Genomic DNA, 72,089 nt, shown 5'->3' on the forward strand with positions numbered 1-72,089 from the left:
CGGAAAAGCCCACCACGATACATTCGGACTTGGATATTCTGGAGAAAACTCCAAAGGCACACACTTTGTGAGAGAATCCAATTCGGAAGTAGAGAAAGGTGATCCAAGCACCCAAGTCATCAAGGACACTATCACAAGGGCTGATAAGGAACCAAAATCCTCTCAGAAAGTCACTCATGCAAGGATGAATCAGATGTTTCCGACTGATCATAACAGGTATGCAACTCTTAAGTCTTTTATTCCTACATGTCATTACTATGGTAAATTAGGACATATCAGACCAAGATGTAATGAGAGACTTAAGTCAATTCCATCTGGTGAGGAAAAGCTATCTGTAAAATCTTTACATTGTGAACTTAAAGAGCAGAAAGAGCTTATCAACAAATTGGCTAACCTGATTTCTAAAGCAAACATGCAGAATAGAGATAAACCTGTCTGGATTAGAAAGGACTTGAATAATCAGCGTTCTAATCACTCTGATTCTACTGACTCTATTAGTGATATCTGTGTCATGACAAGTGCAAGTACAGATAATTCTTCAACATATATTGAGGCAACCTGCCTGATAGCACTCACTGCCTTGGCTGACAAGCGAAAGGATTTCTGATATGTGGACAGTGGTTGCTCAAGACACATGACTGGAGATAAAGCTTGGTTTATCTCATTCGAAGATGAAAGCACTACTGGTTCAGTGACTTTTGGCGACGGAAGAAAAGCGAAAATACTTACACGAGGAACAGTCAATACTCCTGGAATCCCTAATCTAAAAAATGTTTTGTATGTAGAGGGTTTGACTGCCAATCTAATAAGTGTTAGTCACTTGGCTGATGATTATGAGGATGTTTGGTTCAACAAGCAAAGATGTGTGATTCTCGATAAAAAGGGAGAAAATGTTATGAGAGGTAAGAGATCTTCAGATAATTGTTATCACATTCAATCTAATGAATCTCTAAATGTACAAGATTGCTTGTCTGTGAGATCTGCCGAAGAAACCTTCGAATTATGGCACAGAAGATTGGGACATGTAAACTATCAGGACCTACTCAAATTATCCACTAAGCAGTGTGTCAGAGGTCTACCAGCACTAAGTGGTAAGACTGACAAGATATGTGGAGAATGCAAAATCGGTAAGCAAGCCAGATCTCCTCATAAAATAATAAACGCTGTCACTACCACAAGAGTATTGGAACTATTGCATATGGACCTTATGGGACCAGCTCAAACAGAAAGCATTGGAGGTAAGAAATACATACTTGTGATCGTTGATGATTTCTCCAGGTACACTTGGGTTAATTTCCTAAGAGACAAAGCTGAAACCTTTGAATCATTCAAGGGTTTAAATCAAAGAATAAAAATTGAAAAACAGTTCACAAACATGTGCTTAGTAAGAGTAAGGTCAGATAATGGAACTGAGTTTAGAAATGCTGCTTTTGCTAACTACTTTCATGAGTTAGGTGTTTCCCATGAGTTCTCAACCCCGATCACTCCACAACAAAATGGAATAGTTGAGCGCAAAAATAGAGTGCTGTTAGACATGGCAAGAGTAATGCTGCATTCTGCTGGTCTAAGCTCGAACTTTTGGGCTGAGGCAGTCAGTACTGCATGTTGCACCATCAATAGAGTTTTCTTGAGATTTGGAACTGACCAAACAGCTTATGAGTTGTGGAAAGGTAAGAAACCAAACATAAACCACCTTCGTGTGTTCGGATGCCCATGCTACATATTAAGAGATCGAGAGCAACTCGGAAAATTTGATGCTCGAAGCGATGATGGTATCTTCCTTGGATATTCAATTAATAGTCGGGCATATAGAGTCTATAACAAAAGAACCAGGATTGTTATGGAATCTATTAACGTGTCTATTGATGATTACTACATTAGACAGGAGGAAGCTTTTGCAGAAACATCGCCTACTCTCAGATCAAATTCAGAATACACATCAACTACTGATGAACAGGATGAAAATGCAGACAACATCTTCGAGCCAGCTCCGCAAGTGAAAAGAGGGTTCAAGCAAGCTCAAAAGGATCATTCTCGTCAAGATATTCTTGGACAAATCTCAGATGGTCTCAAAACTAGAAGCCAAACTGCTCCACAGGTAAGTGTAGATGAGGTAAGACGAGGTAATGCTTTACTTTGTTTTATTACAGAAAATCAAATAGCGATGAATGTCATATCTCAGTGTGGTTTTGTCTCCCTAATTGAACCAAAGAATATCAAGGAAGCTCTACTAGATGATGACTAGATTAGTGCTATGCAGGAAGAATTAAATCAATTCACTAGGAATGATGTGTGGTACTTGGTACCAAGACCTAGAAATTGTAATGTAATAGGCACTAAGTGGATTTTCAAAAATAAAAGTGATGAAAAAGGAAATGTAATCAGAAACAAAGCCAGACTAGTAGCACAAGGTTACTCACAGATTGAAGTTCTCGACTTTGATGAAACTTTTTCCCCTGTTGCTAGATTAGAATCAGTGAGATTGCTTTTGTCTGTTGCTTGTCACCTAAGATTCAAACTGTTTCAAATGGATGTCAAAACTCATGCCTTTCTGAATGGTGTGTTGCAGGAAGAAGTCTATGTGGAACAACCTCAAGGTTTCAAAGATCCACATAATCTAAATCATGTTTATAGACTCAAGAAAGCTCTGTATGGTTTGAAACAGGCTCCACGAGCCTGGTATGAAAGACTTTCCACTCATCTGGTGGAAAAGGATATACAAGAGGATCAATTGATAAAACATTGTTTGTAAAACTAGTGAAAAATGATCTTATCATAGCTCAGGTGTATGTTGACGACATTGTTTTTGGCTCTACATCTAAATATCTTGTCAATGAATTTCAATCTGTCATGGAAAGTGAATTTGAAATGAGCATGTGTGGTGAACTAACCTTCTTCCTTAGACTGCAAGTAAAGCAACTTGATGCAGGTATTTTTCTCTCTCAAACCAAATATGCTGAAAATCTCATCAAGAAATTTGGCCTCGAATCCAAGAAAGCTGTTGCAAATCCCATGAGCACAACCACAAAGCTGAGCGAAGATTCAAATGGAAAATCAATCGATTCGACTCTCTATAGAAGCATGATTGGCAGCTTGCTATATCTCACTGCTAGTCGACCTGATATTTCATACAGTGTGGGAGTGTGTGCTCGATTTCAAGCAAATCCCAAAGAATCACACTTGGAAGCTGTCAAGAAAATCATTCGATATGTTTCAGGTACACTCAACTGTGGCATTTTCTATACCTTTGAAACTAACGTGGAAGTTGCAGGGTATTCTGATGCTGACTGGGGAGGAAACTTAAAGGATAGAAAAAGCACTTCTGGAGGCTGTTTCTTCATTGGGAACAACCTTGTTGCCTGGCACAGCAAGAAACAAAATTGTATTTCTCTATCTACTGCTGAAGTTGAATATATTGCTGCTGGGAGCTGCTGTACTCAAATGCTCTGGATGAAACAAATGCTCAAGGATTACGGCTTCTCTCAAGGTAAGTTATCCATCTTCTGTGATAATACAAGTGCCATCAATATCACAAAAAATCCTATTCAACACTCTCGAACAAAACACATTGATCTTTGCTATCACTTTATTAGAGATTTGGTTTAGCAGAATATACTTGAGTTAAGTTTTGTGCCCACTGAAAGTCAACTTGCTGATTTGTTCACTAAGCCTCTTGACACTGCTAGGTTTGAGATGTTAAGAAATGCTTTGGGGATATGTTCAAAGTATTAAGGCACTCAAATGTTTGTCCACTGTTGAGAGAGAACATTGTGATCTTAGTATCCCTTGACCACTGTCATTAGTGACTTGTACATATAATCTAGACATTGTTGTCATGTCTTATTCTGGACAAATATTGTGTACTCATGGTTCGTATCTTAGTCAGTTAATTCTCTTATGCACTTTCACTTATAGCCTATGTGGTGGCATGCTCCTTGTTTACTGTCGAAAGAGGTTCAGTGAAATAGGTGAACTAATTACAATGCTCAAATGATTCATTCCCTCTTCTCAAAGTAATCAGGTCCTAGTTGTGGTGAACTTTCTAGGATTCATAAGAAACGAGAATGGATAATTCTATCCTATCTCTCCTAGTAATCAGGCCTTAGTTGTGGTGAACTTTCTAAGGTTTGTAAGAAACGAGTTGGTGAGTGATCTGTGCATGAAAAATAAAGTAATGCAGACAACTACTCGAGACTCTCTCCATGGAGCATCCTTGTTATGTTTAGTACCCTAAGAACATCTGTTCTGGGAGTTACTGAGAAGAGTCTTGTTACATGAGTTCTAATTGTCACTACATAAAAGAAGTCTATGACTCAAATACCATACGAGCTTGGGAACAATGTTTCCTACTTCTTCTAAGGAGATATCATGAGCTTAGTTCACATGGTTAGTTCTCTTACTTCACTCCTTCTCTCTTTCACTAAACTTGTTTCTAAGCCCCACATATTGGTTCTACTCACTTTTATCACAGGTTTACTCCCTAAGATTTGAATATGAGTACCAATTCATTTTGTTGATAGAATACATCATGCTTCGTGCTCTGAACTATGTTCCTTTCACTACGAGATTTGTGCTCTCTGTGATTAAACTATGCTATATTTTCTCTCTTCAATATGCCAACTGCATTCATTGCCTTGATACTTAGCAAAGGAAACGATCATGTGATATAATTGCAGATTCTTGAAATATTTTTGTCTCTTTGTTTTCCTTCCTTGATTGCCATCTGGTTGCACTTAAATTGCTTATTGATTAAGCCTATGTTGAGGGGGAGAAATAAATTGCATGCGTGTATCTCGGAGAATTAAATTGTCATAATTCCTCTTCCCTTTGAGACGCTATCCCAATCGGTGTGTTCTTTGGTTTTCCCTAAACCTACTGCTTCAATCTATATAGCCTCTCTTGTCTCTCTCGGATTTTACTCTTGGTTGTCTCTGTGTGCAGGCTCTTTCAAAAACTATTTCTATCACCATGGTTCGCACAAAATTCACTCCTCGCCTTGGTGGACACCGGCGACGTCCTCCTCCAGAGGAAGGGCGTCAGGCCGCTGCAAGGGCCGGCATTCTCCATCCTGGCATGCAACATGAATGCAGTCGCACTCCTCCTCCTCCTCTTCGTCAATCTCCATCCCCTGATCCCTCTCGGTCCTCCTCTCTTCGGGATGCTATCCTCGTGGCTGATTGGAGAATAGCCTGTCTCACAACTGATATGGATGACATGCACTCTCTCCTCGTTCGCACCAACCATACTCTCAGGGAAGTCCTCAAGGAAATCCGCAACATGCAGCGCCACCCTCCCAGGTTTGACGCTCCTGGTCCGTCCATGCATGTCCCGGAGGCCGATGAACAAGAAGAAAGCAAAGGTTCCATGGACACTGAGGAGTATCAGGACACAGTGACCAAACTGCTGGAGGAGTTTGATGTTCCTTCCCATTCAAAGGGGGAGAAGTAATTTCCATCTTCTTCTTTTCTGTCTCTGCATTTAAATTTTTTCATGAACAATAGTTGTTTTTGTTTTTGGGTTTGTAAGTGCATAAGCACAGATATTTTTGGGATGCTTTTTGTTATTTAATTTTATTTTGATAACTTGGATTTGGAAAAGGATGGAAACTGATTCCTTAATCCAAGTAGCACTCTTTGTTTAGTGATTAGTGTTTATCTGTGAAAACTAACATGCAGGGCAAAAAGATGAAAAATCATGTGTTGAATGGGAATGCCCAAAGGGGGAGATTGTAAGTATATTGGGCTATTACCATTCAATGCATGATTTCCCATTGTCACAAGGAAAACTAAGCTTCAAGGAAACAAAGAGGAAGATAAGATCAAGCAAAATTGATTCACTGATCTTGAGTTTAATATATATTCATTCCAAATCATGTTGCACAATTTAAATTGATCTACATGTCTATTAAATTGATTTGGTGCATTTTGCATTAAAGATTTTTTACATGCATAACAAATAAACAGGAAACATTGATTTCAGTTTTTGATATCTTTCTATATCTATCTTATTTGATGATTAAAGAAAAGATTTGTTTGAGGGGGAGTTTTCCTCTAGTATAAAAGGTTTCGAAACTAATACAAGTTTAGGGTTTTTGGTCTTATGCCTAAAAACGTTGTTCACACTTGAACCATGAGGTTTTGTCAAAAATCATTTTTTCTGAAAACTCTCGTTATTTTGTTTCATGTTTCTCTTGTCTAGTCCAGTACTTTCATAAATCATTCTCAAAGATCAGTGAGACATTTAGAACAAGGAAGATCAGTTGCTTGATTAGAGTTGATGAATTTACAATCAATGTTAGATCAGTTGTAAATCAAGTTAGCATTTGTTGCTTAGTGAATGTGTTTGTTATGAACAACACAACTTGTATACAGTAAACTCATTTGATTCATATTGGATTGATCTTTCGTGTTGGCTACGTTAAAAGCCACGCAGTGAAGTTTCCTCAGTGGAGAGGTTTACACTGCGTTAGCAATTTCTGTGTTCCTCTTGATATAGTAATTTCTTGGTTAAGTTGTTCTATCGATTATAGCACAATATCATTCTGTTTGGTATTTTCACTGTTATTTTACTCTCTATATATATTTGCAAAATCACCACTTATGGGTCAAACGAAGAAATTAGCATAAAACAGAGAAATTTGTTAAGGCATGGAGAAAGCATACACATAACCAGTCTTACTCTGTTAACATCAAGAAAATGAATTTCGGAGCACATTCATGTGGATCTGGAGAAACTTGAAACATGGTGGTGGCGCGTGTGATGAACTCTAGCGACAGCGATGGATAGTGACACGACCATATGGGTTTTGTAGATCGGATCACCCCGAACCATTGGTGTAGACAGTGTCGCAAGCATATTTAAGGTGACAGTGGATCCGGCATCCGTAGATTATTTCAAATAGAGGAAGAAATGGAGACGAAGAGGGATTATCTGCATTTCGAAAGCTCTTTTCAAAGACCACCCACATCAAATTCAGTCCTTTTAACTAACATTGGGGTTAAAAGGGTAAATACCAGCAACAGAAAGTGTGCCACACACTCTAGTTATCGATTATTAATCGAAGTTGTATGAAAAACTAAAGTATTAAATTGAAATAAAGTAATTGGGCACTGAAGTTCAGTGACATTTCCATAACAATACACCGATTCATCCCAACCGTGTCATACAATTATGTAAGAGCACCAACCCAAATTGGCGTGCCCAAGTCGGTGCCCTCTGGCCTGTTTTCTAGTAGTGCTTTCTTGGGTAGGCAGTAATCAATCTGTATGTGAATTTTGGATTAAAGTAGTTGGGAAAAGAAAGCCATAGTTGGAGGTCATGATTTGCATGCAAAAGCAAATCTGCAGGGCTTGTGTTGTGAGCCATCTCAAAGATGCTTTTCTTTCTGCTTAAATTATACACTAATCTTGTTTTTAATTGTTGTCTCCCTCATATCTTCCATTGTTGATACTGTTCAACATCATGTTCAAGCCAGCTCAATTCCTTTCTAAACTACGTGGTTTAGATTCATATACATATGGTGGGATTGATGCACTTTCATAGAACTGCATTAATGGGCCACAAAACAAATAAATAAACGAAATTTGTTAACCATATGTTATGCTCTTTAAAGGCGGTTGTGAAGATAATTACTAAGATTTTGCTCTTTCAGACTTTTTAATTTGACACAGCTTTGGGTACATCACTAGAAAGAATGTTGTGGTTTTTATTTATTTATTTTTTTTTAACTCAAATTTATACATATTACAAATAACATATTATTAAATATTGCTGTGAAAGGCCTTATTTAAATTTTTTTTTGTTAAAATCAATACATGGGAGTTTGCTCACTAAAAAAAAAAAAAAAAGTATAGGAGCTTTTGACACCGTTACAAAAGAATAGAGCAATATTTCAAATAACTTATGAAGGCTAAATACCAACAACTCAATCGTAACTCAGTACATACATAACATTCATTGCACTTTCAAATGAACCAGTTATGCAGAAGGATTCTCCATGATATAGTTAGATTCAACAACTTGCTGCAATCGTTGATCTCCATAGTCATAGTTATCAACTTGACTATTTCCATTAACACCGGGCACCACAGTCTCTAGTATTAGTTTCTCTACTCATCATATAATTAGCCACTGCAAAACCATGAGTATCATAAAATGATCAATAAATGGAAAACACTAAATTTTACATTTGTTAAATTAAAGCTCATCTACTCATCACAAATCAAGTTGCTAAGAACTTGGGGGGGGGGAAGAATAATGTCATTTTAACCTAAATAGAAAATGGCAGTATCAAATATTTCCATTGACAGTAGGAAAGAGGGTAACATGTGACAAAACTATACTACACCATCAAATCAACCATTTTGGTGACCAAACTATACTACACCATCAAATCAACCAGTATCAAATAAGTAAAAATTTATCAGGGGACTTTACTGTTTAAATGGATTAAGATTTTAAGTGTAAAGGCAAACCTCAGGGTCCATCTAGAATGCAGTCCCCTGCAAAACTTGAATTTCATTCACTTTGGTGGTTATCTGGAAAAAGGCACAGCGAATACTATTAGGAGAAAAGATTCAAAATGATTGTGAAAACTATTAAAAATATAGAATGGCACAGAGGAACAGAAAACATTCCTTTACCAATCCAAAATCTGCAAGCTTGGCAGATCGATAAGCTGTCGCCTAAAAAATTTACACAGAAAAAATGAATAGTTCAGAATCAATGTAGACAAAAAAATGCTGAAAGCAAGCAATGAATCCATAATTCACTACTTCATCTCTTTTCTGCTTCTATTCTGCTGTCAGAATTGCTCACCTTATCAACCTGCAAAACTGTAGCAGTCTATCGTCAATCTTGCGCATTTCCATATATTTCTCTGTATGTAATAGCAAGGCTCAGTTGCCTAAAGAAACTGAATGTTGTACATTATGATCCCCACCACTAACTGTAACATCAAAACACTTTATATCCCTTCGTATCGAGGGGGAAAAAAAACCTTAATTTCTCAATCTATCTAGAAACAGCAATATCAGAGTTCACCCAAACAAATGCATCTAACAAATTCCAAGCATTAAAAGCCATTAATAGAACTCACATCTTGAAACATTTGAGTAACACTATCTGCCAAGCTTGAAGCCATCTCTTGCTCTGAAACCTTATCGGAGAACTCCACTGAAACCAAAGCGGTGCTACACTTCTAAAAGTGGCAATTCTCCATGAACCTAAAGCAACCAGATGCACAATTCAAATATTCAATGCAAGAACTTGTCCATACATATAAACACAATCCAATCTTATTGAAAAAGAAAAAAAACCAAAGTCTTTCTGGGCTTCTCTGCAACCAGATTATACAATAAACACAGTAAACAAATATGAGCAAATTGAAGAAAACCAGAAGGAAGACAAATTACTACGCAAGCCAGAAGAAAGACAAAACTTACCAATGACCAAGAGCAAGCCAGAAGAAAGATGCTTCAAAAAGACAATTATGTTGCCTTTGAAACTTCCAACCAGAACAATCAACACAGTTTCAGAGGTAATAATTGCCCTACATAATATAAAATGTCAGCAATCCCTTCAGGTGCAAAGTGAACACAACAAAAAATAAAAATTGCATTTCACATTAACTTCTAATCAACCCTGAAAAATCAAAATGAGCACAGCACTTCTTTAACAGCAGAGTCATGTTTTAACCTAACTAATTAATCAACAAAAAACGCAATATTGTCTCGTAGATTAGGGAAAATGGTCCGTACAGTACCTCGCCTTTGGTTCCTTATAACTTTTGGTACCTGACAAAAAAAATATCAATACGGTACCTGAAGTTCTCTGCCCTACCGAAGATTGGTACATATGGCCGTTACCTCCGTTACGGAACTTGCCAGCTGGCAAATCTACAAGGATACTTTTGTCCATTCACATATCAATTATTTTTTTTCTCTAAGGATTTTTCCTCTCTCTCTCTCATTATCCTTCATCTGCATCTCTCTCTTTCTCAGCACTGAAATTCAAGCCCCAAATCCAAACCCAATCGAACCCTAAACAATCTTCCCGACGAAATTCTGATCCAAATCCTCTCCTTGATTCCGACCTTAGAGGCCATCCACAACTCCCTCGTCTCCCGCCAATGGCGATCCCTCTGGTCCCGTCTCCCCTTCCTCGACTTCTCCTACCACCTCTTCCCGGTCAACGATGCCGAACCCCTCCCCGTCACGAGCCACGGCTTCGCCGAGTTCATCAATAGCGCTCTCATTCTCCGCCCCAATTCTCCGATCAAAACCTTCCACCTCTCTTTCATCTTCTACCAGTACTACACCTCCCAAGTCGACTCTTGGGTGCGCTCTGCCGTCACTCGCTTCCGGGTGCGTGAGCCTAACCTCAACTTCTTCATCGACAAAGAGTACCATCTCTGGAGCGAGGAAGATCGAGCCCCACGTGACAAGTATGATTTCCCTTTCTCTGTGCTGAGAAACGGCTGTGTTGAGAGGCTCACGCACATCGATCTTGCATTACCAGCCAGCATGGCCATGGTGGGTGTGAGCTCGGTGAGGTCCATGTTTCTTGAGGATGTGGATTTGACGGACCAGATGTGGGAGAGTTTGATTTTGGGGCTACACCCATAGAGCTAGCTTTAGTCAATGGAGAGAGAACTAGAGCCTAGAAGAATAAGAATAAGAATCGACTCAACCTCAAGCAGCCACTCACGCTTGGCCGATCTATCGGCTCCATGGCATTCCCCTATATTTCTGCATCAGAGAATGATACTATGGAAAGTTCTTTAGTGTTAGGGATGTTAGAGATTTGTAGCCAGAATTTTGGATTCAGTAATATTTGTTTCTCGAAGTCATGCTCTATGTGGGGTGATGATGTTCAAAAGCTTTCAGACCTGCATTGGGTCCATGATTATTTTCTTTTGAGGATGGAGAAGAGACGAAATGGGGAAGCAGATTTGGTGGTGTTTTGCCACAAAGGATCTGATTCTAAAAAGGAACTAGAACACCCACATTCAGAGAGTAAAATTTTCTCTGAGATGGTTAGTTTTGTGGATCAGTCTGGAGCAAAATATGCAGTTCTATATGTCTCTGACCCATTAAATCAATCCAATATCCTTCTCATAGAGAGTTTCTCGCTGAAAGTGCCTCAGGAAATGCATCAGACATCATTTCTTCTTTTGTATTCACCGTCAAAAAAAAAATATTCTTTTGATTTTTTTTTATTATATAAAGAAGAACAATTAAGAAAAAAAAAAGGGTAAATTGGTCATTTTAAGTTGAAAATTGCCAGCTGGAAAGTTCTGTAACGGAGGTAACGACCATATGTACCAATCTTCGGTCGGGCAGAGAACTTTAGGTACCATATTGATATATTTTTTTTGTCAGGTACCAAAAGTTATAAGGAGCCAAAGGCGGGGTACCATACGGACCATTTTCCCCGTAGATTAATTAACAAACAAACAAACAACATACATAGGTAAAACTAATACAACCTCTATTCCAGAAAACAAAAAAATTGTGGTAATTCCCAAACTCTGGAGAAACTGAGACCAAAGTAATGTCTAGAATTTAACTCTAGCTCATAGAAATTCAACCACCTCTCAAATGTAATTTTCAAAAGGGAGCTTCTATTCATACCTCCAAATTTGGCATTTGGACCTCCCTACTTAATAGACCTCCAACTTACTTTTACAAATAATTAATTTGCCATCTACACCTCTCTAATTTTCTTATAATGCCCATCGTCCAATAAAATCCATAAAAGCCTTCTTATGTTTCTTTTTTTATAGATTCTATTCATATTTTTAAAAATCAGTAGTTAGATCTCCTTCAGTTTTTGAAGATTTGGAATTGCAACAAATTTTTTTTTTTTGGAAGTTCATCCTCGATATACGAGTAACAGAGGTGCTAGCACTTTTTCAATGATTTGTCGACTCTTGGTTAGCGTACGCAACAATACCATGTTTGCTCATCATCTCGTACAAATATGTTTTCCAAGTATTATTTTCATTGCATTTAGTCATTATCCCTAATAGCAACTTGAAATGAACATGGATGATCCTTTTGTTTTAGATATGTATGGGATAGTGAAGGAAATTACAATAATCAACCACGAGTCTAGTGCATTCTCCATAGATTTATATCAGAGGGTCGAATTTTTCATCATATCTATAGAATAGTTCCACATAAAATTGCTTTGCACTGATGATGTGCGGGAAGATCTTATGGTGTCTACCCATTGCTGCGTTTGTCATATAAACGTGCTGGAGTACTGCTTTTTGTCGCCGCTCGTTCATATGTTTATTGCATTCAGAATGAGTAGGGCTTCATCAACTGAGGTGTCTTTGTATTTCCTATTTTCTCTCCTTTTATTTTTTTATTTTTTTTATAGCGCAGTGATAGATCTTGTAAAAAGTAGTTATATATACACATCCCCATTTGTTAAATACACACCCTACATTTTTGTGAAAATTCAAAATCCTATTTTGCCCTTTTTTCCAAAAAGTAAATTACTTTGTTGGCAATGATGGCCGTGAGGAGGAGCTAGTTGAGCTCACCCATGTCATTTTTGAGTCTGATCCAGGGCTGGCCCTGAGGGCAGCCGCCTCAGGCCACCGGTCTCCGGCGGGCCTCCGCCAATTTTTTTATTTTTTTATATTTTACATATATACGTTGTATAATTATATATTTTACTTTTGCCCATATCAAGCAATGGGGCTGCGCTAGTGCAGCGGTGATAGAGTTTTGCTCATTTAAGCAGCACCAAGGTTCGAGTTGTAGCAGCCTCTATTTTTTTGTTTTTTTTTTTCCCTTAATTAATTTCTTTGTAATTAAATGTTTTTTGTTCATTCTTTTTCCAGCTTCTATGGAAAGAATATTTTGAAATTGAATACTAATGTATTTGCCCTTTGTTTTTCATTAGTTTCTTTTGTAATATTTAAATATATTTTGTTCTTTTTTATTTTTTCAACTTCTAAGAGAAAATTATTTTAGAATTGAACACCTTATTATTTTTTATTTTTTGCAATACTATTAATGTAGGGATTCAATTTATATATATATATATATATAAGTTTGTTCGATTATATGATTTTTTTATATGAGACCACATTTTAATTACTTGCCTCAAACCTCCAAAATGTCAGGACTGGCACTGGTCTGATCTTAACAAAGATGATTGGTGATCACCAATTTGGCATAATAGCCAATGTTCTTGGCACGTTCATATATATCCTTGTGATTGCTTATCATTACGTGACAGCAAACCCAAAATATGAAGGCAAGTGAGAGTATGGGAATCTGATATTGTATCTGCTAATAGGGATACCAAATTAATGAATTCCAAAGAAAGACCTAGTCGATACATGTGTCACTGAGTTTTGTTAGCACTTGAACTTTTACTACTACCTTAGCGACTTCGCGTTGATCAGCTTCCTATTATGTCCTCTCACTTCTAATTCTACATGCATTTGTCTGTGACTTGTACTGATCATAACCCAGGTCGAAGAGACACAGCAGTTAGGAAGAGAGAAATCGAATGAATTGAAAAAAGGGTAAAAAAGGAATAATCAGGAAAAAAGTGTCAAAAAAAAATTTATGGATGTGTATTAAGAAAACAGGTGGGTGTATACAAAATTTCTCTCTTGTAAATTGTCAGCTGTGTAAGCAAGGAAGTCTATCACTTTACGAGAACAAAGTTAAATTTAGAAAATTTTGACTACAACGTTAAATAACGTTTGGCGATATATATTTTAGGGTTTACATTGAAGGAGAAATTTTTTCCCAAGTTGAAGACTATTACTATTTATAGAGATAATTAAGAAGAGATTTTTTTTTCCCTTATTTGTGTCTTTATTGGTAATTTGACATGAGTTGACAAAGTCAATTATTACTTGAAAAAAGTGAGAGGTCCAAATATCAATTTTGGAGGTATGAATAGAAGCTCTCTTTTCAAAAATCATTCAAGTAAACAACAAAAAAAAATCGCTAACAGTCCTTAGTTCCATTTGGCTTTACCCATCATAATCCCTATACAATCAAACGTTATGCTTCTCCATAACTGGATCATAATCCCTATACAATCAAACTCGATCAAGGTTTCAAATTTCGGTTTCGATTTCAATTTCGGTACTTCAAATTCAAGGAAATTTCGGAGAAAGTTTCGATTTCGGTGGAAATTTTGGTTAAAAATAAAGAAATCACATTAATTACCCTTATAAAATGATAATTTTGAATGAAACTTTTACATAGACTAAACTAACCTATAATAAATATATTTACAATATAACCTCACTAAAATCATACATAAATAATAGAATTGTGATATTTAATATGGACGAGTAATTAACTAAAACTGTAGTAAGTTGCTGAACTAGTGTTTTTATCTATATGTAATTATAAATGTTCTGTATATTGATAATGTGAATGTGATTTACTTTTTTTTTTTTTTTATGGCTAGAACCCAGTGGGTGGCTTAGCGATCACGCCTTTTTCACTAATAATTGGTATTACGTCCCCCCCCCTTCTCCCCGCAGTTGTATTTTTCTAATTATTAGTGAAAAATACGTGATGGTCAAGCCTCCCATAAGGAGCAGTATTGTATAATACTAAATGGAAGAAGTTCGACCATATGGATCGAACCACATCATGGTAACACTTATTCTTAATACTTTATATTGCTTTTATTGTACTTGTTCATTTTCATTCACGGGTTTTGGTATTATGTCCCCCCCTCCCGACCGCTGTGGGGGCGGTTGTATTTTTCTAATTATTAATGAAAAAGACGTGATGGCCAAGCCTCACACTGGGTTCCAACCATAAAAAAAAAAAAAATGTAAATTACATTCACATTATCAATATGCAACATAATTATAATTACATATAGATAAAAACACTAGTTTAGTAGTACTAGTTAATTACTCGTACATATTAAATATCACAATTCTATTATAAATGTATAATTTTAGAGAGGCTACATTGTAAATAGGTTTATTATAGGTTAGTTTAGTCTATGTAAAAGTTTCATTCAAAAATATCATTTTATAAATGCAATTAATATCATTTCTTTATTTTTAATCGAAATTTCCACCGAAATCAAAATTTTCTCTGAAATTTCCTTAAATTTGAAGTACTGAAACCGAAATTTGAAACCTTGGCCGAGAGAGAGGTAGGCAAGTAGCCCAAATTATTTAAGAGATTCCTCGAGATGAAATCCCTTCAAGGCGTATCTGAGTAAAGTAGAATCGGGTTCTAGTCAAGAAATAGGCAGAGAGGGAGGCGGTCCAACATATTCCTCGGGCAGATCCAGGTAGGTTTTGATCAAGAAATGGGTCAAGAGGGAGGCGGCTCAGTCTATCTGAGAAATTACTCGAGGCGAAATCCCCTCAAGGTTGATCTGGATCATGCGGAACAGGTCAGCTCAACTGAATCCATTGCAAGCAGGAAGTACTCCCCCACTTCATCTTAAGGGTGGTGTTATGGACACAATAACGCGTGACATGCAAAAGTTGCACACCACTATGCGCATTAATTAAAGATATCTGCTCAGGTTTACCTTTAAATACTTGATAAGGTGAGCAACCTTTCACTTTTACTCCAGTCAACAAAATAAGTGAGGAGATCTTCTACTGAATTGTTCCGCACAAAGCTGATATATGAAATATAAGAAGATTTTTTTTTAGTAGAAATGTCAATTTTTATTAAACAAACGATTAACTATAACTGAGAAGATATAATAACAAATTGATGAGTCAAACTCAGGACATTCCACTGCATAAAATGTGAAAAATGCCAATTATGCATTATCTTTTAAGACACCCAACAAACATAAACATTAAATTGTTGTAAGGTAAAAGATTTTCTTAGATCACAGAAGCTATTATTTCTAAGTAGTATCGACTGGTTCTTAGAAAGAAAAATTTAGGATTAAATTCAGTTTACCCCCTTGAACTTTGGGCCTAAAATTAGACTGATCCTTAAACTTTTTTTTTAATCAGACTGGTCCTTGTACTCTCAACGATTCCAAATTTTGAATCCGGGTCCAAAAATGACGTTACTGGCTGAGTTGGAGCCAACATATGGGCCCACACTTCAGATTTTTAAACCCTACAGAGGGCAGAATGGACATTCTCACAATAAAAACATTTAAAAAAAAATTAAAAAAATCATCAAATTCCCTTTCCTTCTTCCTCTTCTTCTTCTTCGCCTTGTTCTTCCGAACGCACCAAACCCAGCCAATTCATTTCCTTCTTCTTCTTCCGAATCCACCAAACCTAGCCAATTCCCTTTCCTTCTTCTTCTTCTGCTTGTTCTTCTGAACCCACCAAACCCAGCCAATTCCTTTCGTTCTTCTTCTTCTGAATCCACCAAACCCAGCCAATTCCCTTTCCTTCTTCTTCTTCTTCTTCTTGTTCTTCCGAACCCATCAACACCCAAACTCAAACCCAATTGCAATCAAATTCAAATCCAAAACCCAATTGCTATCAAATTCAAATCTGAAAGGGAAAAACTCACAAACAGTACCTGAACTATAGGCCACTAATAATTTTCGTACCTAAACTTCAAAAACTATCATTTTGGTACCTGGACTTTTCACCCCGACTCAAGATTCATACCTGGGATCCACTTTGCCGTTAACGGTGTTAACTTTGTAAGGGTAAATCTGTCTTTTCACTTGCAGGAAGAGAGAAAAAAAAATTAAAATAAAAATAAAAATTATGAACAGTGCCCATGGTAAGAGAGATGAACAGTGAAATAACAGATTTACCCTTGTAAATTTAACACCGTTAACGGCAAAGTGGATCCCAGGTATGAATCTTGGGTCGGAGTGAAAAGTCTAGGTACCAAAATGATAGTTTTTGAAGTTCAGGTACGAAAGTTATTAGTGGCCCATAGTTTGGGTACTGTTTGTATTTTTTTCCCAATCTGAAAACCAAACTCAAATTCAGTTGCATGCTATCAAATTCAAATCCATTGTCTCACCCTTGATGGCCATGAGCAGAGAGGGAGAGGATGGAGGAGAGAGAAGGCGAGGAGAGAGAGAGGGAGCCGAAGAAGAAGAAGCAGGCCCTGGTGGCCCATGTCTCCGACGCCGTGACCCGGCTCAGGAAGTTGGTGATGATGTCCAACGCGGGTTGGATCGATGAGAGCTCCAGTGCAAACGGTGTCCTACAGGTCGGCGGTAAGGCACGTGGAGCGGATGAGGTCGAAGGCCAGCTTCTTGCAGACGGCAGAGGCGGGGGAGGCGACGATATCTGTGAAGGCAGACTTGGTCTGGATTTCAGAGGAAGGAGGTGAAGATTGAAGAATGAAGGAGGAGAAATTACAAGGTTGAAGCTAGAGCTGTTCAAGGATGACATCGATGGCGCCATCGTGGGAAGGAGGTGAAGGTGAAACGCGTAATCCAGTCGCCGATATAGAGAAGATGAGAGAGAGAGAGAGAGAGAGAGAGAGAGAGAGAGAGAGAGAGAGAGAGAGAGAGAGAGAATTAGAAATTATATTAGATTTGAAATGTCCATTCTGCCCTTGTTTAGGGTTTAAAAATCTGAAGTGTGGGCCCACATGTCGGCTCCAACTCAGCAAGTGATGTCATTTTTGGACCCGGATTCAAAATTTGGACTCGGGTGATTTTGTTTGATAGTACAAGGACCAGTCTGATTAAAAAAAAAGTTTAAGGATCAGTCTGATTTAAGGCCCAAAGTTCAGGGGGGTAAACTGAATTTTTTCCAAAAATTAATGGATGTTTCAAAGGTATAAGAAATTTGCTCTCTGGTCAAAGTAAGAGGTTAAAACAGTACTTTTAATTTTAGTTGAATTCAGGGGCGGATCTATGTGGTGGGCTATATGGGCTCAAGCCTAGACAGTTTTTGGGGCAAAAAACCACCAAGTATGTGTGTGTGTGTGTGTATGTGTATGTATATATATATATATATATATATATATATATATATGTATCTAATTTCAGCCCATACCCAAAGGAAAAAAAAAAAGAATAGGGAGGTAAAATCGCGTTCTCCCCAGCCACAACAGCTCACTTCTCTCCTCTGTGGTCGAGACATCGACTCGTCGAGTGCTTCACTGCTTCTCTCCTCTCTTCGCCTGAATCGCCTCCTCGCCTATTTTTCACTCAAAGGAAATATCGAACCCTCCGCGGCTCCGCCTTTTCTTCTCCACCTCTCCTTTCCATTGGCCGATCTAATGCCCAACTACCCAAGGTTTCTCTCACTCTCCTTTTAGCCAATTTCTTATCTTGTTCGATTTTCTTAATGTGGGTTCACTAGGTTGCTCCACTTTTTTATTAATCATTTGCATCTCTATGCTATCTCACTAATTTAAGTTTTGATTCTGGGCATATTCCATTTCACTTGCAGATTTGCAGAGATTCTTGGCTTCTTGCAGACTGGAGTGGAGTGACCGAGTGATTGCCTCGATTTCTGGAAGAGTTCTGGCCCTCCATGTAATTGTGAGTTGGGATTTTGGGTTTTGGGTATAAGTTGATGATTGGGATTGTTGGATTTGTTTAGGGGATATCGGTTTTGGGTTTGTTTCACTCAACTTAGTTGGCTATCTGGCTATCTCTTTTTAAATCTGTTTTGCTTGTGTATAGTGTTTGTGTCGATAATATGAGGTTGAACTGTCAGAGGCCACGATAGAAAGAAGGGGAGCTATTTAATATTATGAGGCTAACTAATGCTCAACTCCTGAGTTTGATCCTTATCGCAGCGTTTCGGACTTAATTGACTGCTATTGAGTGTTGATGCCCTTTCCATCTGGTTAGTGTTACTAACTTTATATTCTTTAGCCTGTTTTATACACATAATTAGACATAAAATCTTATGCAAGTTAGTAACTAATAGTAATGTATAATTAGTTGTGTTATGTCTGAAATGTACATATATATGTATAATTCTAATGGTGATATCTATAATATTACGGAGTTTGGTTTTATGTCCCCTCCGTTGTATGTTTTGATTGAAAATAATAAAGGTGTGAGGATGAGCCTCCCACTGGGTTCCAAACCTAAAAAAAAAAAAAAAAATATTGTACTTCTAATTAGCCTAGACAACTCTCGGATCCTGGATTCGCCACTGGCAAAATTAAAATGTAGTTTGATCTTGGTAAAAGACGAAAGAATTAATGGAGTCAATTTTCAATCAAAAAATTAATAATGGGTAGAGTTGACAAAAAAAAATTGGAGGGAATTGAGAGAAAAAGAACATTACAACCACAGACTCCAATATTCTTTGGAGATGAAAAACATTACGAGAAAGCCACAGACTCCTTATGCTCATAAGGTGTTTGACATAGTGCCTAAGAGAGGAAGCAACCAACAAATAACACCAAGAAGTGAGTTTTTTTTTTTTCCAAATGCGTTCCGAAGGCCTGAAACTAAAATGTTGAGATATTGAAAATGAAAATGATAATGGTGCAGCTTTTTTTTTGTCGACAATGATAATGGAGTAGCTTTGAAATTGAAGAGGGTAATGAAGGAGTTGAAGAGAAAGTGTTGTCTACCGGGTTGTGCTGGACTTTTCTTGGGAATGTGAAGACAAACAACGTAAAAACGTTCCTCTATCTCTATCCGTTTGACTTAGAGGTGGTAATTATTTGAACATAGGTAGCATTTCATTGTATTTGTTTTTATAAAGTTTTTTAAAGTTGGTAATTTCTAGAGGGATTATGTTGATATTTGATATAAGCATAATATGAGCACAGAGCATAAACGATGCCCAAGAATTAGTTTTTTTTTTGCATTAAACTTATTTATGTATTGTGAAAAACCGCCAATATTCAGCTAGCTGATGGTGATGTGGTTTTAAAAACTTGAGTTTGAAGAGATTTGTAAATGTCAAATTAAGAACCTGTCTTGTCTGTCTAAATTCCGGAACACTATAAAACTTTCAAATGTACAAATGTCACTATAAATTTGTTCAATTTACTTTTAGTTGCTTATTTGATTATAGAACACAAGCAAATATAAATGGCCGAGTTCTCAAATAAATCTAATCTATAAAGTGAATTGAACGTCTTGTGGATTGTCGGATAACGAAATTTGTTAAGCAGTGAAAACACTGCACATAGATGATGGATCAGTAATGAAGTTTTGGAGTCCTGGAAATAGGAAATTATGACTCGTTGTGACAGATAACATTTAACCGTATGTGCTTTCTGGGGAAAGTAACAGGTTAAAACAGTAATTTTCATTTTAAGCTGGATTAAATGTCGTTTGTCCTGGTAAAAGATGAGATTTAAAAACCGAACAGTCCAAGTAGTCGACGTCCCTGGAGATGGATGAAGGACATTACGCAGAAAACAAGCTGCAGACTCGAAATATTCGAAGGCCTTGAACCAGAGTCAAACGGAAGGTGTTTGATGTAACGCCTGAGAGAGGAAGCAACTAAGAAATTGAAGAGGGCAGTGTAGGTTGTGCTGGAATGTACTAGGAAATTTTGGAGTGTCATATTGCTACCTAGCTTTTGCTAGGATACAATCATTACGTGTGAATGCATGGAAGGTGTTCGACATAATGCCTCAGTCAAGAATTGAGCTTTTTTCCAACTCAAATTTCGAGGTGAAGAGAATGAGAATGGGGTAGCTTTGAAATTGAGAAGGGTAATGTAGGAGTTGACAAGAAAGTGGGATCTGCCGGGTTGTGCTAGAATTTTCTTGGCAATGTGAAGGCAGACAAAGTAAGGATGTTATTTCCATCTTTATCTGTATGATTACAAATGCATTTAGAGGTAGTAATTTTTTGGAAAAAAAAAAATTAGAAACCGGAATGTTTGTTGTTTGTGGAGGGATTATGTTGATTTTGCTGCTTTGCATATAAGCATAATATGAGCAAAAAGCATAGAAGATCCTCAAAGATTAGTGAAGTAGACCAAGTCACCAAACTAGCAAATTGTCTTGATTCTCTCACTATTATTCAGTGTGCAAGGTTGCTCTACCTTTATTATGGAGCACTATGAAACTATTAAGTATACAAATATTAGGATAAAGTTGTTTATTTTTGCTTTTTCTTTACTTATTTGATTATTGGAAACAAACAAATATAGAATGCCTAGTTCTCAAATAAACTTTCACCATCGTGGATTAGTGTGTAAGATGCCTTGCTATGTTTGATAAGTCACTTCAACGGAATGCTTCATTTTGAACAGTCAGTGAAAGCAATAATGGTGGCCTCTGAATCGTCTACTTTTTGAATGATTGAAAGATGGTTCACCGAAAGTGCTGAGAATTTTCCTCTGTGCTAGCTTTTTACTTTTGACGACTTTCCTGGAAAATGTATGCATAGTTTTTTACTTGGTGTTCTTTCATTCTGGTGAAGAATATAAGTTTATTCAAAATAGATGAGCTAAGTTGCTGAGGGCAGAAAGAGAGCTGAAAAACTGATTGGGAAGTGTCTATTGATATATTTACTCGTCCAAGTTCTAACCAGGTTAGTACAACTGCTAAGAACACTAGTCTTGCTGTGCAATTACTCATCTGTTTTGCATTCTGAATCTTTGTATTCATCGGAAAGGTTTGCTTATTTTGACTTGTTGATCTTCAGGCTACAATATGGCCGCTTCTTCTTCTTGCTCTGATAGCATCCCTCAGGAGAAGCATGATGTTTTTCTTAGTTTCAGAGGCGAGGACACCCGGAATAATTTCACCAGCCATCTTTATGATGCTTTATGTCGGAAAAAAATCCAAACTTACATAGATTACAAACTGGAGAGAGGGGATGAAATCTCACCTGCCCTTTTCAAAGCAATTGAAGAATCAAAGCTTTCGGTTATCATTTTCTCCAAAAACTATGCTTCTTCTGCATGGTGCTTGGATGAACTTGTGCACATACTCAAATGTAGAGATCTCTATAAACAGTTTGTTATACCCATCTTCTTCGGGGTAGATCCATCAGCCGTACTCAAACAATCTGGGAGTTATGCAGATGCATTTGTTTCAAGGGCCCAATGGACAAGGTGCTCAGGTGGAGAGAGGCTTTGACAACAGCAGCCAATATATCTGGGTTTGATTCCCAAACAATTAGGTAACTCATTCATTAACTCATGTGTCCATTTGTGACTTCTATTATGGCTATGAGTGTTACTGCATCACTTACTAACGACTTTGTCTTTCATATGTATATGGCAGGCGGGAGTCTGATTTAGTTAAGATTGTGGTCAATGACATTTTGACGAAGTTGAATTGCAAATTGCAAATCGCATGGGGTTTAGAGGGCCTGGTTGGAATGGAAAAACACATTCGACAAGTTGAATTTTTATTATGTCTCAACTCACTGGATGTCCAGATTGTAGGTATTTGGGGTATGGGTGGTATCGGTAAGACCACCATTGCTGAGGTTGTATTTGCTCATCTCTCTTCTCAATTCGAAGCTTGCTGCTTCATTGCAAATGTTAGGGAATCGGAGGCGAAACATGGACTAAATGATTTGTGGAATCAGATTCTTCGTAAACTACTGAAGGATGAAAATTTATGTATGGCCACTTCATCTCTTGTCTCAACTTCTGCAAGAGAGAGGCTTTGCAGTACAAAGGCCCTCATTGTTCTTGATGATGTGAGTGAGTTTTCCCAGTTAGAACTTTTAGCTAGAGGTGATTGCCATCTGTTTGGCCCTGGAAGTAGAATCCTTGTAACAACCAGAAATAAACGCATATTGAGTAGTGTTGATAATGATAAGATATATGAGGTTAAGGAATTAGACAATGATGAAGCTCTTAAGCTCTTTCATTTGACAGCTTTTAGAAATAAGTCTCCCCCGGGTGATTATACAACTTTTGCAAAAAAGGTGGTAGATTATGCTGGAGGCAATCCATTGGCTCTTACAATCTTGGGCTCCGTAATATTCTGTCATTGCAAGAGCAAAGAAGACTGGGAAGGTGAATTAGTGAAATTGAAAAAATTTCCTAACAAAAGAATCCAGAATGTATTGAGGTTCAGTTACGATGGATTAGAAGAAAATGAGAGGGAGATATTTCTCGATATTGCCTGTTATCACAAAGGGAAGCATATTGATGAGGCAAAAGGAATTTTAGATGCCTGTGGTTTTTGTGCCAATGCAGGAGTAAAAATTCTCGTTGATATGTCTCTCATATCCGTGGGTAAATTTTCAACACTTGAGATGCATGATTTGATACAAGAAATGGGTTGGGAAATTGTTCGTGATGAATGTGTTAAAAATCCTGGAAAACGCAGTAGATTGTGGCTTGCAAATGATGTTCGTCATGTACTGACAAATAACACGGTAAGAGCCGAATACACTGTTGAAAAAGAAAAGACCAAGCAAAATCTCATTTTCTATAAAAGTTAAGTAAATTTAGTGAAATAATTTTTGTTCTCTACTGTATGCTCATATATATTTTGCCATTGATTTCAGGGTACTGAAGACATTGAGTGCATGGCCATGAATATGGATCTCATTAAGATTTATACTTGAATGTTGCATCCTTCGAAAAGATGCATAAGCTAAGATTACTAGATCTATACTCATACTCGTACACCAGGGGAGTCTACAAATTGCACCTTCCTCCAGGTTTCGAGTTTCTCCCTGAGGCCCTTAAATATCTGAGGTGGCATTTCTATCCTTCGACATCTCTGCCATCGAGGTTTTCTTCAGAAAACCTTGTCGAGCTTCATATGCGCAACAGCCGACTTGAGCAACTTTGGAATAAAGGCGTGCAGGTTTCCTTAATTTAGTTCTTGTGTTTGAATAATGGTGTGAAAAATATAACTCTTGCCATTAATTGCCTTTGATTTGTTACAGATCAATCTTGAGAGCTTAAAACTTATCGATCTTAGTCACTCCGAGCACCTGGCTGATGTTTCACCTCTGATTGAGAGTCCAAATCTCAAGAGCATTGCGCTTCAGGGTTGTACAAGTTTGGTTCGACTTCCTTCATCGTTTCAGAATCTTGCCAAGCTTACTAGTCTTAATCTGTTTGGTTGCTCCAATCTCAAAATTCTCCCAGAGATGCCAAGCAATCTGAAAGTCTTATTGTTGGATAAGACTGCAATAGAAGAATTGCCTTCATCAATTTGGTCTCTCGAGAAGCTTTATTATTTGACACTTAGCAGGTGTGAAGAGCTTAAGAGTCTTCCAAGCAGCACTTGTAGGTTGAATTCGCTCCCAAATCTACATGGCTGCGGCTCTCTTGAGTCTTTGCCTGTCGAGCTACCTTCTGGGCTGAAGGGACTGGAGTTGAGCGATTGTGAGAGTCTTGGGTCTTTGCGTGTCGAGCTACCTTCTGGGCTGGAGTACTTGGACTTGAGAAATTGTAAGAGTCTTGGGTCTTTGCCTGTCGAGCTACCTTCTGGGCTGAAGGGATTGTACTTGAGCGGTTGTATGAGTCTTGGGTCTTTGCCTGTCGAGCTACCTTCTGGGCTGAAGGGATTGTACTTGAGCGGTTGTATGAGTCTTGGGTCTTTGTCTGTCGAGCTACCTTCTGGGCTGAAGGGATTGTCGGCATTGTATTTGAGCGGTTGTGAGAGTCTTGGGTCTTTGCCTATCGAGCTACCTTCTGGGCTGGACTACCTGGACTTGAGAAATTGTAAGAGCCTTGAGTCTTTGCCTGTCGAGCTACCTTCTGGGCTGGAGTACCTGCACTTGAGAAATTGCAAGAGTCTTGGGTCTTTGCCTGTCGAGCTACCTTCTGGGCTGCAGAGTCTGAAGTTGAGAAATTGCAAGAGTCTTGGGTCTTTACCGAAGCTGCCATGGCTTCTAGCATTGTTTGATGCAGAAGGCTGCACGTCACTAGAGACAGTCTCAAGTTCGATGAGGACTGCACCCACACAAGGTAGGGATCAATTGCGTGACGAGGATCTTTCATTTCTAAATTGCGTGAAATTGGATCAGAGTGCACGGAGCAACATAATGGCTGATGCACAGCTTAGAGTTATGCGAATGCAACTGCATCACGTTTCCTCAATAAAACCCGTACGATTAATATTGTCTGTCCGGGAAATGAAATTCCAAAGTGGATGATGTATCAAAGTGAGGGATGTTCGATAAATATCAAGCTTCCTCCTCGTTGGTTTCGTCAAGGCTTCCTCGGTTACGCTCTATGCATTGTGGTTGCATTCAACAACTATACGCCACCCGATTTTAAGAGTTATTCCGAATTTAGTTGTGAAACCCATCACAAAACTAACAATAGTCACGAAGTTTGTTGGGAAGCCCTCCGTACAAGCCCACCAGGTACTCTCATCGATTCAGATCATGTGTTCGTGTGGTATTTCCGCCCTGAATTTGTTCGATTAGGGAGTGCAATCAATCGTGAGGATTGGGTAAAAGCATCCGAGGCCTCTTTTGACTTCAAGTTGTGCCAAAATCCTATTCGGATCCCAAAAGAAGGAAATCTCGTTGACCCCTCCACTGTGAGGGTGAAAAGGTGTGGAGTCTCCTTGTTGTATGCCCAAGAGATTGAAAAGTTACTTGGAGGCATTGATGAAGATGAAGTTATGGAACCAAAACAAGCAGTAGAAGAAGAAGATATCGTCATCAAAACTAAGAGACGACGGGACGAGTTTGAACTCAGTGGAAGTGGAACTGCAAGCTTCAAAGAAGAATATAACGACCAACTACCTCCCCAGAGTAGTAAAAGGAAAATCAACATCATGTGAAATATTCACGTTCACGCTCACATTCATAGCTTTGTTTTACATTTTATGGCTCTGTTTAGCTTATCCTCAGAACAACTTGGCTTTTGTTGTGGCTAAAGCATGTGGAAATTCAATTTCATACCCCAACTTGATTTGTTTCTTTTTCTAGCTCTTTTGTGAATTAAGCTTTGTAATGTGATAAATTCTTAGTTAACAAGGAGGAAGAAATGCATATAGCAAGAGTACTAGAAGAATCTGGCAATGCATTTTTCAGTTGTGATTGTTCATGCTGTAGATTTACTACGGGGTTCATAAAGAACGTGTATGGTTTGATTACATAATTTTAGGAATGACAAATACTTTTACTACAGTCACAAGCGACAGGCTTGAGATCGTTGGAAGGAATCAAAGCCAACTCACCGGAAAGGTGTTTGACGTAACACCTGAGATAACGGAGTTGAGGAGAAATAAGAGTGAGGAGGCCAGCTGTAAAGTCTGACTCTGGCTCTGCTGCGACTTTGACAAGGTAAAAATGTTCACCTATGCCTATCACTATAATCACAATATCTGCACAGATCACACAAGCACAGACTCCTGACTAGGGAAAGATATGCTCTTAAAGCTACCTGTGTTTGATCTTTTTCCTTCGATCCTTGGCCTTTCATGTTTTCTGCTGGTTGATAAATTGACATTCATACATAATTTTCTCAGATATTCACATTTTGTGTTAATAAAAACCTGCTGGCGAATGAGACAGTCAACACTGGTCTATCCAACTACCCTCACACCAGTACTCAACTAAATTAGAAATCGAGTGATGTATCCATGTAAAGCCTGCATGATTTCTAGTTAAGCTGCCAATACTGCTACTGTAGTTAGAATGGTGATGTGATAGAGATTTTTAGCTGCAGACAGAGTTTGACCAAAATAATGCTACAATTGTCTATCTTCTAATAAAAGTCTGACAAAGACAAGTCAAAATCTGAATTATGCAAGCTAATTATAAGAAAATGACAGGGTGCCAACTTAATCCCATTCCAGAAGTACACTGGGACCGGATCAAATTGCCAAGCACCAAACAATCCTGGTTTACCACAAGTCTGAACCTCAAGGAATGTGAGATGTTGTGTATGAAGAACTGCTCCTGTACAGCTTATGCAAATTCTAATATCAGGGAAGGAAGAAGTGGGTGCTTGCTGTGGTTAGGTGATCTGATTGACTTAAGAAATTTAACTGAGAAAGAGAATGGACAAGATATCCATATAAGATTAGCTGCATCAGAGCAAGGTATGTAATCATCTTGATTCCTCATAGGGTGAGACTATTGCCACCCTTCTAAATACTATGTTCACCCTACTTGTAATTTTTAGACTATAAAGTTCCATTTTTATCCTTGAATTCAATCAAAAATAAAACAAAATGAAGTGAAAAAGATACAAAATGTAAATAGTCAAATACTAACTGAAAAGCTATTACCCTCCCTTTGTTCCATGATCCCATCTAACAAGACAACTATGTTGTTGAGACTTGAGAGTACATTCATACATTCAATGACACAGTTAAACCAAGAGAAGAAAAATATGTTCATATTAATCTCGCAACGATACTAAAACAACCTCTCCATTGATACACACAAAATTAGGAAACTGAATGCCTCAATTGAATGTTTCTCACAGAGAGAGAGAGAGAGAGAGAGAGAGAGAGAGAGAGAGAGAGAGAGAGGATGTCAGCGTTGTTGGTTGCGGCAAACATCACAGGTTTGGGTTGCTGGATGACGGCCTAAGGGTGAGTTGCTCGAATAGGGCTGCTGGCTTATTTGTTTTTGTTATCTTGAATTATTATTTATTTTTTCAAAATTCAAATACTCAAGGGTAAAATTGGATTATTATCATAAAAATACATATGTAGGGTATGATAAGAATTTAGTAGGGTGGATATAGCCACACCCTAAACATATAGTGAAAATTTTTGATAATGTAGTGGTGGTATTCAATTACTTTTATCATATTCCACTACTTTAGTCTTTCAATTCGGTATTATAATCCTTCAACTTTTACTAATGTATTTTCCGTCTTACTCCATCAGACTTTTGTTACATGTAAAATGGTAAGTTAAGTCACCTTCTTGTTTTATGTCATCAAAGCTTCCTTGTTAAGCAATTCTCATATTGACATATTCTTCCAAACTTGCAAACGGGGAATGCTCAACCTTCCGACACTTCTGTCTACTTTCTCTTTGAACGCTCTCAATATGGCCGCCCTCATCCTTGTCATCTTCAATGTCAATAAAATCATTATACTTTCTTTTAGATGTCTTTAGCTTGATAACATCTCATAATTTTTGTCCCGGTGCTTTTAACCTTGGAAAAATAGTTTTCAATGGTGGTCATAAACTCATAAATATTGTCATATTAAGATGAGATGTGATTGGAGAATCAAACGGTCTCTAGTGGGACGGTTGAAACATTAGGTTCGGTTGATCGTCTATCCAAGTCTCTTTATGTGTTAAATAAAACGAATCGAAGTTTCTTTCGAGTTTTTGCATCGAAGAGAGTGATGATTTTGGTATAATTATTATTATTACTCTTAGTTGTGATTGGTAGGGGGGAAAAATAATAAAATAAAATAACAACACATTTTGGGTAAATTTTTGTGTTCATTCTGCACGTTAAATTTTTGGGTTAAAAAGCACTGCAAGTATTTTCGAACACTCAGTGTGAATCACACAGTGTGATGTTAAGGCATTGATAACTACTTTAAAGCTAGTACGGTTCAGGTTGGACAAATTCAGTTCATCGATTGTTTTAAGCGAGTTAGATACCTTAACGATCATCAATTTGGCTAAAAATTTGCAGAGATGATATATACACTAGTACCTAAAAACTGAACTGTCGAGATGTTGATTGTGACCTAAAAGTGACTCAAAACTCGAAGTTCACTCGGTAATTTCAAAGAGGAACTCCGCTCTGGATAAGATCTGCATATATATAGGACATTTGACCAACTTTTCAAACACATTTCAACATCTCAACCGTTCAGCTTTTAGGTCCTAATGTGTTGATCATTTCTGCAAATTTTCAGCCAAATCGGTGATCGTTAAGGTATCAAACTAGATTAAATCAATTGACATACCAAATCTATCAAACTTGAACCGTTCATACTTATAAACTTAAATCGCCATTTTGAATGCCTTAACGATAATCAATTTGGTTGAAAATTTGCACAAGCGATCTACACATTATGACCTAAAAACTGAACTGTTGAGATGCCAAAATATAATCGAAAAATTAGTGTAATGCCCTATCCCTAGAAAAGACCAAAAAAGGGATTCTTTATATATATATATATATATATAAAGAAGGTCTGTTCCTTAGCAAAGGAACGGATTTTCATATTTTGACAACTTTTCGATCACATATTCACATCTTAACCGTTTAGTTTTTAGGTATATATGAGTAGATCATCTCTGTAAATTTGAACCAAATTGATGATTGTTGTTTTGCAAGTGTACTATGAAACTACTCTTACTGGAGTAGCAAAGAAATATTATTAATATTTCAATGAAACTGCCAGAGGAATAAGCTGCCTAGAAGAAATAACAAATTCAAAATCTCCTTATGATTTTGCAACACCTCTGTACGATCAGTTCTGTGGAGATCTCTCAAATCTGAGTGAGAATGCCAAAGAAATGACCAAGTCAAATATCTATGATCTCAAAATCTGTGACATGAGATATTTTGAAGAATACTTGAATGAATTTCAAGAATACTATTGTACAATAGGTGAACGAGAAAACACTGTTCTAGTCAACCTGTTACACAGGAAACTCCCTGAACCATGGAGAACAGCTGTGAGAGAAAGCATAGCTAAAAAACTAATTGAAAGATTTTCAGTTGGAGGAATTGCCAACAGAATCCGGTAATTATTAAAAGAACAATGCAAAGCTAATCTTAGAGCCAAAATGGCCAAGAAACAGCTCAAAGGAGTAGAAAACTTCTGTTACGGAATAGTAGATATGCCCACCAACTGGAGATGTCGTGAATCCAAGCTTAAAAAAAAAAAAATCATTATTCGAAGAGGTTCAAAAAACCTAAACACAGAAAAAATTGGAAGTTTAAGAAAAGCTCCAATTTCAAGAAACATGATGAAGATCCTAAAAAGAAATTCTTCAAGAAAAAGAAGAATCACCATCAGAATAAACAACCAGGCAAGAAAGCTTGCAGATATTGGTTATGTAAAGCTGAAGGGCACTATGCTAATGAATGCCCAAAAAAGAGTAAAAGGTCTACTAAAGCTCTATTTGAAGAATACGAGCCCATAGTAGAAACTGCACATATGAAAGGCTAAGAAATAGTAGAAGATGACAACAGCTCAGTATACTCTGCCTGGTCTGAAGAAGAAGAATCATCTGACTCTGAATTAGATTATGAAGAAGAATACTTAGAATCCAGACAGATGAATGTGCTTCAAGTCAAAAACTGGGAAGAAAGCAAGACAGAAACAATAATGTCTTCTCATCAGGTGAACCCTGGTACATTCGTTTGTGACTACTACGTATGTCATGAAAAGAATCGACTTCCTATGTTCTGTGAAGAGTCAAAAAATACTTATCACAAAGAATGCTTCATAGCTGAAGTAAGAAGAAAAACCAAGAATGTCCTTATCAGCCAATTGGTAGCATAAGAATATGAAGAATATTTCTCTAAACAAAAAGAGAAAAAAGTAGAAACCTTGTTCCAAGAAATCAAGGAACCATCTTCCTCAGAAATAAAGGAAGAAAAAATTTATGAAAATATTGAACTAGTTGAAACACCAGAAAATGTTCCAGAAGAATGTAAACCATTCATACCACAAGAACAAGCTCAAGAAAATGAGCTTCAACAATCAAAAATCGTCTCTACTAGTAGGTACATCAACTACATAGAGATTGGATTAAAATTCTCCGATCACAAGAAATATCATCTACATGCATTTGTAGATAATGGATCGAGATTTACAGTTGCAAAAAGATTTGCAATTCCAAATGAAATCTAGAAAGAAGATAGCAAAAGAATAGCTACAGGTGTCCAGTTTGATGGAAGTCACCTCATTATGAAAAAGGTAGCTAGAAATGTTGATATCACCATTGGTGGAGGAACATTTATTATCAATACCCTTTGGCAATCAGAAGGCCAAGGATCTGATTTCTTGTTGGGAAACGATTTCATTCTCCAACAAAGATATATTCAAGATGAAGACGCGATATGCTTCAGAAAAGGAGAACGGGTGTTTAGGGCAGATAGATTTACCTAGGCAAAACGTGTAGTAGGTCCAAACTTTACTACACAATATCAGAGATCGCAACAGAATAGTGGTGATCATAAACCCTACAAACCCAAATTTGAGCCGGTGCTCCAAATCAAATAACAAGAAGAATTACTTGTTGAAGAATCTTCAGAAGAAGAAGAAGATGAAACTAGTAAGGATGAAGAAGCTAGTTTCATCCATGAGCATAATCTCAAGCACTACCAGAATAAGCTTGAATCTCAAAAAATCACTACTCTTGATAAAATCAAGAAAATGCTCGAACATAATATAGATGTCTACCCTCAGAAATTTTGGGAAAAAGACTCAGTGGTCTGTGAATTAAGATTACATGATATGAATGCTATCTATCATGTCAAATCCTCACTACAAAGAGGAAGACAAAAAAGAATTCAAGAAAGATATCGAAGATCTCCTGAACAAGAGATTAATTCGACCATCCACTTGCCCTCATCATGTCCCAGCTTTCTACGTGAGAAATCATGCAGAAAACCTCAGAGGAAAAGCTAGAATGGTGATTGACTATAGAGATGTCAACAAAGACTGTCAAAGACGGTTATCAAATTTCTCAAGTAAGAGTCTTGATCAATCAGCTCAGAGGAGCTAAAGTCTTTTCAAAATTCGATGCAATGTCGGGTTTTGGCTAGTCAAGATGCATCCTGATAGTGTTCCCCTCACTGCATTTGGAACACCACAAGGATATTACAAATGGTTAGTAATGCCCTTTGGCTTAAAACAAGCCCCTTCGATTTTCCAGAGAAATAGACGACATCTTCAAACATGTTGCTGAATTCTGTGTTGTCTATATTGACGACATCCTTGTCTTCTCCAAAAACAGAGAAGAACACATGAAACACCTCCATGAGGTTGTAAAGCTGATAGTTCAGCATGGAATCATCTTAGGAGAAAAGAAAATCTTCTTTATCCTAGATGAAGTTGATTTCCTTGGAATAAACATCAAGAATGGAGTGATAAAACTCCAACCACACATCCTTGAGAAGATCTGGAAGTTTCCAGATAAAATTCCCGATGCTAAAAGTCTAGAAAGATTCTTAGGAGTCATTAATTATGGGAGAAATTTCATTCCCAAGATCTCGGAGTTAACAATAATGTTATCTCCTAAAACAAGTTCAAAAAAAAATGGAGCTTCACAGAAGATGATGAAAAAATCATAATGCAGATAAATGCTCTTTGCAAAAATTTCCATCCTTTCCAACAACCAGAGGAAAATGATGAAATCATTCTCCAAACAGATGCTAGCGATAATTACTGGTTCGGTGTTGTTCTGGCAAAAACCCCAGGAACTAACATTGAAAAGATCTGTAAATTTTGTAGTGACAAATTTAGCCCTACAGAATTAAATTATCCTACCGGAGAAAAAGAAATTTTGGCTGTCAAGAAAACAATTTTAAATTCTCCAGCTTTTCTTAGAAAACCTTTTGTTGTACCCACCGATTGTGCTAGAGTAAAGAATTTCAAAAATTTTAAACTTGATAAAGCTGCTGATAGAGGAAGACTAGCAAATTGACAATTATTCCTTGACCAATATAATTATAATGTTGAATTAATTGCAGGTAACAAGAATTATCTTCGAGATACATTGACTAGAGAAAAGGCAATGTTCAGCCGAAGAGACGACGATGAAGGTCGCAATCCCATAAACAAAAGATCCGGGAAAGAACATGAAGAAGCTGAGGAATCAAAAGAAAAGATCCTCAAAAGATTCTTGCTAAGTCCAAAAGGACTAGCCACAACTGATCAATCACAGGGTAAAGGATTGGCTAGCCCGTCTCAAACGGTATACGGTAAAAGCTCATCAAGACCGTTGAAAGTTGTTGCTTTGCCAAAAAGCAAATCCACTCCAACTGGAGTAATAAATATTTTTAAGGACTAAAATATTGTTTAGTCCTTGAGCTTTTGACCATAAAACACTTCAGTCCCTGACCTTCTAATTTCACACGTTTAGTCCCTTTACTTCAAAATTTCAGACCAATATGTCCTTGCCTTCTAAAAGTCGCAGCGAAATGTCTATTATGTCATCAGTTCTTTTTTTTTAAATAAATTTATTCCTTTATCTTTTTTTTATTTATTCTTTTTTCTTTATTCTTTTTTTTTTTCAAACAGAAAGAAAGAAAGGAAAAAAAACATAAAGAAAGGGAAAAAAATCATTTTCCAAAAAAAATAATATAATTAATTAATTAATTAAAAAAAAAAGAACGGAGGGCATAATAGATATTTCACCGCGACTTTTAGACGGTAAGGACCTATTGATCTGAAATTTTGAAGTACAGGGACTAAATGTGTGAAATTAGAAGGTCAGGGACTGAAGTGTTTTATGGTTAAAAGCTCAAGGACTAAACAGTATTTAGTCCTATTTTTAATTATGAATTAAAAACTTTTGCAGATCCTGTCTTCAGAACTGGCAGGAGAATAACATACCACTAGAAGGCAATTTTAGATAATCTCTTATATGTCTTTCAAGAAAGAAACAGTGGTCTCATGTTCCCTGCCTTGTTTGCTCTAGCTGAAGAACTCCACAAGAATGCCAGACTACAATTTGAAGAAGTTTATGAAGATATACAGCAGAGTGCTGTCCAAAAAGAGAAAATCCAGTATCTTGAAGAACTTGAGAGTGCTAGAGTTCCTGTTGTAGCATTAAAAGAATCAGATTGGTTCGACTTTCATAATCTTATTGGAATTTAGAACTCTGCCTCGTTTCCTCCAACCCTCTTCGTCATCCCTGGACTCTATGTTGGAAGATATGTGATAAATGTTCAAAGTGAACATCCTCAAGAACACAAGCTCTGGCTTGTTGAAAATGGTTTTGTCCATAATCTCTGGACCAAGACCAATGATGATCTCAAGGGCTTACCTAGTCAATACAGTCAAAAATGTCAGAAAAAATGACTATATCCTCAGGCTGAAGTTCAAATCAACTCCTCCAGAATGGATCTAAAACAGAAATGGTGAAGTTAAATATATTTCCCCATATCATTATTTGAGGATTATACAAGAAAAATATCTTAAGCCTGCCTGTGTTGGATATAATGGCCAGCCTAACTCTAGCATCCCCTGGATAAAGGCCATGTCCCTTGACGATATCAAGAAGATCATCGAAGAAGACCCAGAAAAAACATTCTTGGTAGTAGGAGAGAAAATCATAATTACTGCTTATGATCATCCTGAAGTTGTAAGCAGTGACATTTTCCTATCTCTCAAAAGAAAGGAGATAGACTCCTCATTAGCATGTCTGCAGTGGATCGAAAAGCTTGAAAGTGACAACCACTACAAAATGTATGCAGACACGGACGTAGAAGACAATGAAGTCAAAGCCAGGATGGAAAATGACAACTCTTTTGTCCTTGGCCATAATTCTGAAACAGATGAAAACATGTGAAGCAGCAGGTGTAAAAAGCACCGAAAGCAGCTTTGGCTTTTCCTAAAGATGCTTTTGCTTTTCAAAAAAAGACAGTGGTGAAAAACATTTCACCAAGAGGAATCTGCTTTCCATCGAACGACCTCCATCATCAGGAGCACTCATGGGAGCAAAAAATAATTGAGTTGTGTTGTACATTTTTATGTTTTGAATTCTAGTTTAAGTTCCGCTCCCTATATAAGGAGCCTTAGGTTCAGTTGTAAGGCATCAAAAAATTGAGGAGAAAACATATTCTCTCAAGAAGTAAGAAAGCCATAGTAGCAGTGTGCCTCTTTCCTTCCTGTCTAGTGTGGAAGTACTTTCTTTCCAAGTAAGTATAAGTAAATCAGTCTCATAGATAGCTAAACAGCTTTTTAGCTGTTTACCTGAGAATAAGGCTCTGAATTTTAGTTTGTAATTATGTTTGAATAAATAATTTCGGATTGCTCATCCACCTTATCAATATTTCTGCAATATTTAAATGTTTGTTTATATATGTTGTTAGCCTCAATCCTATACTAGTTTTAGGTCTATACTTTCTATTTCTTAGAAAGATTTGCTTCAGCTTCAGCTTCAGATAGAAATAAGTAGCAGTGATTCCGCCTGTTACAGTAACCGCTAGGTGAAAAATTTGGGCATGTTGAAGGCTAGTTTTATTTCTTTCAAAAAGTTTGAACAAGTTTTCTTAGGAAAAAGCAAAGGTTAGACCCCAAAGTCAGCATAGGACATGTTAGGCACTACTTTAGAAAAGACTACCCTTATAGGTCTTGAATCAATGAATCTGAAGTTGAGCCAAAAACAATGTCATCCACGTAGACTTGAGTAAGAATTAAATGATGAGAAGTTCTTTTTACAAACAAAGTTTTGTCAATTGAACCTCTAGCATAGCCTTTATCTAAAAGATGAAAGGAAAGTCTCTCATACCAAGCTCTAGGGGCTTGTTTCAGCCCATAGAGAGCTTTATTAAGTCTATACATATGATCAGGATGGATAGGATCTATGAATCTTGCAGGTCGTTCAACATAAACTTCTTCTTGAAGAATACCATTTAAAAATACATTTTTCACATCCATTTGATAAAAGAGTAAACCTTAAATGACATGCAATAGCAAAGAGAAGACGAACAAATTCAAGTTTTGCAAGCGGAGTAAAGGTTTCATCAAAATCAAGACCTTCAACTTGAGAATACCATCAGCAGACAATATTTAATACTTGATTTTACCCGGAGTCAATTGATTTAATTCGGTTGATCCGTCTTAATATCAACTGATTTAGTCGGAACAGATTTGTTTATTGTCAACGGGCCTTTCATATATCGACATGTGTCATTCTAAGAGTTTACCTGGTTTTGCTAACTTAAGAGCCACGTGTACATTTTATGGGACCCGCATGCCAACTAAATTTGGTCGGTCATAATTTCAAGTGTTAACTAATTTATTTAATGAATTGTTTTAGGGAAACGAAATTGAGAGAAAATTGCTGTGTGTTCTCATTGATAATAGGGGTCTTTTTATATAGAGTATCACAAGACATAGAGTCTGAATCATACAAGGAAAGTAATCGTACATTGAATGAGAATCTAAATCCTTCTAATGTAACCCTATTACCACTAGGTCAAGTAACCTAGAGTTTGGGCCAAACATAGAATAGAGATTTCCTTGAACATTCCCCCTTGTGTTGCCCAAATGCGGTGCTTCTCTTGTTGCCTTGTTAAAAACCTTGCCGAGTAACAAAAACCCAGTGGGATAAAAATAACCTCGATCGAATGGAAAACGAGCACAACACACCCTTCACGTATGGTCTCGAAACATGTAGACATCTCCCCCTAGTATCTGCATCTCCCCCTGATGACTACGGTCATGGGAGTTCGGATAACTTCCGCAAACGATGCTACCAACATGTTTCTCGAAAGTAGAATTTAGGCAATGACTTAGTGAGCAAGTCTGCCATATTGTCCTCAGATCGAACCTAGTTCACCTTGATCTTGAGGAGAGTCTGTTGTTGCTGATTATTCTTGGTGTTGTCGCTTTTGATGTAGCCTTGCTTCATTTGTTCAAAACAAGCAGCATTATCCTAAATGCTCGTAGGCTCATCTGTGGTAGACTTCGAACCACAATTGTTCGAACATGCATAATTATGGATCCAATCCATAAACATTCATGAACCATTTAGTGAAGAACAATAATCTCTGCATGGTTCGAAGATATGACGACTAAGGTCTGTTCTGTAGACCTTCAAGATATCTCGGTCTTTTCCCATGGTAAACACTTAACCAGTTTGGGAATGACCTTTGTGTGGGTCAGAGAGATACCCAATATCAGCAAAACCTTCCAAAACACATGTCGTTTTGGGATGGGGATAGTGGACGTAGGCCAATGTTGATGGCGTTCCTCGTGTGTGATGGGTCCGAATCCATTATCTCTCTGTAGGGATAAAGCATGCCCATATCAGTTGTACATATCTAGTATCAAAAGATATCTTTTACACCAATCCAATGGCGTCGCGTTGGAGCAAGTTCAGAACATATGAGATGTCCGATCTTGTGCATTGGGGTAAGTACAATAATGCGCTTATTGTACTCTAGTAAGGCACTTCTCCCCCTAGCACATCTTTGTCATCATCCTTCAGACGAAGAGGATTCTTTTTAGGATCAAGACTACGGACGATCATGGGGGCGCTTGAAGGTTTGACCTTGTCAAAATGCCTAAGCATCTATCAACACGATGCTAAAGTTCCAAACCAAGAACTAATCGTGTTCTCCCAAAATCCTTCATCTCAAACTCGGATTTCAAGTGTTCAGCGGTTTCCCTTAATTCTTTAAGGGCTTCTAATGAAGATCATGTCCAACATGAACCGCGATAGGATCTGAAACTTGTTATGGAAACGTACGGGCATATCCATTCCCAATCAAGTAGTCACTTTAGTGAGCATTTTAACCTTATTGCAAACGCGCTCTGTGGTCTACAACCACTTGACTTGGGTAAATGAAGTCCACCATGAACCTTCATGTATATTTCGTATCTAGATCCCCATAGAGATGCGTAGTGACCACATTTGTAAGCTACATGTTCAGTTATTTGGAAACTACCAAACTGACAAGGTAGTAGAGTGCAACGACATCCATTAAGAGACAATATGTCTCATCGTAGTCGATTCCAGAGCGTTTTGTAAGAAGCCTTGCCCCATAAGGCGAGATTACCATATCTTTTTCACATCACGTATTCTAACGAAGACCCATTAGTCAATAGGTTTTATGTCAGGAGGTGTTGACATCACTGGCTTGAAAACCTTCCTCTTCGTTAGAGAATCTATCTTAACCTGGATCGCATCTTTCCATTCAGGCCAAATTTCTCTACGTTGGCATTCATTCATCAACGGAGCGTGGTTCGATATCATCAGACTCAACAAACTCATGCGCAAGGAAATGCGTAACTACATCATCAATTATGATGGAGTTTTTATCCCACGTCTCATGTATACTAATGTAATTTTCATAGAGCTCTATATTCTCATGAATAGGTTCTGACATTGAGGCGTCCCCCAACGGTAACCATAATTCGAAAGATTCTCATGAGACGGATTTTGAGTCTTGATAATCAAAGGATTGCAATGTGTTAAAGTATCATTCAAACTCACGGGCCTCCCACGCATCCTAGCTGGGGCCATGGCCTATAACGCCAGAGTGCCAATCTCTTTAGCAGTGGCGCCATGCTTTCCTCCGTGTAGGGTGGCACTATGTCATCTTGTAGGGACGTACTTCCTTGCAGGCATATTTGCAGCATATTTGTGTGATCTCGTCACTTTAACAGGGATTGAGATGAGACATAGTGGGGATAGGCCACGAAAATTCCTGTCGTTCCTGCTGAACATCCATGTTCTGATCTCCCCCTAATGACGGAAAGACTGTCTCATCAAAGTGGCAACCTGCAAATCTTGCAGTAATGAGATAGCCTTGCAAGGGCATTTAGTGGCAGATAATTGTTGAAGTCTTAAATCCAACGTAGTTGCCCATTCATCTATAAGGACTTTTCATAGAGCGCTGTGGCGACGCAATTGGCACATAAATGTCATACTTAAATATGCGTAAGTACGATACTTGTACCCAGTCACTAGCTGTAGCACATAGGTAGATTGAGTGGCGGTTGGTCGTAGATGAATTAGCATAGCTGCATGCGATATTGCATCACCCCAAGCGGATATAAGGAGATTGGTGCGCATTACCAATGTCTTAACTATCATCGTAGTTGTTTCCGCAATACCATTTGGGTGTGTACATGGGAAGATGATGTCCAACATCAGTCTTATTGTAATAACCATCGAAAGTCGTTGATGTAAACTCTCTAGCATTATCAAGTCCAATTGACGGAATATGATGATCCAGGGAGTGAGCCCGTTGTCATATGATATGTGCTAGAAGTGTAGCATAAGCAGCATTTACAGGTGGACATTGGCACAACATGTGACCAGTGTGTTTGCATGTCAACCAACATCATGAGATATTTAAACGTCCGCAGGTTGGTTGAATCTGTCCACAGAATCCCTACGGATTCTATGTAAGAACATAATGAGTATTTTCATATCCTTTACAGAGGACGGTCTCAGTCCTAATTTCCCTACGGAACCAGCTTTGTAAACGAGCGAGAGGCTCTAGAAGCAACCAAAATAGGCTAACACGGAACCGAAGAGGTCAACGTGGAAAGAGAGAGGGAGGCAACGCCTCTGGCCATGTTGGTGGCGCCACCAACACTAAGAGCCATCTAAATGATGCTTTCAAAGCACCTCAATCAATGGAGTCTAAGCACAGAGATGTGTTCTCTATGTGGAGTATCCGGTAATTGGGCACACATTTGTAGAGCTCGTGAACAAATTGTTACCGCTTACAAAGCACATTGTGAATCAAGAGAAGCTCACTATGTGGAACAAGAAGATCAAGAAGATGATCTAGAATGAAGGGTTAAAGACTTAAACAAAATTGGCAATCTATTGATCCTAACCAGATTTGTAGTCTTCAACCCTTCATTCTTTCAGGTTACTCATCTTGAAAGAGAACAAGAGGAATAGTTAGTTTTGGAGCGGAAAAGGCTACCACGAAACATATAAAATTTCTGAGCGTAATCACTTCCAGGAAATTTGGAATTTCCGAGCATAGTTGCTTCCAATAAATTCTATTCCAAGAGTGGTTGGATTAGTTCGAAATAATGATGTTTGTGGTCGATCGTTTCTTCTCAACAAACTCTAAGTTTGGAGGACTCTACAAGCTCCAAACTTGGAGTGAGCACGAACCCCCACAGTTCGGCTATTGGTCTCTCATATGAAGAAGAACGGGGGGTAGAAGAAGGGATGTTGGAAGTCCTCGAGAAAAGAAGAAAAGAATGAAAACTTCAAAAATGGGAACTTTTAGAAAAGTTTACCTTGAAAAGTTGCCAGAATCTGGTGGCCAAAAGTGATGGCCGGAGCTAGATTGGCTGTGCAGGGATGCTGCGGGGTCGCTGCAGGGATTCCACAAGAATGCCGAGATGCCTCGAGGATGCTGCAGGGATGCTGCGGGGATGCTGTGAGGTCGCTGCTGAGATGCCGCGGGGATGCCAAGAGGCCGTTGCGGAGATGTGGCGGGGTCGCGAGGCCACTACGGAAATGGCGCGGGGATGCCACGAGGCCGCTGCAAATATGTCTCGGGGATGCTGCGGGGTAGGCTGCTGGTGCTACAAGGCCCGGGGGCAGCAGATGCAGTGCGCGCAGGGGCGCGTAGGAGATGCAGTGTGTGGGGAGCAGCAAGCGCAGGGGCTCGTAGGAGCTGCGGGGGATTTAGAGTTTTAGGTTTAGGGTTAGGGTTAGAACTCGTGCTAATAACGTGTTTTAGGGAAACAGAATTGAAAGAAAATTGCTGTGTATTCTCATTGATAATAGGGGCCTCTTTATATAGAGGATTACAAGTCATAGAGTCTGAATCATACAAGGAAAGTAATCGTACATTGAATGAGAATCTAAATCCTTCTAATGTAACCATTTTACCACTAGGTCAAGTAACCTAGAGTTTGGGTCAAACACAGAATAGAGATTTCCTTGAACATGAATTTTATTTTCATTAAATTTTGGCATCCACACTACTCAAAGACAATCAGGTTAAAGACGAAATAATTAATTAATTTCAAGAACCCGCAACGAACTGTAGCACTCTATCATCATAGTTTTTTTTTTTTTTTTTAATTATTTTTTATATGAAAAGACTATAGATTAAAGATGGAAGCCTCTCTGGCATCCCGAGTTTACAAAATCGAACATTAAGGCTCTTGAAGCCTCCATAGGGACTCTATTTATCCACACATTTCCACTAGTACAATTATGGCCTAGATTAGCTATAGCATCTGCTACAAAGTTTGCTTCCCGGAAGATATGTCGAAATGAAATTGAGTTAAAACTGGTAGCAATGGCTTGGATATCTTGAATAATTTTGAGTAAGCGCCAGGGTGGGTGTATAACTTTATTGACAGCATCAATGACAAGTTTGGAGTCGCCCTCAACTTGAACTCTGTAGTGTCCTCGTTCTAAAGCACAGACGAGTCCGTTACTTAGAGCAATAGCTTATGTTAAAGGAACTGTATTAGTACCGACTTGTTCAGTGGCAGCTATCAAGGGCCTTCCATGAACATCACGTATAACAAAACCACCACCAGCGGAGGTTCCATTTACTGATCCATCAAAGTTGAGTTTAACTGCACAAGCAGAAGGAGCTGTCCACCTAATGGTGGTTCGTTTGTTTTGGGAAAAAACTCTCTCTGCTTATCCCTCTGTAGATCTGACATTACCAATATTCGCAGCGGAAGTTGCTACCACAGATTGTGGGTTTGGGTTTGCATTTCTGAACACTTTATCATTCCTGGCTTTCTAGATTTTCTAACAGGAGGTGATTATTTTTGCAAAGAGGCTACTGTTAAAAGGTTGAGAAAGGAACAAATCATGGAAGACTTTGAGATATCCCTTATTCCAGTTCAAAGTTGCAGGCATACCTGTCAATCTCCATACTTCTGCAGCAAAACTGCAATAGCCAAAAAGATGGTCTGCAATTTCATTGTCAGTATTACACATAGGGCAGGAATTGTCATCTATCATTCTAAATTTAGAGAGCCTATCTCTTGTTTTCAATCGTCCTCTTAGCAGTAGCCAACCAAAGAGTTTGATTTTTGGCTGGATATCCAGTTTCCATAATTTGATGATAAGAGCAATTTGATGGTGCCTTTCTTGTGTATTAAGTTGTAACCAAGTAGCTGATTTGATGGTAAAGAGGCCATTTGAAGATGGTCCCCAAATGAAGTCATCTTCCTGTTCAATTGAAGGAATAGGAATACTTGTAATCTGATTAATGATGTTAGTATAAAAAAAGAGGGATAGCTTACCCTTATTCCAGGCCTTGTCCTGTATATAGTTTTCAACAATTTCATCCCAATTGATTAGGTGCCTTTTGTCTTCTGCAACATAAATATGCAAGGGGTGATCAAACACCCAATTGAATATCCGGAAGTGGATTGATTTTCCATTGCCTAAGATCCATCTCATGCCTTTAGGAATGAGGTCTCGTGCATCCAGTACTCCTTTCCAGGCAAGAGAGTTTGACTGCTTTTTCCTGACCTGGAAAAAAGAGGCATTCCTTAGATACTTTTTTCTCATTATTTGAGCCCACCAGTTATCTTGTCCTTTAATTATTTTCCAAGCCAATTTGGCTATAGCTGCATTGTTGAAGAAAGCATAGGGCCTTATACCTAGACCCCCCATCGACTTGGGTTGGCAAACCTGCTTCCAAGCAATCGGGGGGCATTTCATGTCCGATCCCCATAAAAAGGACCTGGCCTGCTTGTCAATACTATTAGTTATCTTCTTGGAGCATTTAAAACACGACATAGCATGGTTTGGCATCCCAGCTAGATTTGATTTAATTAAGGTGAGTCTACCTGCTCTTGAGAGTGTTCCCTTCTTCCAACCTGCAAGCTTGTTGGAGATTCTTAATAAAAGTTCATTAGTATTGATAGGATTTTTCCAAAAAATTACATTATGTATACCAAGATATTTGCCAATTGTAGCCTTTTGGTTTATGTTAAGGGTTTTAACTATTTCATTCCTTAATCTATTTTGAATATTCTTAGAAAAATAAAGTGAGGATTTGTTAAAATTGATTTTCTGACCTGAGGCTTCAATGAACTTGGTAATGACATTTGAAATGTTTCTCGCTCCTTTATTCGTGGCTTTGGCAAACACTAGACAGTCATCAGCAAACATTAAATTTGAGATTCTGAAACCAAGAGGAGAAGAGAGTAGTCCAACCTATTATGGCTCGTAGCCAGATGATTCAAATGTCGAATTAAGGGTTCCATTGCTAAAATAAACAAATAAGGAGAGAGTGGATCTCCTTGTCAGATGCCTCTTGTTGGCTTAAACCAACCTGTTGGCTTCCCATTAATTAGCAAAGACAAAGAGGATGAGGAAATATAATTCATGATCATGTTGATCCAATTGTTATGGAAGCCAAACCTCCTAAGGCAACTGGATAAATAGTCCCAGCTGATAAGGTCATAGGCCTTTTCCAGATCCAGTTTTGCAGCTAACGCTCCTATTCGGCCCTTCTTTTTTGGGAAATCTGAGAAGATTTCATGAGCAATCAAAATGTTATCATGAATTGATCTGCCTGGTGCGAAGGCTCCTTGGTTATTGGAAATGCATTTCTCTAGCAAAGGCCTTAACCGTTTTATCAAAATTTTTGTCATAATCTTATAGGAAACATTACAAAGGCTTATAGGTCTAAAATCTGTGACTTTTTCGGGGTTTCCCACTTTAGGGATGAGGGCAATGTTAGTATGATTCAGGAGATTTAGAGGAAGGTTATTTGCGAAGAAATCTTTAACTAGGGGAATAATGGTGTCTTTTACCTAAGTCCAGCAGTTTTAATAGAATGCTGCATGTAGTCCATCAGGTCCAGGAGCTTTATATGGTCCTATGGAAGTGACCGCATCAAGGATTTCCTCATCTGTCACCTGTTTCATAAGCAATAAGTTATCTTCATTAGTGATACAGGGATTGATAATAGAAATAAAATTATTTATGAAATTGTTGTATGATCAGCAGAGAATCTTTTCTTGAAGTCTCGTACAAGCATCTCGGCTATTTCCTGGTTTGTAGTAACCCAGGTTCCCTCATTATTTTTGAGTTTCATAATATAGTTATTCCTTTTCCTCATAGTAGCCTGCATTTGTAAAAATTTGGTGTTCCTGTCTCTGAGCTGCAGCCAATTCGCTCTTGATTTTTGTAGCCAGAACAGTTCCTCATCTTTATAACATTGTGTTAATTGCTTTCGTAATTCCTGATCCTATTCCTGCAAATAAGTAGAATCAGGTGAGAGCATTAACTGTTGCTGAACAATGTAGTTTTGTTCATTGAGGTTTTCTATTTTTTTAAAGAGATTACCATAAACATTTTTATTCCAAACCTTTACCTAGGCAATGAACTGATTACAAATAGTAAGGAAGTTGAGGAGGGAGTTTTCCTCAACCCTTTGCTGCCAAATGTTTTGTACCATTGGTTTAAAACCTCTGTGGGAAAGCCACATTGCCTCAAATTTGAACCCCCTACCAACCTGCTTTTCTTTTTTTTTTTAGGGTAAGGCAGATAGGTCCATGATCAGAGCCAATAATTGGCAAGTTTTCAAGGCGTAAGTCTGGAGAGTCATTTAGTAAGTTGGCATTAGCACAAGCCCTGTCTAATCTTTCAAAGATAAGGGTATCATCAGTGTGTTTGTTAGTCCAAGTATAAGGTAAAACAGAAGCATTAATAGAGAAAAGACTCTCCCTATTTAGGAAATGAATGAAGTTAAGCATATAATTCGTTACCACGTGGTTACCACCAAGTTTTTCGCTCATATTGGCAATAATGTTGAAATCTCCAATTAGGAGCCATTTATTATTGCGGGGAGGATTTAACTTAGAGATTTCATCCCAAAGTTGGGCCTGTTTCTCTTTTTGAGGATAGGCATAGATAAACGTAGTATACCAAAAATCATTTGTAATAAGGTCAGTAATAGTGCAGTGGATAAATATCTCATAGGGTTGAATTATGTCTACTTCAACCATTCTGGACTTCCAGAATAGGGCCATGCCACCACACTGACCAATTGCAGAGACATTATAAACACCATCATAAGGTAACTTCTTCAATTTATTTGAGATTTGATCAGATGATCTAGTATCCATGATAAACAAAACATCTGGATCAACAGAAGAAGCATAAAAAAGGGTCTGTGCTACAAAACCCGACCAAGCACTACCCCTACTATTCCAACTAAGAAACTTCATGGTTTCTGGATCTTCAGAGAAGAGGCGTTGTCCTCCTCATTTTCAGCATCAGCAGCAGCCATGTTCTGGTCATCCTTCATGTCTCTAGTTCTCTTCCTTGAGCCTGAGCTCATTCCAGGGTTGTCAGTCTTAAAAACCATAGCCGTCCTTCCATTTATCATTTTCACCTCAAACTCATTCATGCTATCATCTCCCTCTTCAAACCCAGAGGCCCTAACAGCATTGAAATTCTCAAACTGCACATTTGGTGAGTTAAAGTTAGCCTTAAAATAAGCTACTACATCCTTGGGCGAGTAGGGTTCCTCGGCCATTGGCTTAATGTTAGTTGGTGTATTATAAAGTTTAGCAATATCAGGATAAGATGAGTAAGACAAAACAGAACTAATGGTATCAGAAGAGCTCACCACCTCCTCACTTGAGGATGTACTCTTGGTACTCTTCCTAGTGTTCTTGTTCACTTGTTGGTTAAAAAAGCTTTCAGTGTCCTTGTCCGTGATCACAATAGCTCCCTTTCCTTTAGCAACATCCCTAAAAATTATTCCTGGTTTAACCAGAGCCCTCTTCGATTCCAGCACATTCTTGCCTTTCCTAGCATAGACCCTCTTTATTTCCTTCACTTTCTCATTGCCACTGTTCTCAGTCGCAGCAGCTTTTGGGGTGGTGTGACCTTTCCTCCTAACATGAGTCCAACCAGGAGACGGAGGATTCATGTTGTCGTTGTTAACAAGATTTGCATCCATTTCAGCATCAATCTTGGCAGGTTGTGGGAAATACAGCATCACCTTGTCGGAGGCTAGCTTCATAATCTCTTAATCCACCTCCATTCCTTCTGGTTCTATATCACCATCCCCTTCTTCTTTGTCAACCATGACAAAGTGTTTTTCTTTTTTCTTATGGGGGCAGCTTTGGATCCTGTGCTTATGACTGCCACACTCGAAGCAGATTTCAAAGATAGCCTCATAGGAGACTAGGATTTTTGCAGGGGGGATCACCAGGTTTTACGGTAGGTCTCCCTCCTCTTCCTCCCGTATAACCAGAACCCTTTTCAGAGGAGTCCTCATGTCTATTTCCATGCAGACCCTTGCAAAGACATAATTCTTACTATTCTCAGTACGTTCATCAAGCCTAATAAAACGACCAATTACATGAACTATTGGTATAATGGCTTCCTTGCTCCAGTAATGCAGAGGAAGGTTGGGAAGCCGAACCCAAAGTACCAGGGTCTCAATACTATCCTCCCTCAGGTTCAAAGATGAGGACCATTTCCGGATATGGAAGATTCGGCCCTTGACAAACCAGGGCCTATTTTCCAGGACAAAATCAACGTCCTGCAGGTAAGCAAAATCCAGCGAGAACCAGCCATTTGCCATTTGGATCAGTTTGACTGTGCCTTGAAGATTAGCGCACATTCTGTTGCATTTCCTAGCTATTTTTCTAGGAGAGACCTTCTTGTCAAAGACTTTTGCTAAGAGGCAGTAATTGTTGAGGTGCTCCTTATTGGTTATGGAGTGTTTGGGGACGTAAACTTGGGTTTGGCTATTTTCCACTACCACCCTAGTACCACCAATGTTGGTAACAAAAGGTCGCTCATTTCGGTTTGGTCTGGGTAAAGGATTGAACATCACTGGTGTTCTTTTAGGGGGGCTGATTTGTGCTCGTGCATTAGGGCTGAAAGCCATAGTTCGGTTAGAAATTTGTTTTTGTGATCTTTCTAAGAAGGGTGTGGTGCTCAGAGAGATCAAAGTACCTGCATATATAGTGTTCATTTGGGTAAAATCTGAAAATGAAATGCCTAGATTGTCACCCATGACTGAGCAAGCGTGGTCTTGAGAACGCAAACACCCAAACACGGATCTAGAGACTATGGTAATGGTTATTTTGGTTTTGGGTATAGCCATAAATGGGGCTAAAAGGAATAGGAAGCGTTTCAGAGGGAAATCGAAGCGTTGGAACAAGGTGCTACCCAGGAAAAATCAGCAACAATTATTATTGAAAATTAATGCAGAAACGAGCTTAAAAAGGCGTACCTTGTAACGTCCCGTAACTCAATTTACCAGTTTACTAGTCATTTGGACGGTAAACGACCTTTACCTTCACTTTTATTGTCGTTTCGGTACTTTTATTGGGCCCTAAAAGATGACTTTTTGTTCGGATCAAAATTTGAGAAAATTTTCTTCATGAAAGTTGTAGGAGACGTTAAACCGAGCGCGTGCATATGTGGTACGTAAAAATCGGAGTTCGTATGTCAAAGTTATGAGTATTTTCGTGTGAGGGGTATTTTGGTCATTTCAGCACACCTTAATTATAAGGGGCTGATCAGCCCCATTTCCAGCCATTCTCCCCCATCTTTTACGACAGAAACCAGAAAGAAAAAGAGAGGAAGAGAGAGAGAGAGAGAAAGAACGAAGGAAAGAAAGAAAGGGAGATCCGTTCAAACCGTCGACATTTTGGAGAAACCTCAAGGTATAAAGTTGTTCTTTACCTCATGATCTTTCTTTTGAGTATAATTTTGCATATATATTGGAGGATTTTAGAGATTGAAAATCCGGCACTATTCACAAATTGGGGGTTTACTGTTTTCTTAATTATTGAGGTAGTTCTAGTTGTTTTCTGAACTTGGTGTAGTTGAGAAAAATGCTAGGGGGATTGAGATGAAGCTGCTGCCAAAATTTGGTGGCCATCGGAGAAGTTGACCGCCGAGTGAACAGTACCGCGCGTGAACAGTGCGGTGCGTGAACAGTGGTGAGGTTTAAACAGAATTTAAATTCTATTTTTTTTTTAGCTAGTTAAATCCTATAATTTTTGTAGAGGTTGATTATGTGAATTTGGTTGGAATTGGAAAAGTTTTTAATCGATTATAAATTTCTAAAGATTTAGATTGCGGTTAATGTTAATCGTGAATCCGATTGTCGGATTTCCTCCATAATTGTTATATAGTCTGAAATCGATGAGTAGGCAGTGTTTGTGAAGTTTGGTAATTTTTGGAGAAACTTGGAATTAAGTATGAATTTTGAAGTTTAGGGTTTCGATTATCGAATTACGAGAATCCGACGGTCGGATATCTCTCGGTTCTACCTTGAAACCTTTAAATTAACGAATTGGTATTAGTGGTATAATTTGGGCTAAATCCGAGGAGAATGGGAGATGTAATTATGAGGAATTGATTTTAGGAATCGTATTAAATTATTGAAGAATTATTCACAGAATATAATTGTGTACAGGACGACGTACCGAGTTATTGCTCGATGACGGAACACGAATGCGTGATCGTCGGAATAGTACTGTGAGTGGACTTTTAGTTTTAAATATTGATGCATGCATTTATTTTCTTAAATAATGCTCTAGTTTTAATCATATTACTTATTGAGCAAATGATTTGATTTTCGGAAATTCGATCTCGGTTTGTCTCGTGGATTGGCTCTCGATAATGAGTTTCAAAGGTTGATTATGATTTATAATATTATTTGACAAATTGCTTATTTCCGAGGTAATTTTCCGGAATTAAGTATATTTCTAATTGCCGATTTAAGTTCCTGGAAGATTCTCGAGATGAGTTTCGATGGAGTTGGATTTTCTCATTTATTTATTGACTTTCGGTTTTGGCATCGGGAATGCCTAATTAAGGATTTTGAATTTGGTTGGTTTCTTGGAGATTTTGAGAGATTTTTGGAAATGGGATTTGCTTATACTAATTTCCGGTTTCCTTTACGGATTTGAGAATATTTTGGGCGTGTGGGACGCGCCGTCGATTTATTTCTATTTCTCACTTATTTGTTTTGAGATTGAGAGTAATCTTGGCGTGCGCGGTCACGTCGTTGAATACATGGTTTCTATCTCGTGAGAAATGTGGGGAAGCTACATGGATTTACTGGTTTTCGATGATTTTTCCTCACCATACGCGGGTCATGTGATTTGGTCTCCTCCTCACAGACTCTGTGTTTGTGAGTGGCAGTTGAGGTAGCTTATTCTCCTCCTCACTTACTTTGTGTATGTGAGTGGCAGTCGAGGTGATTTATTCTCCTCCTCACGTGGGTGGCAGTCGAGGTCATATTCTCCTCCTCACACAATCTATGTGTGAGTGGAAGTTGAGGTTATTAGTTCTCCTCCTCGCACAATCTATGTGTGAGTGGCAGTCGAGGGTAGGTAGAGCCTGGGAGGCTCCATTACCCGTATGGTGATATCTCTTCCCCATATCCTATCATTTCTCGACTAGTGGGGCCTAGTCTGATTTGCGTGTAACCAGCGGGGCTGGTCTTATTCTGTTGAGTATCGGAGTTTCCATCCTTCCTTTCAGTTGTTTGGGACTAGCGGGGCTAGTCAGTTTTCTTGAGCGGAACTCCTTTTGTTTCGTTTTCCTAAATCAGTGCATGCATCGGGAGATTTTTTAATAAATTAAATGTGGGAAAGTATAAAATCTCTTTTGTTTAAAATTGCTTATTTTTGTCCACTCAAACTAACGTGTCTTCAATACTTTCCCCTGGGCCCTTCGGTTTCAAATGCCCAGTTTGCAGGCGAATTAGTGAGGTCGGGCGTACACGGAGTTGAGGCATAGTCAACAGCATGACTTCCGCGTTTGCCTTTGAGTTAGGTTGTCCTTATTTACCTTTCTATTAGAATTGCTTTGATTACCTATGGGATTTACGTTTTTCAAGTTGAGGTTTGTGTTTTGTGAATTGGAGATTTATGTTGAGTTGGGGAGCAGGGTAGCTCCAGAAGTATAAGGATGATTTGATTTAGAAGTGTAAATGCTTTCTACAGGTTTTGGGTAGCCCATTTTAGGGGAAGTTCCGCCGAATTTTTGATAGAATTTCTTCTAAGGTGGGCCCCGCAGGGCCACTTCGGATTTCAGGGTGAAATCCGGGGCGGGTCTTGTCATACCTGGTCATTACGGCTGATTTCTTCAAGTTCCGAGTAGAAATGATTATGTGCTGCCACCGACCCGTTGTTAGATTCTGTTCGAAATCTATAGCTCAAAAAACAGATTTTTAGGCGTGGGAAGATGGCCAATGAGAGGGTTGCAGATTTAGAGATTTGGTTTGTGGGATAGCTAATATTTCCAAGGTTGGGGTGTAGGAAGGGAGGAAGCGGCTCAAGAAATCTTATGTTATAAAGTTGTAAAAACAGGGAATTGTGGACATTTGGAAGAGATTTGGGTTGGGAGAGCAACCAATTGGTGGTGCAGAAGCCTGGCCATGGCGACCACCATCCGATCTCCCCGACGGCTTTGAATCTGAAACGAAAAAACCCTAACAGAGCTCTAGGAGTCCAAGGAGAGGCGCGTGTAGCGCGTGTTATAGCTCCTTTTGGTTCACTCTATCATCATAGTTTTGAGGGTAAAGTCATGGACCCATTAACATGTGACTTGAGTGAGTGTTAAATGTTAACCAAGTAAAACTGTAAAACAGTAAAAGAAGTAGGGCATTGAAAATTGAAAAAAAATAAAGAAGCAGAAACCTAGCAACTACACGAGTTTGAGTTGAGTGTGAACCACACACGCACCTAAATTAGATCCTTAACACGCGCTCGCTTGAAGCAACAGACTTTGTTTTTTTGTTTTTTGGTGTGTCTCCCACAAGACAGAAACTCTCTCTCTCGCTCTCTGCTACGTCCACTACTAGAACCTTCCCCCACTCTCTCCAAATTTAGGGTTTCTCCAGGGTTTATCACACACCAAAACCCCCTCAGACCCAAAAATAAATAAAAAAGTAAAAAAAAAGCAAAATTCCAATTTCACTAAAGACTCAACCTTTCTGTTCGATTGATTGATCGATAGAGCTTCCCCCCCAAATGGGTGGCTCCAATGGCGTCAGGCTCTTTTACTCGCTCGCTCGCCGCTCCATTACCTCCGTATTTCTCTTCCTCCTTTATACAATCGATTACAAACTTGAATCATTATCATTTTCATTCTAATTTCTTGAATTTGGATTACGCCAGAGTGCTTGGAGGTGGTTATAGGACGTTTAACACTGGGATTCGCAACAATTCCAGGGTTTTAGGAAACTCTTCTACTACTACTACTACTACTACCAGTAATGGTATGTCTAGCACACACCTTTTTTTTTTTTTTTTCAGTTTTCTTTTTTCTTCAGTAGAAGGAAAAAAGAAGAAGAAAGAGTAGATCGAGTTTCTTTCTCTTGCACAGTGGTGCTGTTGTTATTTTTGGAGAAGCAAGGAATGTCTTGATGAAGAGATGCCTGCCACTTCTTTAAATATATATCCAAACCAAAAAATGGAGGGAAGCCTTGAACTTTTTCTAGAGTAGGAAAGTGAACCTCTGCCATACCTTAATTCTCAAAATTATGATTAGTTTGGTTACCAAGATATCATGAATTTGGTTCCAAAGCTCAATGCAAATTTTAATTTTGGATTCATCCTTTCGATTTAACCAAACAGGGCATTATCAGCTAGTACCATTAAGGCATCACGGACCTGACAAAGAGAACCTTTAGATTTATATAAAGATTATTTTGTGTTTTCAAGCTGTGTTACTTTTGCTTCTCTTAGGAGCCATATTTTACTTTAAAGCTTTCCTTCCTTAATATCTATGAACCATTAGAGATTTGATTATAGAACTGGCAACTATTTTTCATATCACCTACTTTTGCACGTGGACTTCATAGTTTCTTTTGCTGGGGAATCCTACCATTCCAAATGTGTTGCTTTTTGTTTCCTGAAGATGAAGATCGATATATCTAAAGCTAGTATTTGTTTGATGCTGCAACTTTCTTCCGGATCGATCACTTGTGATGCATTCCAATTGGAATCCTAATTACCATATTCCCATTTGACCCTTCCCTTTCTGTTTTGACAATGCAGGTCTTGTGCTACAGTAATAGGTGTTTGATCAAGGGCAAACCTGTCAGTTGATTGAACTCTGATTAGTTTGTTCAAGGAACATCCCTTTCTTGGGTAGGCAGTAATCAATCTGTATGTGAACTTTGGAGTAAAGTAGTGAGGAAAAGAAAGGCGCGCATAGTTGGAGGTCATGATTTGCATGCAAAAGCAAATCTGCAGGGCTTGTGTTGTGAGCTATCTCAAAGATGCTTTTCTTTCTGCTTAAATTATACACTAGGTTTCTTCTTTAATCTTGTTTTTAATTGTTGTCTCCCTCATATTTTCCATTGTTGAAACTGTTCAACATCATGTTCAAGCCAGCCCAATTCCTTTCTAAAGTACGTGGTTCAGATTCATATACATATGGTGGGATTGATGCACTTTCATAGAACTGCATTAATGGGCCACAAAACAAATAAATAAACAAAATTTGTTAACCATATGTTATGCTCTTTGAAGGCGGTTGTGAAGATCATTACTAAGATTTTGTTCTTTCAGACTTTTTAATCTGACACAACTTTGGGTACATCACTAGAAAGAATGCCTGTCCGTTGCTGTGGTTTTTATTTATTTATTTATTTTGTAACTCAAATTTATATATATTGCAAATAATATATAATTAAATATTGCTATGAAAGACCTTATTGTTTAAGAAAAGGGAAATTTTTAAGAACAGTACATGAACTTAAGGCCATTTCGAATTTTGGTGCCCAACGTTTATATAACCCAAAATAAGTACATGAACTTTTAATCCTGACTCAGTTTTCATACATGCCGTCACTAACACCGTTAACACCTATGCCTTATTAATATGCCACGTGGCATAGATGTTAACGGTGTTAGTGACGGCATGTATGAAAACTAGGTCGAGATTAAAAGTTCATGTACTTATTTTGGGTTATATAAACGTTGGGCACCAAAATTCGGAGTGGCCTTAAGTTCATGTACTATTCTTAAAATTCTCTCTTAAGGAAAATATGATTTGAAGAGAGAATTGATGGGAGAATTGTAGTAGTATTATTGATAATAGGAGCCATATATATAGGGATTTATAGAGTACACAAAAGGTAATAGAATCCAAACATAATTAAGAAAGGGTAAAATCTTTATATGGTACCTGAACTATCACAAAATGCACTTTTTGATACCTACAAATTTTTAGGGAGTCTAATGGTACCTGTATTATCCTCCGTTAGCCATTTTAGTACTTCCGTCAATTATTCCGTTAAAGTGTGAGTAAAATCGTAAAACACCTATTTTTCATATTTCTTTTACAAATTTTTATTAAACTAAATTAAAATAAATTAGACTAGGTTAAAAGAAAGACCTAGAATTGAATTTAGTGAATATCTAGATTTACCTACCATCTCTATTGATTAATCCTATTAATTGTTCAAGAAAAAAGTTATCTCCAAATTGGTATATATTAAATTTTCATAAAATAAAAAAAACTAAACAAAAATAAAAGTACTTAAATTAATTAATTGACCCAAGTGTCCCGATAACAGTGAAGAATAAATTGGGTATTATTTATCTTTTTTTTTTTATGTGTCAAAATATTTTTTTAATTATAGATATTCAATATATTAAATTATATAATTCTAATTATGAATGAAAAGACTATTTTACCCTTACTATTTTACTCACATGAGTACCACATGACCGCCACATAGGCATTTTTAACGGAATAATGGACGGAGGTACTATAAGGGCTAACGGAGGGATAGTACAAGTACCACTGGACTCTCTGAAAATTTGTAGGTACCAAAAAGTGCATTTCGTGATAGTTTCGGTACTATATGAGGATTTTACCCATTAAGAAATCTAGAACCTTTTCGTATTACAACTCTAAGACTAAACTCTAGTTTGAAGAGGCACACATGATATCGACTTCCTTCAACACTCCCCCTTGTGCCGCTCAAACTTGGTGATAACGCTTTGATCGTTGTCTCACTAAAAACCTTACCAGGTAACAAAAACTCTGTGGGACAAAAATAGCCCTGGTTGAAGGACAAAAAGAGCACAACACGTCCTTCACTCCTCGAGATCGAACATGTAGACATCATACCTCCCCCTGATGTCAATATCTCCCCCTGATTGCTACAATCATGGGAGTTCGGATAACTTTCTCAATCCGATGCTCTTTACATGTTTCTCGAAGGTGGATTTAGGTAACGACTTAGTAAATAAGTCCGCTACATTATCCTCAGATCGGATTTGATTCACTTCAATATTTAGAAGTGCTTGTTGTTGCTGATTGTAAAAGAACTTAGGCGATATATGCTTTGTGTTGTCGCCCTTGATGAAACCTAATTTCATTTGCTCAATACAAGTTGCATTATCTTCATAAATGCATGTAGGTTCATCTGTGGTAGACTTCAAACCACAAGTTCCTCGAATATGTCTAATTACAGACCTTAGCCATATGCATTCTCGCACGGCTTCATGTAGAGTAATAATCTCTGCATGATTTGAGGTAGTAGCAACAAGGGTTCGCTTTGTAGACTTCCAAGACATCGCAGTGCTTCCCATAGTAAAGACATAACCTGTTTGGGAGCGACCTTTATGAGGGTCAAAGAGATACCCTACATCAGCAAAATCCATCAAAACATCATCATCATTTTGATGTAAGGGAGGAAGATGGGTGGCCGGCGGCTTTGCAGATCACGGCGTCTTGGACGGTGCCACTTGGGCTAATGAGATCCGTTCTCATTCTTCCGTCATTCTTTTCTCTCTGCAGGGATAGAATAATCTTATATCTATCGTACATTTTAAGTAACGAAAGATTGTCTTTATACCAGTCCAATGGCGTTGCGTTGGCGCAGTGCTACATATAGCCAACAAGTTCATAAAAAATGAGGTGTCCAGTCTTGTATTGTGTTAAGTATAATAATGCGCCTATTGCACTTAGGTAAGACACTTCTGCCAATTAACACATCTTTGTCATCATCCCTGGGACGAAACGTATCCCTCTTAGGGTCAAGACTACGGATGACCATGAGAGTGCATCTTTGACTTTATCAAAATGCAAAGCATTTATTGACACGGTATACAAGATCTAAATCTAGACAAAACCGTGTTCTCCCAAGGTCATTCATCTCAAACTCGGATTTCAGGTGTTTAGCAGTTTCCCTTAACTCTCAAAGGTTCCAATTATGTTTATCAACATAAACTGTGACAATTGCAAATCTAGAACTTGTCATGAAAACGCAGGGGCATAGTTCATCATATCCCTTCCCAATCAAGTAGTCACTTTAGTGAGCGTTTCACCCTCATTGCGAACGCGCTCTGTGGTCAAGAGCCACTTGATTTGGGTAAATGAAGTCCATAAGAACCTTCATTATATTCCGTATCTAGATCCCCATAGAGATACATAGTGACCACATTCATACGCTGCATGTTCAATTATTTGGAAACTACCAAACTGACAAGGTAGTGGAGTGCAATGACATCCATTACGAGAGAATATGTCTTCTCGTAGTCGATTCCAGGGCGTTTTGTGAGAAGCCTTGCGCCATAAGTCGAGATTATCATCTCTTTTTCTCATCACGCTATCTAACGAAGACCTATTAATGTCAACAGGTTTTATGTTAGGAGGTTTGACATCTTAGGCTCGAAATCCTTCCTCTTCGTTATTGAATCCAATTGAACCTGGATCACATCTTTCCATTTAGGCCAATTTTCTCTACGTTGGCATTCTTCAACGGAGTAAGGTTCAATGTTATTGGTCTCAATAATTCCACGTCCTCATGTACACTAGTGTAGTTCATAGAGATCTCTATATTCTCAAGAATTGGTTCTAACATTGAGGCGTCCCCCAACGATGTCTCTTGGACATAACCACAATCTAGAATATTCTCATGAGACGGATTTTAAGTATCAATGATAAATGGATCAATGGATCAAGTTGTGCCAAACTCGCTCTCTTCCTAGGGCGAGAATCCATCGAACCTATGGGTCTCCTATGCTCTCTAGGGGATCCCATGGCTTATGACGCCATTATGCCACCTTGTGGAGTCACCATACCACCATCCATGGTGGTGGTGTCGTACCCATCTCCTCTGGGTGGCACCATATCCTCTTGTGGGGACATCAATCCTTGCAGACATGTTTGTAGCAGTTATATATGATCTCGTCACTTTTAGAGGATCAAGATGAGACATAATGGGGACAGACCACGACAATTCCTGTCATTCCTGTTGAATGTTGACGTTCTAATCTCCCTCTAACGACGGGAAAACTGTCTCATCAAAGTGACAATCCGCAAATCCAACGAAAAAAGAGATCGCCTGTCAAGGGTTCTACATAGCGGACTTATAGTTGGAGACTCATGTCCAACACAAATACATATATGCATTCATTGCAATGACTCATGTTGATGCGCTGTGGCGGTGCAATTGGCACATGAACTGCACACTCAAATATGCATAAGTACGAGATATTAGAATCGAACCCAGTCATTAGCTGTAACGCAAATAAAAGTTGAGTGGCTGCTATGAGTCGTAGACAAATTAGCATAGCTGCATATGATATTGCATAACCAAAGCGAAAATATTGTTGCGCATTACCAATGTCTGGGCTACCATCGTAGTTGTTTAATGGTGGCTTTTTTGCGAGACCAATTGGGTATGTACATGGGAATATGATACTTGATATCAATACCCAATGATATGCAATAGTCATCGAAAATTTTCGATGTAAACTCTGTAGCATTTTCAAGTCAAATTGACTGAACAGGATGATCCGGGTAGTGAGCCCGTAGCCATATGATTTGGGCTAGGAGTTCATCTTAAGCAGCATTACGAGTGGATGATAGTGCGACACGTGACCAGCGTGTCCACATATCAACTAACAGCATAAAACATCTAAGCAGTCTGCAAGTTGGTTGAGTCGATCCACATAATCCCCTTGGATTCTTTGTAAGAATGAAATTATTTCTTTAGTTTCCTTTGCATAGGATGGTTGTGATCCTTAAAAAAACAGGCTTTACAGAACGAAAGATTGGCCTTATAATCAACCAATGAAGGTTTTGGTTGAGCCACAATGTCACAATTTACTTTGATAAGTAGAGAGATGAGCCAAGTCTCCATACATTACGTCAAAGCCATGATTTTACCGCAGGGGGATCACGGAGCCGGCATTGGCCGACCGGTGGTGCATGGTGGCGCCCCCCCAAGGAGCGGCGGAGGTGCAATGCTATCTTTGAATCCACTTTTGATTCTTACTTCTCTTCGTTCTGAAGAAGAGATGTCCGTGTGAAGTCTTTAGTATCACGGATCATCATATCATGACCTGGGTGTCCCAAACGGTTATGCCAAAGCCTATATGTGTCAAAATCCCATAAGTCGTCTCTCATGACATGGTTGGATTCAATAACTCGAATAGTGGTTGCATACAACCCATTAGAGCGACACATAAGTTTCTCTAATACTCGTTTATGTCTGTAGTCATTAGAGGTGATGCAAAGGAACTCTTGTCCATTCTCACAATGTGTTTCCACATAAAAACCATTGGCTCTTATATCTTTCAAATAATAAAGTTTGAATTAAGGTATGTCCAGGACATTAAGTAAAAGAATTGACACTTTATTAATAGCCAATTATTACATCAAAGTTTCTTTAACCAAAGTCTAATCCAAAATGAAATCAAACTTAGACAGATTGTAGTCACTCAATCCGTTCGGTTACTCTAATCAAATATGACCAGGAAGGTAGGAAGAGATGTCGATGGAGCAAGGCACTCTTAAGTACCACTAATCTCAATTACTTTCCTAAACATCATACTTAATTAGGTGAGCCTAGAGAGAAAGAGTTAATACAAAATGTCATTACTGCCATTACATAATTCTTGGAAATAAAAGACTATAATAAAAATCTGCAGCATTTTTTTTCTTCATCACCAGATTTAAAGTCTTCTTGAATTCGATGTCATGATCGCCATGAGGAGGCTACCTCTTTAGGTACATTGCAAACTCAGGTCCATTGATTAGACATTCCATATCAGAAATAGACACCATGAAGAGGATTCTCCTTTGATTGAGGCGCATTGGCACAATGTGCATGGTCCCTATGACCGGAGGCGTTGGAAAATTATGACCATGGACAACGTTGGCTCTATGGTTTCCAACCCTTCGTCCCTCAAAGTCACGGCTCCTACGGTGGCGTGATTGTCACCTTTGGCGAATACCTTCATGAGCATTTCGATCATATGGATCATGACGTCTATGGCTACTTTTTCTAGCCATGGGACGATGCTCTGGATATCAATCTCTAAGCCTATCAATTTCTCTTCTCACAAGCTCGTTGCCTTGCCTTTCAGCAATTTTCATAGCTTCAATAAGCTGTTGAAAGCTTGTGATCCGTCTTGCATTTATATGAGTCCGAAATACATCACAGGACCTCATAGCATAGACAGGGAAGGTATTGAGGGTTTTCTCAATCAATTGTTCTTCTGTGATCGTCTTGCCACAGAAGCGCATCATTCCTATGCTGCGAAGAGCTTCTGAATAAAATTGTATGACTGTATCAAAGTCAGAGAAGCAAAGATCATTCCATTCTGCTTCTAAATTCTGAGGCACGGAGTCATGAACGTTGCCATAACATTCACGAAGTGCTTGCCATAGCTTTATAGCGCTATCCTCATTCATGAATTCAAACCTGAGGTCCCTATCCATGTGACGCATCATTAGGGAAAGTATACCCTAGAATTGTAGATCTTAGTTTGAGGGTTTGGAGCAGTTCCTTTATGACAAAGCTCTTGGATTGTATGCAATAAGTCACGGGCAATAAGGTGGAGCTCAACATCCTGAGCCCACATTAGGTATCTTTTGTCTGCATAATCCAATGGAACAAAATCGAGTATGTTCAAGTTTGACATCCTGAAAAAGGGTGAAACAAGAATGAATTATTTTCGGAGCTAAACTTCCACGAAAACTAATAATAATAAGATTTCCGAGCTATGCTACCAAGAAATCGATTTCCAAGAATATTTGGATGTAGACCGAAACATTGATGTTTAATATGGTCACAATTTGATGCTTGCGGATGCTCTTAGTCCGAATATTATGAACACTCTTAGTTCATTGATTACGAATGCTCTTAATTAGTTCGAATATTATGAATACTCTTAGTTCATTGATTACAAACGCTCTTAGTTCGTTTAGCATGAATCCCCACAATTCTGCTTATTAAATAATCGAACCCATGTTCGTATATTGCAAATCATGCAGCATAAAAAAATTTAAAAGACAAGAAAGCAGGAACTTTAATCACAAAAACTTACCTGTTGAAATTCGGAGTAGATTCGCATCTGAACAACTCCTACTTCGAATGGTGTACAGGTCTCAAAACGACTCTAATAGGGCTGAAATTTGGAGGTCAAATAGAAGAGAAAGAGAAAAACAACTTTTATGAAGAAAGGATTTTGATCAGAGATCCTGAACTAGACATTTTGGAGGCATGCAAGCAGACTGATATGCACAGGCACGAGAGGAAAGGTGAGAGGAGGAGGATGCAACGTGCGTGCGGCGGTGCTGCAAGGGCAGAAGGTGGCACACGGGTGTTCAGGGACAGTGCACGGTATGGCTAGCTAGGGATAGTAGCTTGCGGCAGTTGGTATTGGCCGAAACAGGAAAAACTGGGCAAAAAGTCGTTTCTGCCGGTTTTTCTGCATAAGGATCAGTTGGTTTGACGGCCGATTCAGGAACTTCTAAACCGGTTCTTGGCCTTCTGCTTCCGATTCCTTAATCCTAGGACAGAGACGGTGCTGCTTACAAAATTTGGTGGCAATTGGGTGTTCGGAAGGTGGTGAACCGGTGGAGAGATCGCAGCGGATGGTTTGGGGCTTGCGACGACCTGTTCGGTAAGTTTCCGGCCGGTTTTGATTGTGTTGCTGCCGGTTCCGGAGTCCTTGGGTCGGGGGCTACTAGTTGGGAGGTGGAGGCAATTAGGGTTTGAGGGTTTCGACTTGTTTTAGGTTTTGGTTATTTGTTTCAGGGTTAGGGCTCGTGCTGATAACGTGTTTAAGGAAAATATGATTTGCAGAGAGAATTGATGAGAGAATTGTAGTAGTATTATTGATAATAGGAGCCCTATATATAGGGATTTACAAAGTACACAAAAGGTAATAGAATCCGAACATAATTAGGAAATCTAGAACCTTCTCCTATTACAATTGTAAGACTAAACCCTAGTTTGAAGAGGCACACATGATGTCAACTTCCTTCGACACTTATTTAAAAAAAAATTTGTTAAAATCAATACATGGGAGTTTGTTCACTAAAAAAAAAAAGTTATAGGAGCTTTTGACACCGTTACAAAAGAATAGAGCAGTATTTCAAATAACTTATGAAGGCTAAATACCAACAACTCAATGGTTATAGGAGCTTTCGACGCCGTCACCGCTAGCTTTGCCGCCTCTTTGGCTCTTGATGAGGGTGGTCACATCCCAGACCTTGGAAGAATTGGTGGAGGCCCTGTCAAGAAATCCTCCCAATCTTTTCTTCTCAGAAAACCTCTCACTCGCAGACTTGTGGACTCTGCAGCCTTCAAATCCCACTTCCTCCGAACTTGGATGGTGGAAAAGGAATTTAGGGTTCAGGAAAAGAATGATAACCTCTTCCTGTTCTCTTACGAATCAGCCCGAGACCAGAATAAGGTTCTCAAAGGTGGAGTTTGGTCCTTTGATCGTGCTCCGGTCTGTCTAGAGGAGTACGACGGAGTCCTACCTATTGCGGAGGTTCCACTGAAGCATGTTCGAATCTGGGCTAGGGTTTCAGGTATCCCTTCACTCTATGAAGAACCTGATAACCTTATCCTCATTCGGAATCTGTTGGGGGGCTTCCTAGATTATGACAAGAAGGAGTTTCGAAAAGGATCTATGCGCATCTTCTTCTTACATGATATCTCCAAACCCATTCTCCTTGAACGTAAGATCTTCTTAGCTGCAGGGATTGAACCTATCCTGAAGTTTCAGTTTGAGCATCTCAAAGGAAGGTGTTCTCAATGTGGCTTGATTACGCATTCTGGGACCAAATGCATGGAACCTAATACGATCATATCTACCCTTAGGGTTTTGCAGTTTAGTGGTCCTCCAACTATAGGTGGATCCTTTTCCTTTTCGGCCCAGGCCAGCCGGGAACTCCTGAAACCCTCCTCTGCTTTCCTCAAGAAGAAAAAGCCGGTAATCCGGAAATTGGACAGATCACCGCCAGAAGATAATCCATCTGCTAGTTCCATGCAAGATATGACTGCTGAGGAGTCTGGTGAGCCTGCTGTAATACAGCAACCAGACAAAGTTGGGATTGAAGCTTCGGGCTAGGCCTCCATGGTTGGAGGTTCTGAATCCAATCCACTTGTCCAGGCTGTGCAAGTGGAACCTCGTGTTTACAAGAAACGAAGTAGAACTGGAGGTTGTACTCCCTCCCCAAAGAAGCTTAAAACAATCCTAGGTGGTAAGTTGCCTACACTGCAAGTGGATGCCTTAGGATTGATTGGAGCTAATAGTGAGAGTGAACAAGGAATTCTGAAGAAGAAGGTTGGAAGACCTCTAGGTAGCAAGAATAAAAACCCTCGTCCACATAAGAAGGTGAGTGGGGCACTGCGTCTGACTTACCCTCCTGCTGATGCTGCTCAAGAGATTAGCCCTAAGAATAAGGGCAAAGGAAAGCTTCCTGCTTTCGGTACCTAGCATTTGATTCCAGTATACTGCTATTTAAGTTAGTTTCTCTGATTGTACGCCAAATGAGGTCTCTAGGAAATTAGGGTTACTCTAGCAAGGATTTAGATAGTTGTTGGATTTGTCTCCTTATGGCTAGGTCTAAAATTTGTGCTCAAGTTGTTTCCCAATGAGGGTTATCTGTTATGTGCTTAATAGCTTAGACCATCTAGGTTTTATTTGGTGTAAGACAACATATGATGTACGTATGTTCTGGCCATGGATAAGGAATGAAATTATTTACTTCTAAAAAAAACAACTCAATGGTAACTCAGTACATACATAACATTCATTGCACTTTCAAATGAACCAGTTATGCAGAAGGATTCTCCATGGTATACTTAGATTCGACAACTTGCTGCAATAGTTGATCTCCATAGTCATAGTTGTCAACTTGACTACTTCCATTAACATCGGGCACCACAGTCTCTAGTCTTAGTTTCTCTACTCATTATATAATTAGCCACTGCAAAACCATGAGTATCATAAAATGATCAATACAAGGAAAACACTAAATTTTACATTGTTAAATTAAAGCTCATCTACTCATCACAAATCAAGTTGCTAAGAACTTGGAGGAGGGGTGGAATAATGTCATTTTAACCTAAATAGAAAATGGCAGTATCAAATATGTCCATTGACAGTAGGAAAGAGAGTAACATGTGACAAAACCATACAACACCATCAAATCAACCATTTTATAAATAAGTAAAAATTTATCAGGGGGATTTTACTGTTTAAATGGATTAAGACTATATGTGTGAAGGCAAACCTCAAGGTCTATCTAGAATGCAGTCCCCTGCAAAACTTGAATTTCATTCACTTTGGTGGTTATCTGGAAAGAGGCACAGCAAATACTATTAGGAGAAAAGATTCAAAATGATTGTGAAAACTATTAAAAATATAGAATGGCACAGAGGAACAGAAGACATACCTTTGCCAATCCAAAATCTGCAAGCTTGGCAGATCCATAAGCTGTCGCCTAAAAAATTTGCACAGAAAAAATGAATAGTTCCCCAATCTATCTAGAAACAGCAATATCAGAGTTCACCCAAAAAAATGCATCTAACAAATTCCAAGCATCAAAAGCCATTAATAGAACTCACATCTTGAAATATTTGAGTAACACTATCTGCCAAGCTTGAAGCCATCTCTTGCTCTGAAACCTTATCGGAGAAATCCACTGAAACCAAAGCGCGCGGCTCTACACTTCTAAAAGCGGCAATTCTCCACGAACCTAAAGCAACTAGATGCACAATTCAAATATTCAATCCAAGAACTTGTCCATACATATAAACACAATCCAATCGTATTGAAAAAGAAAAAAAACAAAGTCTTTCTGGGCTTCTCTGCAACTAGATTATACAACAAACACAGTAAACAAATATGAGCAAATTGAAGAAAACCAGAAGGAAGACAAATTACTACGCAAGCTAGAAGAAAGACAAAACTTACCGATGACCAAGAGCAAGCCAGAAGAAAGATGCTTCAAAAAGACAATTATGTTGCCTTTGAAACTTCCAACCAGAACAATCAACACAGTTTCAGAGGTAATACTTGCCCTACATAATATAAAATGTTAGCAATCCCTTCAGGTGCAAAGTGAACACAACAAAAAAATAAAAATTGCATTTCACATTTGTCACTCCCCGAATTTTGAATAAAAAATTCAAAATCCGAAACATGAATAAACAACTACAACACACGCCACTCAAATTTCAAATCTCGAAAACCTCAGTTTAATTAATACAACTCACTTGTACAAAGTAAATTTGTAAAGCTCAAATTGAGCATCACTCACCTCACAATTTACAAAGCTGTAAAACTAAAACAAATACTCTAATCCGCACGATCTCCGCCATGATCCTCCTGACCTGCAGGACTACCCGCTACACAATTTGAATAGTGTACCGGGATTGCAACAACACCAAACCCGGTAAGCCATGACAGCCCGTATGAGTAAACAAGAAGGAAATGTTGATTTTAATTCATATTTATTTTAGGACAAAATACTGTTTACTCCCTATACTTATAGGGTCTCGACGTTTCAGTCCCTGACGTTTCAATTTCACCTAAAAAGTCCCTAAACTTTCCAATTTCATCTAAAAAGTCTTTGCCGTCAATTTTCCGTTAAAAAAATCTGTTATCTTGCTGACGTGGCACTATTTCAACAGTAAAATGACTATTTTACCCTTATTGACCCCAAAAAAAAAATTTACTCTTTTTTTAACTCTTTTTTCTCTATTTTTTTAATTTGTTATTTTTTATTCCTACTTTTTTTTTAACTCTTTTTTCTCTATTTTTTGAATTTATTCTTTTTCAATCCTACTTTTTTTTTAACTCTCTTTTCTCTATTTTTTTAATTTGTTCTCTTTTTTTGTTTTCCTACTCTTTTTTTTTTTACTCTTTTTTCTCTCTTTTTTTTAACTCTCTTTATTCTTTTTATTTATTTATTTGTTCTCTCTTTTTTTTAACCCTCTTTTCTCTTTTTTTTTTCCTACTCTTTTTTCTCTTTTTTTTTTAAAAATACTTTTTTCCTCTTTTTTTTTATTTGTTCTCTCTCTCTTTTGGTTTTTTTTGTTTTATTTCTTTCTCTTTTCTGTTTACCTCTTCTTCCTCTTCCTCCTCTCTGCTCTTTGGCCTTCTTTTCCTCCTCCCTGATCGCAGCTCCAGTTTTCGGCGAGCATCACCACCTCTCCTAATCACCGTTCGCGTGCCCGCCGCTCCAAGCAAGTGCTGGTCATTCCACCATCCATCCACCATCCCCGTCATGCTAGCAAGCATCACCACCTCTCCTAATCACCCCTCTCCATACAGCGGTTCCAAACCAAATCGGAGCACACCCAAATCAAATCAATTCATGTTCCACCTCCCTTTCTTCGGTGCCAAAATAGTTCAAACATTTCTCTCTAAAGTTATGATCAGAAATAGCAAAATAGACCAAAACATGGAAACTCGCAGGAAAACTCAAATATTTTATCCTCTTCGAATCTCAATTGGCTCATCATCTCAGCAAACCAACACCAAAGAAACGTTATTGACGTCGAGAGAAAGCTTCTGATATAGCTCCGACACCACGAAGGGGCCGGAATCTGAAGGGAAGAGAACCCAACCATTCCGGCTTTCAAGCGTGGCCGAAAACTGGAGCTGCGATCAGGGAGGAGGAAAATAAGGCCGAAGAGCAGAGAGGAGGAAGAGGAAGAAGAGGTAAATAGAAAAGAGAAAGAAATATATATATATATATATATATATATATATATATATATGAAGAGAGAACAAATTAAAAAAAAAAAAGAGAAAAGAGTGTTAAAAAAAAAAAAGAGAGAACAAATAAAAAAAAAGAGAAAAGAGAGTTAAAAGAGAAAAAAGAGTAGGAAAAAAAAGAGAACAAATTTTAAAAATAGAGAAAAAAGAGTTAAAAAAAAGTAGGAATAAAAAAGAACCAATTAAAAAAGAGAGAAAAAGAGTAGGGAAAAAAAAAGAGAACAAATTTAAAAAATAGAGAAAAAAGGGTTAAAAAAAAAAGTAGGAATAAAAAAGAACCAATTTAAAAAATAGAGAAAAAAGAGTTAAAAAAAAGTAGGAATAAAAAAGAACAAAATAAAAAAATAGAGAAAAAAGAGTTAATAAAGAGAAAAGAGAGTAAATTTTTTTTGTCAGTAAGGGTAAAATAGTCATTTTACTGTTGAAATAGTGCCACGTCAGCAAGATAACATACTTTTTAACGGAAAATTGATGGCATGAACTTTTTAGGTGAAATTGGAAAGTTTAGGGACTTTTTAGGTGAAATTGAAACGTCAGAGACTGAAACGTCGAGATCCTATAAGTATAGGGAGTAAACAGTATTTTACCCTTTATTTTAACTCAAGTAAACAACCAACAATCAAAACATCTGTGAGGAAACATCAAACAAAACACGGAAAATCCACAACGAATACATTTCCACAATCCTCTAACCACAATATCCCCACTTTAGTCCATCCCAACTGTTTGGACCCAACACTAATAACACGTTAGATTTCTAACAACATCGTTATCTGTCACCTCGGTTATTATTTAACCGGCGTTCTTCGGACTCTCCCTGTCCTCAGAGCACTACATCTCGGTTATTATTTAACCGGCGTTCTTCGGACTCTCCCTGTCCTCAGAGCATTACATCTCGATTATTGTTTAACCGGCGTTCTTCGGACTCTCCCGTCCTCAGAGCACTACATCTCGGTTATTATTTAACCGGCGTTGTTCGGACTCTCCGTCCTCAGAGCACTACAATTCTATCCCATAATCAACTCAGAAGGTCAACATGATTATCACACACATTTATCGGTTAACATTATCATAAATAATCATGGCAATTTCCAAGACAATATCATATCATAACCAAGTTATCGTAATTCCACACACACCTCAATGTCACACCATTCCATATATATATCCACGTAAATATATATATACGTAATCATCCGCTCAGGGATAATCACTAATATCAAGTATAATTCAAGCATAAAAATCGTGAAATTCATTTTGTATAATTAAAATCATTTTACTTACCTATGGACCTTAGTTGATCAAGTCCACATAATTTAAAACAAATATTTATTCCATAAATATTTTCACACAATTACGACAAAATAAAGTAATTAAAAGTACTCGGTTCGTAATATGAACCACGTGAGGTTTACTCACCTCTAATCCCTCTGCGTCTTCAATTTCACAATACACACCAAAACCGCTCACCAAGGAAGACCGTCAATCACCTAATCAAACATGATCATAACTTAGCCCACAACTCATAAACAAAATTAAACGACGATCCAACGGTCAGACCGAAATTATATGATGATCCAACGGTCGAATCCTCACGGATCGCCTCTAGGATCATCCTCCAAAATTATCACGAAGATCCAACGGTCGGATCTTCCTGAATCTTCCTTATAAACATCTCCACAAAGTTTCATGAAAATCCGACGGTCGGATTCTCACGAATCGCACTCCGAATCACTATTTAGCAATTATACGAAGCTCCAACGGTCGGATCTTCACCCATGACCACACATGGTCACTGGGACAGTCATACGATCAACATATCAAAACTACAAGTCCATCGGACGGTCCGATCTTCACAGATCATAAATCGAACAATCAAAATTAATCGAAACCGTAAAATTCATAACTAAATCATACGATATCAAAAAATTGCGTATAATATATCAAAATGATCGTATAGAAATGTAGAATCTAAAAATGTAAAGAAATCACATTTTTGACCCCCGGAGATGGCCGGAAAGTGCCGACGGAGTTAGGGGCCGAGACGCCGCCGGCCACCGCCAATGGTGTCGGGGCCAGGCTGATCCTCTTCATCTCATCAAGCCCAACAATTTTCCTAACTAGCATGAAGTCTGAAAATGATCGGAAGTGGTCGAAAATTACCTAGAACAGTTGACTTAGCCGGAAAATTTCCAGAAACCGGCAAAAATTGCAGAAAACGGCGAGCTTGATTTCGACGTAAAAACTTCAATTTCAGGCCTCAATTCCTTCTGGAGAGTTGTTAAGAACATCAAGACGAACTCACTGGTTCAAGAATCACTCAAAAAAAAAGCTCTACAGCTCGAAGATATCTTGATCGAAAGCTTCGGTGGCCGGAACATTTCCAGAATCCGGCGAGGTTGAATTCCGACGTAAAAACTTCAATTTCAGGCCTCTATTCCTTCTAGAGAGTTGTTAAGAACATCAATTTGAACTCACTGGTTCAATAATAAATCAAAAAGATGCACTACATCCCGAGATATCACTATCGAAAGGTTTTGGTTTTCGATCGAAAACCGGTCGAGCTCCGACGAACCTGAATCTGGTCACTCCATGTTCGATCCTTCTGGTATGATGATCAGTAGGTTGAGGCGAGTTCATAGAGCCAAGTATCGGAAGTTTTGGTGGCCGGAGCTAGGAGAAAACTGGCGTTGACTCAAATCGAACTCAAATCGAAACGAGTTTGCCGCCGCGGCTATAGGCCGAGCCGCCGTTCAAAGTCACTACGGACAGGTGTGCAAGGACCATACGAAGCCAATGGAAGAATTTTGGTGAAGATTGGTGGCCGGAGAAGGAAGATATGGGGAAATGAAAATCAAGGCCGATTTCCGGCCGAGAGGAAAAGTTGCAGCATTTTCGGATTTTTCTGAATTTTTTGGAAAAATCCAATATTTATACTAATTTTGGACTTTTTCAAAAAATCATAACTAATTCATACGAGCTCCGATTTTTGTGTTCCACATATGCACGCGATCATATCGACGAGCTCTACAACTTTCATGAAGTAAATTTTCCCAAATTCTATACGTATAAAAAGTCGATTTTCGCGTGCCCCTAAATAACATATGTTTTCGAAATAAAATCGTTCGAACTAATTTCACAACTCCTCAAAGCTTCGTACTTCCTCCCATGACCACGAAATCAATACTAAAATTTCCTCGGAAAATAAATTGAATTTACGGGGTATTACAACATTAACTTCTAATCAACCCTGAAAAATCAAAATGAGCAGAGCACTTCTTTAACAGCGGAGTCATGTTTTAACCTAACTAATTAATCGACAAAAAACGCAATATTGTCTCGTAGATTAATTAACAAACAAACGAACAACATAGGTAAAACTAATACAACCTCTATTCCAGAAAACAAAAAAATTGTAGTAATTCCCAAACTCTGGAGAAACTGAGACCAAAGTAATGTCCAGAATTTAACTCTAGCTCATAGAAATTCAACCACCTCTCAAATGTAATTTTCAAAAATCATTCAAGTAAACCACAACAAAAAATCACTGACAGTCCTTAGTTCCATTTGGCTTTACCCATCATAATCCCTATACAATCAAACGTTATGCTTCTCCATAAGTGGATCATAATCCCTATACAATCAAACTCGATCAAGGTTTTAAATTTCGGTTTCGGTTTCGATTTTGGTACTTCAAATTCAAGGAAATTTCAAAGAAAGTTTCGATTCGGTGGAAATTTTGGTTAAAAATAAAGAAATCACCTTAATTACACTTATAAAATGATAATTTTGAATGAAACTTTTACATAGACTAAACTAACCTATAATAAACATATTTACAATGTAACCTCACTAAAATCATACATAAATAATAGAATTGTGATATTTAATATGGACGAGTAATTAACTAAAATTGTAGTAAGTTGCTGAACTAGTGTTTTTATCTATATGTAATTATAAATGTTCTGTATATTGATAATGTGAATGTGATTTACTTTTTTTTTTTATTATTATTTTTTTTATGGCTGGAACCCAGTGGGAGGCTTAGCCATCACGCATTTTTCACTAATAATTGGTATTACGTCCCCCACCCTCCCGTGGTTGTATTTTTCTAATTATTAGTGAAAAATATGTGATGGTCAAGCCTCCCACAAGGAGCAGTATTATATGATACTAAATGGAAGCAGTTCGACCATATGGATCGAACCACATCATAGTACCTCTTATTCTTAATACTTTATATTGCTTTTATTGTACTTGTTCATTTTCATTCACGGGGTTTTGATATTATGTCCCCCCCCCCCTCTGCCAGCCGTTGTGGGGGTGGTTGTATTTTTCTAATTATTAGTGAAAAAGACGTGATGGGCCAAGCCTCACACTGGGTTCCAGCCATTAAAAAAAAAAAGTAAATTACATTCACATTATCAATATACAACATAATTATAATTACATATAGATAAAAACACTAGTTTAGCAGTACTAGTTAATTACTTGTACATATTAAATATCACAATTCTATAATAAATGTATAATTTTAGAGAGGCTACATTGTAAGTAGGTTTCTTATAGGTTAGTTTAGTCTATGTAAAAGTTTCATTCAAAAATATCATTTTATAAATGTAATTAATATCATTTCTTTATTTTTAATCGAAATATCCACCGAAATCGAAATTTTCTCTGAAATTTCCTTAAATTTGAAGTACCGAAGCCGAAATTTGAAACCTTGGCCGAGAGAGAGGTAGGCAAGTAGCCCAAATTATTTGAGAGATTCCTCGAGATGAAATCCCTTCAAGGCGTATCTGAGTAAAGTGGAATCAAGTTCTAGTCAAGAAATAGGCAGAGAAGGAGGCGGCCCAACATACCCTCAGCCAGATCCAGGTAAGATGGAATCAGGTTCTGATCAAGAAATGGGTCAAGAGGGAGGCGGCTCAGTCTATCTGAGAAATTACTCGAGGCGAAATCCCCTCAAGGTAGATCTGGATCAGGCGGAACAGGTCAGCTCTATCGAATTCATTGCAAGCGGGAAGTACTCCCCCACTTCGTCTTAAGGGTGGTGTTATGGACACAATAACGCGTGACATGCAAAAGTTGCACACCACTATGCACATTAATTAAAGATATCTGCTCAGGTTTACCTTTAAATACTTGATAAGGTGAACAACCTTTCACTTTTACTCCAGTCAACAAAATAAGTGAGGAGATCTTCTACTGAATTGTTCCACACAAATAGCTGATATATGAAATATAAGAAGATTTTTTTATAGTAGAAATGTCAATTTTTATTAAACAAATGATTAATTATAACTGAGAAGATATAATAACAAATTGATGAGTCAAACTCAGGACATTCCACTGCATAAAATGTGAAAAATGCCAATTATGCATTATCTTTTAAGACACCCAACAAACATAAACATTAAATTGTTGTAAGGTAAAAGATTTTCTTAGATCACAGAAGCTATTATTTCCAAGTAGTAGTATCGAATGGTTCTTAGAAAGAAAAATTAATGGATGTTTCAAAGGTATAAGAAATTTGCTCTCTGCCTCTCTGGTCAAAGTAAGAGGTTAAAACAGTACTTTTAATTTTAGCTGAATTAAAATGTAGTTTGATCTTGGTAAAAGACGAAAGAATGGAGTTAATTTTCAATCAAAAAATTAATAATGGGTAGAGTTGACAAAAAAAAAAAAAATTGGAGGGAATTGAGAGCAAGGCCGGCCCTGAGGGCTGCCACCTGAGGTAGCCGCCTCAGGCCATCGGCTCCCGGGGGCCTCGAGAGTTTCTGTACATATGTTAGAGATAGTGTGTGTGTGTGTGTGTGTGTGTGTGTAAACAGTTTCCTCCTATTAAAAGCAAATTGTGTGTTGCTCCAACAGTGGTGTAGTCAGTCTGTGTCTTTCCCCACTAAGGTTCGAATCTCTTTTTTGTTTCACTTCTATTTTTTTATTTTTTACAATCAGTTTTGACTTAAGAAGGGCTCAAATGGAACCGTTTCACCTTTTCAGGTTTCTTGTTGTTTTTTTTTTGTCCCCAATCACTTGAGCTATTTTTTCTTGGATCCGGTGGCCCAACCATAATATATATATATATATATATATATATTAACTAGTTTTGTAATTCAGAAATTTATGTAGAGAAATAAATTCATATACTTTAGTTTTGCTATTAATTTCATATTTACTTTTTCAAAATACATGATTTTATATTGTTATTTGGCATATGTGTGTGTATATATATATATATATATAGACACACACACGAAGGCCACATTTTAATTCTTTGCATCAGGCCGTTAGAATCTCAGGACCGGCCCTGATTGAGAGAAAAAGAACATTACAACCACAGACTCCAATATTCTTTGGAGATGAAAAACATTACGAGATAGCCACAGACTCCTTATGCTCATAAGGTGTTCGACATAGTGCCTAAGAGAGGAAGCAACCAACAAATAACACCAAGAAGTGAGTTTTTGTTTTCTAAATGCGTTCCAAAGGCCCGAAACTAAAATGTTGAGATATTGAAAATGAAAATGATAATGGAGCAGCTTTTTTTTGTCGACAATGATAATGGAGCTTTGAAATTGAGGAGGGTAATGAAGGAGTTGAAGAGAAAGTGTTCTCTACCGGGTTGTGCTGGACTTTTCTTGGGAATGTGAAGGCAAACAACGTAAAAACGTTCCTCTATCTCTATCCGTTTGACTTAGAGGTGGTAATTCCGTAATTATTTGAACACAGGTAGTATTTCATTGTATTTGTTTTTATAAAGTTTTTTAAAGTTGGTAATTTCTAGAGGGATTATGTTGATATTTGATATAAGCATAATATGAGCACAGAGCATAAACGATGCCCAAGAATTAGTTTTTTTTTGCATTCAACTTATTTATGTATTGTGAAAAACCACCAATATTTAGCTAGCTGATGATGGTGTGGTTCTAAAAACTTGAGTTTGAAGAGGTTTGTAAATGTCAAATTAAGAAACTGTCTTGTCTGTCTAAATTCCGGAATACTATAAAACTTTTGAACACCGGCGTATCTAGGTAGAAGCTTGGGCGGGCTCCAGCCCGTCCGAGATTTTTGGGCCTAAAAAAAAAATTAGATGTATACATTTTTGAAGCCACCCAAAGTACCTACTCTCCCGACTCCAGAGCACAAAACGGCTTCGGGCTATTCGATCTGCCCAGTTCACCACTCTCGTCCAGTCGTCCTCCTCCACTCGCCTTCTCTGCCCTTCTCCACTTCTCTCAGAGATCAAGACATCAAATTCTCTTGCTCTGGAAATCTGATATGCAGCATTCTCTCCGTCTCCTTGTTCTGCTGCAATTGATTTCAATACTTATCAATTGACAATTGTTGTTCTATCTCGGCCAGGACTTAGACCCTCAAACAGCAAGTTTGGTTCTCCAGCTGCAGACTGCAGTGTCACTGAACCGCTCCTTCCGCTGCCTAATAGTCAAGGTCGCCAGCCCGCCACCAGTCCACCACCGTCGCTCCCAAGGTTGTTCTCAACCCTAAACTCCTAATTCATTTATGTTGAATATGCGTTATTGGGTCTTGTAAAGATTTAGTTTTTGTGGATAAAGTTGGTTGCTCTGGACATTTTTTTGCTACTTGGTGTTTTGTACTGTGTGGT

At 38.2% G+C, this 72,089-nt stretch overlaps 1 protein-coding gene, 2 long non-coding RNA genes and 1 pseudogene across 6 annotated transcripts; 3 read left to right on the forward strand and 1 right to left on the reverse strand.

Annotated features, from left to right (window-relative positions):
- Positions 1-20,664: 20,664 nt before the first annotated feature.
- On the forward strand, positions 20,665-25,755 carry LOC112191821 (annotated as a pseudogene).
- Positions 23,435-25,755, forward strand: LOC112191827 (disease resistance protein TAO1-like). The gene is made up of 2 exons (XM_040514523.1): positions 23,435-23,678; positions 23,761-25,755. Exons 1-2 carry the CDS (start codon positions 23,454-23,456, stop codon positions 24,976-24,978), a joined length of 1,443 nt encoding a protein of 480 aa, XP_040370457.1. The 5' UTR covers positions 23,435-23,453; the 3' UTR covers positions 24,979-25,755.
- Positions 25,756-46,998: 21,243 nt separating this feature from the next.
- On the forward strand, positions 46,999-52,003 carry LOC112182442. 2 transcript variants are annotated; one of them, XR_002929448.2, is made up of 4 exons: positions 46,999-47,113; positions 47,276-47,392; positions 47,872-47,933; positions 51,467-52,003. It is a non-coding gene; the product is annotated as an uncharacterized LOC112182442 (long non-coding RNA). The 2 variants fall into 2 exon arrangements; XR_005804719.1 differs by lacking the exon at positions 47,872-47,933 and adding an exon at positions 49,155-49,238.
- A 9,421-nt stretch (positions 52,004-61,424) lies between these two features.
- LOC121051708 lies at positions 61,425-67,447 on the reverse strand. 3 transcript variants are annotated; one of them, XR_005806547.1, is made up of 8 exons: positions 66,626-67,447; positions 65,882-65,952; positions 63,000-63,087; positions 62,654-62,760; positions 62,305-62,444; positions 62,133-62,180; positions 61,971-62,033; positions 61,425-61,664 (listed from the first exon to the last, which is right to left on the reverse strand). It is a non-coding gene; the product is annotated as an uncharacterized LOC121051708 (long non-coding RNA). The 3 variants fall into 3 exon arrangements; XR_005806553.1 differs by lacking the exon at positions 65,882-65,952; XR_005806548.1 differs by lacking the exon at positions 63,000-63,087.
- Positions 67,448-72,089: the final 4,642 nt, after the last annotated feature.

Source organism: Rosa chinensis, chromosome 1, assembly GCF_002994745.2.
Source record: "Rosa chinensis cultivar Old Blush chromosome 1, RchiOBHm-V2, whole genome shotgun sequence".
In the NCBI taxonomy this organism is placed as follows: Eukaryota; Viridiplantae; Streptophyta; class Magnoliopsida; order Rosales; family Rosaceae; genus Rosa; species Rosa chinensis.

Bases quoted from the DNA above. Each gene is read 5' to 3' on its own strand.
- LOC112191827 (XM_040514523.1), top strand. From the start codon at position 23,454: ATGCATAAGCTAAGATTACTAGATCTATACTCATACTCGTACACCAGG. The intron at 23,679-23,760 runs GTTTCCTTAATT...GATTTGTTACAG, and splicing joins TTTGGAATAAAGGCGTGCAG to ATCAATCTTGAGAGCTTAAA.